Raw genomic sequence first — 72,089 nt, 5'->3', positions numbered from 1 at the left:
ACATTGATCTCATGATGATGTTCTACCGAGTGGGCCCAGAGACACCTCTCTGTCACACGGAGTGAAAAATCCCGATCTCGATTCGTACCAACCCAACAAACACTTTCAGAAGTACCCGTAGTGCACCTTTATAGTCACCCAGTTACGTTGTGACATTTGATACACCCAAAGCACTCCTACGGTATCCGGGAGATGCACAATCTCACGGTCGAAGGAAAAGACACTTGACATTAGAAAAGCTTTAGCATACGAACAATACGATCTAGTGCCATGCTTAGGATTGGGTCTTGTCCATCACATCATTCTCCCAATGATGTGATCCCGTTATCAATGACATCTAATGCCCATGATCAGGAAACCATGATCATCTATTGATCAATGAGCTAGCCAACTAGAGGCTTGCTAGGGACACATTGTGATCTATTTATTCACACATGTATTACTGTTTCCTGTTAATACAATTATAGCATGAACAATAGACGATTATCATGAAGAAGGAAATATGATAATAACCATTTTATTATTGCCTCTAGGGCATATTTCCAACACTTATTCCATAGTCCTTTAAATCTTTACCCAAAACTTGAAAACTTTACAACACAAAACTCGACAAAAAACTCATAAGATCCGTTAGCATAAGAAAATAAATCACCACTTTAGGTACTAGTGTGAACTCATTATTTATTTAAATTGATGTAATATTTACTGTATTCCAACTTCTCCATGGTTCATACCCCCAAGATAACCCATAGATTATCATGAACAAGGAAATATGATAATAACCATTTTATTATTGCCTCTAGGTATATTTCCAACAGTCTCCCACTTGCACTAGAGTCAATAATCTAGTTACATTGTGATGTATCGAACACCCATAGCATTATGGTGTTGATCATGTTTTGCTCGAGGAAGAGGTTTTGTCAATGGGTCTGCAATATTCAGATTCGTGTGTACTTTACAAATGTCTATCAGTCCACTCTGGACATGGTCCTGGATGGAGTTGTAGCAGCGTTTGATGTGCTTGGTCTTCCTGTGAAACCTGGGCTCCTTGACTATGGCAATGGCCCGAGTGTTATCACAGAACAGCGTCATTGGACCCGACGCGCTTGGAACCACTCCAAGGTCGGTGATGAGCTCCTACATCCAAATTCCTTCATGAGCCGCTTCTGAAGCAGTTATGTACTCCGCTTCACATGTAGATGCTGCCACGACTTCTTGCTTGCTGCTGCACCAGATCGCCGCCCCACCATTCAAAACATATACGTATCCGGTTTGTGACTTAGAGTCATCCGGATCTGTGTTGAAGCTAGCATCGACGTAACCCTTTACGACGAGCTCTTCGTCACCTCCATAAAAGAGAAACATCTCCTTAGTCCTCTTCAGGTACTTAAGGATATTCTTGACCGCTGTCCAGTGTTCCATACCGCAATCACTTTGGTACCTCCCTACCAAACTTATGGCAAGGTTTATATCAGGTCTGGTACACAACATGGCATACATTAGAGAGCCTACGGCTGAAGCGTAGGGGACAATACTCTTGTTAAGGTATGTACTTTGTGAAAGACCTATGAGGCGTCTCGATCTATCTCTATAGATCTTGATGCCTAATATGTATGCAGCTTCTCCAAGGTCCTTCAATGAAAAACTCTTGTTCAAATAGGCCTTTATGCTCTCCAACATCTCTATGTTATTCCCCATCAATAATATGTCATCCACATATAGTATGAGGAAAGCTACAGAGCTCCCACTCACTTTCTTCTACAGACAGGCTTCTCCGTAAACCTGTATGAACCCAAACACTTTAATCACCTCATTAAAGCGAATGTTCCAACTCCGAGATGCTTGCACCAGCCCATAGATGCATCGCTGGAGCTTGCACACTTTGTTAGCACCCTTAGGGTCGACAAAACCTTCTGGTTGCATCATATACAACTCTTCCTTAAGATCCCCATTAAGGAACGTTGTTTTGACATCCATTTGCCAAATTTCATAATCATAAAAGGCGGCAATTGCTAACATCATTCAGATTGATTTCAGCTTTGCTACGGGAGAGAAAGTCTCTTCGTAGTCAACTCCTTGAATTTGTCGAAAACCCTTTGCGACAAGTAGAGCTTTATAAACGGTCACATTACCGTTTGCATCAGTCTTCTTGTTGAAGATCCATTTATTTTCTATGGCTCGCCGGTCATCGGGCAAGTCCACCAAAGTCCATACTTTGTTCTCATACATGGATCCTATCTCGGATTTCATAGCCTCAAGCCATTTATTGGAATCCGGGCCCGCCATTGCTTCTTCATAGTTCGAAGGTTCACTATTGTCTAACAACATGATTTCCATCACAGGGTTGCCGTACCACTCTGGTGCGGAGCGTGCCCTTGTGTACCTTCGTGGTTCAGTAGTAACTTGATCCAAAGCTTCATGATCATTATCATTAACTTCCTCTTCAGTTGGTGTAGGTGCCACAGGAACAATTTCCTGCGCTGCGCTACTTTCCTGTTCGAGAGGGGGTGTAATTACCTCATCAAGTTCCACTTTCCTCCCACTTACTTCTTTCGAGAGAAACTCTTTCTCTAGAAAGGATCCGTTCTTGGCAACGAAGGTTTTACCTTCGGATCTAAGATAGAAGGTATACCCAATAGTTTCCTTAGGGTATCCTATGAATACACATTTCTCTGCTTTGGGTTCGAGCTTCTCTGGTTGAAGTTTCTTCACATAAGCATCGCAGCCCCAAACTTTAAGAAATGACAACTTAGGTTTCCTGCCAAACCATAGTTCATACGGTGTCATCTCAACAGATTTAGACGGCGCCCTATTTAAAGTGAATGCCACAGTTTCTAATGCGTATCCCCAAAATTATAGCGGTAAGTCGGTAAGAGACATCATAAATTGTACCATATCTAATAAAGTACGATTACGACGTTCAGACACTCCGTTGCGTTGCGGTGTGCGAGGCGGCGTCAGTTGTGAAACGATTCCACACATCCTTAGGTGTGTGCCAAACTCGTGACTCAAGTATTCTCCTTCACGATCAGATTGTAAACACTTAATTTTTCTGTCACGTTGATTCTCGACCTCACTCTGAAATTCCTTGAACTTTTCAAAAGTCTCAGATTTGTTCTTCATCAAGTAGATATACCCATACCTACTCAAATGATCGGTGAGAGTGAGAACATAACGGTAGCCACTGCGAGCTTCAACGTTCATTGGACCACACACATCAGTATGTATTATTTCCAATAAGTCGGTTGCTCTCTCCATTATTCCTGAGAATGGAGTCTTAGTCATCTTGCCCATGAGGCATGGTTCGCATGTGTCAAATGATTCAAAGTCAAGAGACTCTAATAGTCCATCAGTATGGAGCTTCTTCATGCGCTTAACACCGATATGACAAAGGCGGCAGTGCCACAAGTATGTGGGACTATCATTATCAACTTTACATCTTTTGGTACTCACACTATGAATATGTATAACATCACGATCAAGATTCATCAAGAATAAACCATTCACCAGCGGAGCATGACCATAAAACATATCACTCATATAAATAGAACAACCATTATTCACTGACTTAAATGAGTAGCCGTCTCGCATTAAGCAGGACCCTGATAGAATATTCATGCTCAAAGCTGGTACTAAATAACAATTATTAAGGTTTAAAACTAATCCCGACGGTAGATGTAGAGGTAGCGTGCCGACGGCGATCACATTGACCTTGGAGCCATTCCCGACGCGCATCGTCACCTCGTCCTTGGACAGTCTCCGCTTATTCCGCAGTTCCTGCTTTGAGTTGCAAATGTGAGCAACAACACGGGTATCAAATACCCAGGAGCTACTACGAGCGCTGATAAGGTACACATCAATAACATGTATATCACATATACCTTTAACGTTGCCGGCCTTCTTGTCCGCTAAGTACTTGGGGCAGTTCCGCTTCGAGTGACCTTTTCCCTTGCAATAGAAGCACTCAGTCTCAGGCTTGGGTCCATTCTTTTTCTTCTTCCCGGCATCTGGCTTACCGGGCGCGGCAACGACTTTGCCTTCTTTCTTGAAGTTCTTCTTACCCTTGCCCTTCTTGAAACTGGTGGTCTTGTTGACCATCAACACTTGATGCTCTTTCTTGATTTCTACTTCTGCAGACTTGAACATCGAGTACAACTCGGGAATGGTCTTCTCCATCCCTTGCATGTTGTAGTTCAACACAAAACGTTTGTAGCTTGGTGGGAGAGACTGGAGGATTCTGTCAATTATAGCATCATCCGGAAGTTCGACTCCAAGTGAAGTCAGACGACCGTGTAACCCAGACATTTTGAGTATGTGCTCACTGACAGAACTGTTCTCCTCCATCTTACAACTAAATAACTTGTCAGAGACTTCATATCTCTCGACACGGGCATGAGCTTGAAAAACTAGTTTCAGCTCTTGGAACATCTCATATGCACCGTGTTGCTCAAAACGCCTTTGGAGCCCTGTTTCAAAACTGTATAGCAAGCCACACCTAACCAGAGAGTAGTCATCACTCCGCGTTTGCCAGACGTTCAGAATGTCCTGGGCTGCTGTGGGAGTGGGAGGGTCACCTAGAGGCGCATCAAGGACATAAGCCTTTTTAGCTGCTTCAAGGATGAGCTTCAAGTTGCGGATCCAGTCCGCATAGTTGCTACCATCATCTTTCAGCTTGTCTTTCTCTAGGAATGCGTTGAAATTGAGGTTGACGTTGGCCATCTACAATATTTATAAAGACAACTTTTAGACTAAGTTCATGACAATTAAGTTCATTTAATCAAATTAAGTATGAACTCCCACTTAAATCGACATCCCTCTAGTCATCAAAGTGATACATGATCCATGTTGACTAACCCGTGTCCGATCATCACGTGAGACGGACTAGTCACCATGGTGAGGAACTTCATGCTGATCATATTCGACCATACGACTCATGTTCGACCTTTCGGTCTCTTGTATTCGAGGTCATGTCTATACATGCTAAGCTCGTCAAGTCAACCTAGGTGTTTCGCGTGTGTAAATTTGGCTTACACCCGTTGTATGCGAACGTTAGAATCTATCACAGCCGATCATCACATGGTGCTTCGAGACAATGATCCTTCGCAACGGTGCACACTTAGGGGAATACGTTCTCGCAATTTTAAGAGGGATCATCTTATTATGCTACTATCGTTCTAAGCAATAAGATGAAAAACATGATAAACATCACAATGCAATCATATAGTGACATGATATGGCCATTATCATCTTTGCTCTTTCGATCTCCATCTTCAGGCATCGCATGATCATAATTGTCACCGGCGTGACACCATGATCTCCATCATCATGATTTCCATCATTGTGTCTCCGTGAAGTCGTCACGCCAACTACTAGAGTAGGAGAGACAGACACCCGCTAGCCATCTTTATGCACGGTGTGCATGTCTGTCGGTGGAACCAGTCTCACGTAAGCGTACGTGTAAGGTCAGTCCGGGCCGCTTTATCCCACAATACCGCCGGAAAATAATAAGACTAGTAGCGGCAAGCAATTGACAAATCGTCACCCACAACCTTTTGTGTTCTACTCGTGCATAGAAACTACGCATAGAAAACCTGGCTCGGATGCCACTATTGGGTAACGTAGCATAAATTAAAAACAATTCCTACGCATATCTAGATCTTCCTATGGAGAGACCAGCAACGAGAACGGGGTGAGTGCATCTTCATACCTTTGAAGATCGCTAAGCGGAAGCGTTCCTAGCACGCGGTTGATGGAGTCGTACTCGCGGCGATTCAGATCGCGGTGAGATTCCGATCTAGTGCCGAACCACGACACCTCCGCGTTCAACACACGTGCAGCCCGGTGACGTCTCCCGCACCTTGATCCAACAAGGAGGAGGGAGAGGTTGGGGAAGATCTCCGGCAGCACGACGGCATGGTGTCGATGGAGAGACGAGTTCTCCCGGCAGGGCTTCGCCAAGCACCGTGGGAGAGGAGGAAGGAGGGGAGCAGGGCTGCTCTGAGGGAGAGGGAAAACCGTGTGCAAAACAGCCCCAAAAGCCCCACTATATATAGGAGGAGGGGAGGGGGGTGCCACCCCTAGGGTTCCCACCCTAGGTGGTGCGGCAGCCCCCCCAGATGGGAGGTGCGGCGGCCAGGGCAGGGGGAGGGGGTGGCGCACCCCTAGGTGGGCCATAGGCCCACCAGCGCCTAGGGTTTCCCCCTCTCTCCACCTCCTACGCCTTGGGCCCCTTTGTGGGAGGCGACCAGCCCACTTTGGGCTGGTTGCCCTCCACCTTTTGGCCCATGCTACCTATTGGGGCTGGTGGCCCCTCCCGGTGGACCCCGGGGACCATTTCCGGTGGTCCCGGTACGCTACCGGTGACGCGCGAAACATTTCCGGTGTCCAAAACCATCCATACTATATATCAATCTTTATGTCCAGACCATTCCGGAGCTCCTCGTGATGTCCGAGATCTCATCCGGGACTCCGAACAACTTTCGGTAACCTCATATAACATTTCCCTATAACCCTAGCATCATCGAACCTTAAGTGTGTAGACCCTACGGGTTCGGGAAGCATGCAGACATGACCGAGACGTTCTCCGGACAATAACCATCAGCGGGATCTGGATACCCATGGTGGCTCCCACACGTTCCATGATGATCTCATCGGATGAACCACGATGTCAAGGATTCAATCAATCCCGTATACAAATCCCTTTGTCTATTGGTATAGAACATGCCCGAGGTTCGATCGTCGGTATACCTATACCTTGTTCAATCTCGTTACCGGTAAGTCTCTTTACTCGTTCCGTAGCACGTCATCGTGTGATTAACTCCTTAGTCACATTGAGCTCATGATGATGTTCTACCGAGTGGGCCCAGAGATACCTCTCCGTCACACGGAGTGACAAATCCCGATCTCGATTCGTACCAACCCAGCAGACACTTTCAGAGGTACCCGTAGTGCACCTTTATAGTCACCCAGTTACGTTGTGACGTTTGATACACCCAAAGCACTCCTACGGTATCCGGGAGATGCACAATCTCACGGTCGAAGGAAAAGACACTTGACATTAGAAAAGCTTTAGCATACGAACAATACGATCTAGTGCCATGCTTAGGATTGGGTCTTGTCCATCACATCATTCTCCCAATGATGTGATCCCGTTATCAATGACATCTAATGCCCATGATCAGGAAACCATGATCATCTATTGATCAATGAGCTAGCCAACTAGAGGCTTGCTAGGGACACATTGTGATCTATTTATTCACACATGTATTACTGTTTCCTGTTAATACAATTATAGCATGAACAATAGACGATTATCATGAAGAAGGAAATATGATAATAACCATTTTATTATTGCCTCTAGGGCATATTTCCAACACTTATTCCATAGTCCTTTAAATCTTTACCCAAAACTTGAAAACTTTACAACACAAAACTCGACAAAAAACTCATAAGATCCGTTAGTATAAGAAAATAAATTAGCACTTTAGGTACTAGTGTGAACTCATTATTTATTTAAACTGATGTAATATTTACTGTATTCCAACTTCTCCATGGTTCATACCCCCCGAGATAACCCATAGATTCATCAAAATAAGCAAACACCACAAAGAAAACAGAATCTGTCAAAAACTGAACAGTCTGTAGCAATCTGTTTACTTAGAATACTTCTGTACTTTCAAAAATTCTGAAAAATTAGGACAATCTGGAAAAACTGTAAATAAATATTTTGTAAAAAAATCATATCAAAAGCACGTTCCAGTAAATTTATAAAATTCCTGGACTGAGAGAGAAAGTTTCTATGTTCTAGCAAAATCAACTTGCAAACACCATAGACCATCCCAAAGGTCTTACTTGGCTCAAACACTAATTAACACAAGAAAACACAACTATTACATAGGTAATAATATGTGCATTACTTAAAAAACAGAAACAAAACAAAAGCAAAACAAATAAAATTGGGTTGCCTCCCATCAAACGCTATTATTTAACGCCCCTAGCTAGGCATAATTCAATAGATCTAGGTATTATCATCTTTGGTATGCAACTCCTCAATTGCACACTTGTGAACATTAGAAAATCCTATGGTTTTATCAATAATCAGACTCCTAGGTGAGAATCGAGAATTTCACTTGTAGTAATGAGTTCTTTAATAAAGCTAGGGTGAACGCTTATCATCTTAAGATCTTCATCACCTTTTTTAGAGGATTCACCCTTATTTTTAGGAACATAAATAAACTTGGCAGTTTTAGGAGGAGGAGTGGTTTGAATAGAGGCAAAGGCAGAACCCAAGTTGGTAATAATGTCCTCAAGCTTTCCAATTCTAGAAGAATCTTGATCAATTTTTTTGTTAACTATGGGTTCCTTTTCCGTTAAGTTTTTTAAAGTAACTCCTACCTTAGATACAAATTGAGTAATATGATTATGAATATTTTTGTCCAAGTTTTTAATGAGTTCTACGGTACTTTATTTTCAATAACATCAAGCCTTGGTATCACATGTTCTAAGGTTAAGATTGTTTAATTAATCATGAGTGGGAGTGAACCTACCAGATTTGTCATAGCATTATAAGAATCAAAGGTATAGCTTCCCAAGAAGTTTCCTCCCATAATGGTATCCAAAACATATCTATTCCAAGGAGAGACACCCACATAAAAATTGCGAAGGAGAACGGTAGTAGATTGCCTGCGAATAGATTTATTTTGAGCATTGCAAATTCTATACCAAGCATCTTTTAAGTTTTCTCCTTCCCTTTGCTTAAAATTAAGAACTTCATTCTCATGAATACTAGCGATAGTGGCAAGGCCAGCCATGAGTTTAAGCGATCTAACACCTAAGCAAACGAGAAGCAAACGAAAAGACGAACGAAAAAAAGGCGAATAAAATAGGCAAATCGTTTTGGTATTTTCTGAAAATTGTTTTAGAAGTGGGGGAGAGGAAAATGAGAGGCAAATGGCAAATAAAGTAAATGCAAGAGATGAGTTTGTGATGGGTACGTGGTAAGCATGATCTTGCTATGTATCCTCCCCGGCAACGGCGCTAGAAATCCTTCTTGCTAATTCTTGAGCTTGCATTGGTTTTCCCTTGGGTAGGAAAGGGTGATGCAGCAAAGTAGATAAGTATTTTCCTCAGTTTGTTGAGAACCAAGGTATCAATCTAGTAGGAGGAACAAGCAAGGCTCCAATAGTAGTACCTACACAAATAATAAAACACTTGCACCCAACGCTATAAAGGGGTTGTCAATCCCTTCACAGTTATTTGCAAGGACGTGATCTGATAGAGATAGGTATAAAATTGTTGGGGAACGTCGCATGGGAAACAAAAAATTTCCTACGCGCACGAAGACCTATCATGGTGATGTCCATCTACGAGAGGGGATGAGTGATCTACGTACCCTCGTAGACCGTACAGCAGAAGCGTTAGAGAACGCGGTTGATGTAGTGGAACGTCCTCACGTCCCTCGATCCGCCCCGCGAACAATCCCGCGATCAGTCCCACTATCTAGTACCGAACGGACGGCACCTCCGCGTTCAGCACACGTACAGCTCGACGTTGATCTCGGTCTTCTTGATCCATCAAGAGAGACGGAGAGGTAGAAGAGTTCTCCGGCAGCGTGACGGCGCTCCGGAGGTTGGTGATGACCTTGTCTCAGCAGGGCTCCACCCGAGCTCTGCAGAAACGCGATCTAGAGGAAAAACCGTGGAGGTATGTGGTCGGGCTGCCGTGGAAAAATCGTCTCAAATCAGCCTTAAAACCTCCGTATATATAGGTGGGAGGGAGGGGACCTTGCCTTGGGGCTCAAGGAGCCCCAAGGGGGTCGGCCGAGTCCAAGGGGGAGGACTCTCCCCCCCAAACCGAGTTGGACTTGGTTTGGTGGGAGGGAGTCCCCCTTCCTTCCCACCTCCTCCTTTTTTTTCTTTCTCTCTTGATTTTCTTCTCCTTGGTGCATAGAGCCTTTTGGGCTGTCCCACCAGCCCACTAAGGGCTTGTGTACCACCCCCAAGGCCTATGGGCTTCCCCGGGGTGGGTTGCCCCCCCCGGTGAACTCCCGGAACCCATTCGTCATTCCCGGTACATTCCCGGTAACTCCGAAAACCTTCCGGTAATCAAATGAGGTCATCCTATATAACAATCTTCGTTTCCGGACCATTCCGGAAACCCTCGTGATGTCCGTGATCTCATCCGGGACTCCGAACAACATTCGGTAACCAACCACATAACTCAAATACGCATAAAACAACGTCGAACCTTAAGTGTGCAGACCCTGCGGGTTCGAGAACTATGCAGACATGACCCGAGAGACTCCTCGGTCAATATCCAATAGCGGGACCTGGATGCCCATATTGGATCCTACATATTCTACGAAGATCTTATCGTTTGAACCTCAGTGCCAAGGATTCATATAAACCCGTATGTCATTCCCTTTGTCCTTCGGTATGTTACTTGCCCGAGATTCGATCGTCAGTATCCGCATACCTATTTCAATCTCGTTTACCGGCAAGTCTCTTTACTCGTTCCGTAATACAAGATCCCGCAACTTACACTAAGTTAAATTGCTTGCAAGGCTTGTGTGTGATGTTGTATTACCGAGTGGGCCCCGAGATACCTCTCCGTCACACGGAGTGACAAATCCCAGTCTTGATCCATACTAACTCAACTAAAACCTTCGGAGATACCTGTAGAGCATCTCTATAGTCACCCAGTTACGTTGCGACGTTTGATACACACAAAGCATTCCTCCGGTGTCAGTGAGTTATATGATCTCATGGTCATAGGAATAAATACTTGACATGCAGAAAACAGTAGCAACAAAATGACACGATCAACATGCTACGTCTATTAGTTTGGGTCTAGTACATCACGTGATTCTCCTAATGACGTGATCCAGTTATCAAGCAACAACACTTTGTTCATAATCAGAAGACACTGACTATCTTTGATCAACTGGCTAGCCAACTAGAGGCTTGCTAGGGATGGTGTTTTGTCTATGTATGCACACATGTAAATGAGTCTTCATTCAATACAATTATAGCATGGATAATAAACGATTATCTTGATACAGGAATTATAATAATAACTATATTTATTATTGCCTCTAGGGTATAATTCCAACAGTCTCCCACTTGCACTAGAGTCAATAATCCAGCCCTCACATCGCCCTGTGAATTACATTGTAATAAATCTAACACCCATACAGTTCTGGTGTTGATCATGTTTTGGCCGTGGAAGAGGTTTAGTCAGCGGGTCTGCTACATTCAGATCCGTGTGCACTTTGCATATATTTACGTCCTCTTCCTCGACGTAGTCGCGGATGAGGTTGAAGCGTCGTTTGATGTGTCTGGTCTTCTTGTGAAACCGTGGTTCCTTTGCTAAGGCAATGGCACCAATGTTGTCACAGAACAAGGTTATTGGATTCAGTGCGCTTGGCACCACTCCAAGATCCGTCATGAACTGCTTCATCCAGACACCTTCCTTAGCCGCCTCCGAGGCAGCCATGTACTCCGCTTCACATGTAGAATCTGCTACGACGCTTTGCTTGGAACTGCACCAGCTTACTGCACCCCCATTAAGAATAAATACGTATCCGGTTTGCGACTTAGAGTCGTCCAGATCTGTGTCAAAGCTTGCATCGACGTAACCTTTTACGGCGAGCTCTTCGTCACCTCCATATACGAGAAACATCTCCTTAGTCCTTTTCAGGTACTTCAGGATATTCTTGACCGCTGTCCAGTGATCCACTCCTGGATTACTCTGGAACCTACCTGCCATACTTATGGCCAGGCTAACATCCGGTCTAGTGCACAGCATTGCATACATGATAGAACCTATGGCTGAAGCATAGGGGACGGAGCGCATATGCTCTCTATCTTCATCAGTTGCTGGGCACTGAGTCTTACTCAATTTCGTACCTTGTAGAACTGGCAAGAACCCTTTCTTGGACTGTTCCATTTTGAACCTCTTCAGAACTTTATCAAGGTATGTGCTTTGTGAAAGTCCTATCAGGCGTTTTGATCTATCCCTATAAATCTTAATGCCTAGAATGTAAGCAGCTTCTCCTAGGTCCTTCATAGAGAAACTTTTATTCAAGTAACCTTTTATGCTCTCCAAAAACTCTACGTTGTTTCCAATCAGTAATATGTCATCCACATATAATATTAGAAACGCCACAGAGCTCCCACTCACTTTCTTGTAAATACAAGATTCTCCAACCACTTGTATAAACCCAAATGCTTTGATTACCTCATGAAAGCGTTTGTTCCAACTCCGAGATGCTTGCACCAGTCCATAAATGGATCGCTGGAGCTTGCACACCTTGTTAGCATTCTTAGGATCGACAAAACCTTCGGGTTGTATCATATACAACTCTTCTTTAAGGAAACCGTTAAGGAACGCCGTTTTGACATCCATCTGCCAGATTTCATAATCAAAAAATGCAGCTATTGCTAACATGATTCTGACGGACTTAAGCATCGCTACACGTGAGAAAGTCTCATCGTAGTCAACTCCTGGAACTTGTGAAAAACCCTTTGCCACAAGTCGAGCTTTATAAACGGTCACACTGCCGTCAGCGTCCGTCTTCTTCTTAAAGATCCATTTGTTCTGAATAGCCTTGCGGCCCTCAGGTAGTATCTCCAAAGTCCACACTTTGTTCTCATACATGGATCCTATCTCGGATTTCATGGCTTCTAGCCATTTGTTGGAATCTGGCCCCACCATTGCTTCTTCATAATTTGCAGGTTCATTGTTGTCTAACAACATGATTGACAAGACGGGATTACCGTACCACTCTGGAGCAGCACGTGATCTCGTCGACCTGCGTGGTTCAACAGAAACTTGAACTGGAGTTTCATGATCATCATCATTAACTTCCTCCTCAACTGGCGTCGCAACGACAGAGGTTTCCCCCTGCCCTGCGCCACCATCCAGAGGGATGAGAGGTTCGACAACCTCGTCAAGTTCTATCTTCCTCCCACTCAATTCTCTCGAGAGAAACTCCTTCTCGAGAAAAGCTCCATTTTTAGCAACAAACACATTGCCCTCGGATTTGAGATAGAAGGTGTACCCAACTGTCTCTTTTGGGTAACCTATGAAGACGCACTTTTCCGCTTTGGGTTCCAGCTTTTCAGGCTGAAGCTTTTTGACATAAGCATCACATCCCCAAACTTTAAGAAACGACAACTTTGGTCTTTTGCCATACCACAGTTCGTATGGTGTCGTCTCAACGGATTTTGATGGTGCCCTATTTAAAGTGAATGCAGCTGTTTCTAATGCATAACCCCAAAACGATAACGGCAAATCAGTAAGAGACATCATAGATCGCACCATCTCTAATAAAGTACGATTACGACGTTCGGACACACCATTACGCTGTGGTGTTCGAGGCGGTGTCAACTGCGAAACAATTCCACATTGTCTTAAGTGATCACCAAACTCGAAACTCAGATATTCACCCCCACGATCAGACCGTAGGAACTTGATCTTCTTGTTACGATGATTTTCCACTTCACTCTGAAATTTCTTGAACTTTTCAAATGTTTCAGACTTGTGCTTCATCAAGTAGACATAACCATATCTACTCAAATCGTCAGTGAAGGTGAGAAAATAATGATATCCGCCGCGTGCCTCCACGCTCATCGGACCACACACATCGGTATGTATGATTTCCAATAAGTCACTTGCACGCTCCATTGTTCCGGAGAACGGAGTCTTAGTCATCTTGCCCATGAGACATGGTTCGCACGTGTCAAGTGAATCAAAGTCAAGTGACTCCAAAAGTCCATCAGCATGGAGTTTCTTCATGCGCTTTACACCAATATGACCTAAGCGGCAGTGCCACAAAAATATGGTGCTATCATTGTTTACTCTAACTCTTTTGGTCTCAATGTTATGTATATGCGTATCGCTATCAAGATTCAATATGAACAATCCTCTCACATTCGGTGCATGACCATAAAAGATGTTACTCATAGAAATAGAACAACCATTATTCTCTGACTTAAAAGAGTAACCGTCTCGCAATAAACAAGATCCAGATATAATGTTCATGCTCAACGCAGGCACTAAATAACAATGATTTAAGTTCATCACTAATCCCGACGGTAGCTGAAGTGATACTGTGCCGACGGCGATTGCATCAACCTTGGAACCATTTCCTACGCGCATCATCACTTCATCTTTCGCCAGCCTTCGTCTATTCCGCAGTTCCTGTTTCGAGTTGCAAATATGAGCAACAGAACCGGTATCAAATACCCAGGCACTACTACGAGAGCCGGTTAAGTACACATCAATAACATGTATATCAAATATACCTGTTTTTTCCTTGCCCGCCTTCTTATCTGCCAGATACTTGGGGCAATTGCGCTTCCATTGACCCGTACCCTTGCAATAGTAACACTCCGTTTCAGGCTTAGGTCCAGCTTTGGGTTTCTTCGGCAGATTGGCAACAGGCTTGCCGCTCTTCTTCGAATTGCCCTTCTTGCCTTTCCCGTTTCTCTTGAAACTAGTGGTCTTATTCACCATCAACACTTGATTCTCTTTACGAAGTTCAGACTCTGCGACTTTCAGCATCGCAAACAACTCGCCGGGAGACTTGTTCATCCCTTGCATGTTGTAGTTCAACACAAAGCCTTTATAGCTTGGCGGCAGTGATTGAAGGATTCTGTCAGTGATAGCCTCTTGCGGGAGTTCAATCCCCAGCTCAGCTAGACGGTTTGAGTACCCAGACATTTTGAGCACATATTCACTGACAGACGAGTTTTCCTCCATCTTGCAAGCATAGAATTTATCGGAGGTCTCATACCTCTCGATCCGGGCGTTCTTCTGAAAGATAAACTTCAACTCCTGGAACATCTCAAATGCTCCATGACGCTCAAAGCGACGTTGAAGTCCCGATTCTAAGCCATACAAGACTGCACATTGAACTATTGAGTAGTCCTCCTTACGTGCTAACCAAGCGTTCTTAACATCCTGATCAGCCGTAGCGGGTGGTTCATCTCGTAGCGCAGCATTAAGGACATAATCCTTCTTTCCAGCTTGTAAGATTAGCTTAAGATTACGAGCCTAGTCTACAAAGTTGCTTCCATCATCTTTCAACTTAGCTTTCTCTAGGAACGTATTAAAATTCAGGATGACTGTCGCGTGAGCCATGATCTACAACACAAATATATTCAAAGTGGACTTAGACTATGTTCAAGATAATTAGAGTTTAACTTAATCAAATTATATGCTAAACTCCCACTCAAAAAGTACATCTCTCTAGTCATTTGAGTGGTTCATGATCCACTTACACTATCCCAAGTCTAATCATCACGTGAGTTGAGTATAGTTTCAGTGGTAAGCATCACTATGCTAATCATATCATCTATATGATTCATGATCGACCTTTCAGTCTCATGTGTTCCGAGGCCATGTCTGCACATGCTAGGCTCGTCAAGCTTAACCCGAGTGTTCCGCGTGCGCAACTGTTTTGCACCCGTTGTATGTGAACGTTGAGTCTATCACACCCGATCATCACGTGGTGTCTCGAAACGACGAACTGTAGCAACGGTGCACAGTCGGGGAGAACACAATTTCGTCTTGAAATTTTAGTGAGAGATCACCTCATAATGCTACCGTCGTTCTAAGAAAAATAAGGTGCATAAAAGGATTAACATCACATGCAATTCATAAGTGACATGATATGGCCATCATCACGTGCTTCTTGATCTCCATCACCAAAGCACCTGGCACGATCTTCTTGTCACCAGCGCCACACCATGATCATCCATCAACGTGTTGCCATCGGGGTTGTCGTGCTACTCATGCTATTACTACTAAAGCTACATCCTAGCAAAATAGTAAACGCATCTGCAAGCACAAACGTTAGTATAAAGACAACCCTATGGCTCCTGCCGGTTGCCGTACCATCGACGTGCAAGTCGATATTTCTATTACAACATGATCATCTCATACATCCAATATATCACATCACATCGTTGGCCATATCGCATCACAAGCATACCCTGCAAAAACAAGTTAGACGTCCTCTAATTTTGTTGTTGCATGTTTTACGTGGTGACCAAGGGTATCTAGTAGGATCGCATCTTACTTACGCAAACACCACAACGGAGATATATGAGTTGCTATTTAACCTCATCGAAGGACCTCCTCGGTCAAATCCGATTCAACTAAAGTTGGAGAAACCGACACTTGCCAGTCATCTTTGAGCAAAGGGGGATACTCGTAACGATGAAACCAGTCTCTCGTAAGCGTACGAGTAATGTCGGTCCAAGCCGCTTCAATCCAACAATACCGCGGAATCAAGAAAAGACTAAGGAGGGCAGCAAAACGCACATCACCGCCCACAAAAACTTTTGTGTTCTACTCGAGAAGACATCTACGCATGAACCTAGCTCATGATGCCACTGTTGGGGAACGTCGCATGGGAAACAAAAATTTTCCTACGCGCATGAAGACCTATCATGGTGATGTCCATCTACGAGAGGGGATGAGTGATCTACGTACCCTCGTAGACCGTACAACAGAAGCGTTAGAGAACGCGGTTGATGTAGTGCAACGTCCTCACGTCCCTCGATCCGCCCCGCGAACAATCCCGCGATCAGTCCCACGATCTAGTACCGAACGGACGGCACCTCCGCGTTCAGCACACGTACAGCTCGACGTTGATCTCGGCCTTCTTGATCCAGCAAGAGAGACGGAGAGGTAGAAGAGTTCTTCGGCAGCGTGACGGCGCTCCGGAGGTTGGTGATGACCTTGTCTCAGCAGGGCTCCGCCCGAGCTCCGCAGAACGCGATCTAGAGGAAAAACCGTGGAGGTATGTGGTCGGGCTGCCGTGGAAAAATCGTCTCAAATCAGCCCTAAAACCTCCGTATATGTAGGTGGGAGGGAGGGGACCTTGCCTTGGGGCTCAAGGAGCCCCAAGGGGGTCGGCCGAGTCCAAGGGGGAGGACTCTCCCACCCAAACCGAGTTGGACTTGGTTTGGTGGGAGGGAGTCCCCCTTCCTTCCCACCTCCTCCTTTTTCTTTTCTTTCTCTCTTGATTTTCTTCTCCTTGGCGCATAGAGCCTTTTGGGCTGTCCCACCAGCCCACTAAGGGCTGGTGTGCCACCCTCAAGGCCTATGGGCTTCCCCGGGGTGGGTTGCCCCCCTGGTGAACTCCCGGAACCCATTCGTCATTCCCGGTACATTCCCGGTAACTCCGAAAACCTTCCAGTAATCAAATGAGGTCATCCTATATATCAATCTTCGTTTCCGGACCATTCCGGAAACCCTCGTGACGTCCGTGATCTCATCCGGGACTCCGAACAACATTCGGTAACCAACCACATAACTCAAATACGCATAAAACAACGTTGAACCTTAAGTGTGCAAACCCTGCGGGTTCGAGAACTATGCAGACATGACCCGAGAGACTCCTCGGTAAATATCCAATAGCGGGACCTGGATGCCCATATTGGATCCTACATATTCTACGAAGATCTTATCGTTTGAACCTCAGTGCCAAGGATTCATATAATCCCGTATGTCATTCCCTTTGTTCTTCGGTATGTTACTTGCCCGAGATTCGATCGTCATTATCCGCATACCTATTTCAATCTCGTTTACCGGCAAGTCTCTTTACTCATTCCGTAATACAAGATCCCGCAACTTACACTAAGTTACATTGCTTGCAAGGCTTGTGTGTGATGTTGTATTACCGAGTGGGCCCCGAGATACCTCTCCGTCACATGGAGTGACAAATCCCAGTCTTGATCCATACTAACTCAACTAACACCTTCGGAGATACCTGTAGAGCATCTTTATAGTCACCCAGTTACGTTGCGATGTTTGATACACACAAAGCATTCCTCCGGTGTCAGTGAGTTATATGATCTCATGGTCATAGGAATAAATACTTGACACGCAGAAAACAGTAGCAACAAAATGACACGATCAACATGCTACGTCTATTAGTTTGGGTCTAGTCCATCACGTGATTCTCCTAATGACGTGATCCAGTTATCAAGCAACAACACTTTGCTCATAATCAGAAGACACTGACTATCTTTGATCAACTGGCTAGCCAACTAGAGGCTTGCTAGGGATGGTGTTTTGTCTATGTATCCACACATGTAAATGAGTCTTCATTCAATACAATTATAGCATGGATAATAAACGATTATCTTGATACAGGAATTATAATAATAACTATATTTATTATTGCCTCTAGGGCATAATTCCAACAAAAATAGTGATAGATCTGAAAGTAAAACAACAGTAAATAAATTGCAGCAAAGTATTTTTAGTATTTTTGGTTTACTGAAAATATAATATGGAAAATAGACCCGGGTGCCATAGGTTTCACTAGAGGCTTCTCTCATAAAGGAAAATAATATGGTGTATGAACAAATTACCGTCGAACAATTGATAGAAAAACAAATAATTATGAAGATATCCAAAGCAATGATTATGCATGTAAGCATCACGTCCGTGTCAAGTAGACCGAAACGATTCTGGATCTACTACTATTACTCCACACATCGACCAACACATGCCTGCATCTAGAGTATTAAGTTCATGAAAAACAGAGTAACGCTTTAAGTAAGATGACATGATGTAGAGGGATAAACTCAAACAATATGATGAAAACCCCATATTTTCTCCTTGATGGCAACAATACAATACGTGCCTCGCTACCCCTACTGTCACTGGTGAGGACACTGCAAGATTGAACCCAAAACTAAGCACTTCTCCCATTGCAAAATTACCAATCTAGTTGGCAAATCCAAACAAATAATTTAAACAGACTTGCAAAGATATGAAATCATGCATATAAGAATTAAGAAGAGACTCAAATAATATTCATGAATAATCTTAACATAAACTCACAATTCATCGGATCTCGACAAACACACCGCAAAAGAGTATTACATCGGATAGGTCTCCGTGAAGATCATGAAGAACATGGTATTGAAGATCAAAGAGAGAGAAGAAATCATCTAGCTAGCTATGGACCCGTAGGTCTGTGGGAAACTACTCACACATCATCGTAGGGGCAATGGAGTTGATGTAGATGTCCTCCGTAATATATTGCCTCTCCAGCAGATTACCGAAAAAGGCTCCCAGATTGGATATTGCCTCTGGTCCAAGAAAAATCTTTCCGAAGATTTTTTTCCCTTTGGACTCCGTTTAATATTCCTTATCTGCAATATTTAAAAACCTGGAAAAACAAAAACTTGCACTAGGCTCTAGATTAATAGGTTAGTCCCAAAAATAATATAAAACATCATATAAATGCATATAAAACTTCCAAAACGGATAATACAATAGCATGGGATACGTTGGAGACATATCACGCATCCCTAGGCACATGGGTGTGGGCGGTTGCACGCGTGGGTGCGGTCCCGAGACGTCGTGTTGTTTGCAGACGCGTCGGTCAATGATTACCCTCACCTCCCTTCCTCACCACTCTCTCCCCTCTTCCCACTCACACCAGCGGCGGCTACGGCGACGACAATGTGTGCTCTATTGCAAAGCGATCCAAGACGACGGCGGAAACCACGGGAGCGAGTACAGACCTCCACCAGAGCACAATGGCCATGGTGGTAATACCTCGTCCTCTCTGTACATTCAGTCCTTACGACTCGGGCTAGATTAGATTATAGAAATCGACTGAAGAGTTAGGGAGGGGATTGAACACTCGGGGTGGAGGATTTCCATCAATCAATTCTGCATCGACGACTACTAGGGTTCATAGGTTATTTTTCTACTACACCGGGGTGGGGATTGGGGATTTCTTGTCTAGACGCGGTGACCTTGGAGTCGCGCCGAGCAGCGAGGGGGGGGGGGGTGTAGTCATTTCCTCTTCTTCCTCGTCTTCTTCGTCCTCGTCATATTCGTCAAAAACGATGGGTCTTGCATGATCGCCTACCGTCGGTGCCCTAACCACCATGTGCACCTCGTTGTCGTCGGCCTCCGGCGACACAAACGTCGTACGCCAATACGCCACCGCACGCTGGTCTTGAGGCGCCTTGTACTGCGTGTACTTGGCCTATCTTGCCCGTTGTCTAGGGAGTTGGAGTTGGAGTTGGAGTTCATGCCGACGGGGAGGTGGTGAAATAGAGAGGTGGAAGAGGAGAGGTGGTCAAACAAAGGGGGTTTGAGTGCGGTGCTGGGTTAGTGAGGTGGGTTAATATAGGCCGATATGAATGAATGCTAACATTGAACTACGTGTTGTTCATAATGCAGATGTACAAGGGCAAAGAGGTTGTTCCACCATTGGAGAAGGGCAACGAGGTTGTGCCTCCATTGGTCGAAGAGCCAGTGCAAGATCACCCAAGCCCTAAGCGGAGAAACTATGGTCACTACCATCAGGAGTCAGGACCAAGCAACTTATGCAAGGTTATCCTTGCTCCAAAGATGGAGAGTCTGACATTGCCTCGCGACTTCATGAAGCACTTCCCCGCCATCCCTGCAGAGTTCAAGCTGAAGACGAACACCGGCTGCGGATGGAGGGTGACAGTGAGGTTGATGAACGGCACGGTCACCCTTGATCGGGGTTGGTCCACCTTCGCTGCCGTTCACCATATCATGATCGAGTACATGCTGAGGTTCAAGCTGTTAACTCCCGACACCATGAAGGTGACCGTCTTCGACGATGAGGGCGTGGAGGTGGTCACCAAGTGCAAGGAGCACGACAATGCCTTCGCCATGACCGCCTGAGCTGCTGTTAAGACCTGGGTTTTATTTATAACTTATCTTACTATGTTGGTCTAAAGCTTGTTCTGCATGGTTAAGACATATATTTGCTCTTAAGATTGTTGTGTTGCTACTAGTTTACCTGTTAGTAGTTCATGTGTGCCTTTGGTAACCTCACCACATCGAAGAAGAGGTTACGACAGTACTGTCCTGGATGTAACCAAACAATGTGCACTTGTGTGAGCACATACAATGCGATCAACCAAACGCGGTGCGTAGAGGCGTCACTATGATGGAGGGAGAGTTTATGCATGCAACCAATCAACATGCAGATGTTGGTATTTTGCGTGTATATGCTCAACCAGGCCCAACTGAGACAATTATGCAAATAGACAAAAAACGATGCAGGCAACTAAACATGCCCCTAATGGATGAGAGCACCGAATATTTTCCCTCGTTGGCAAAGGGGAGACAACATGTCTCCTCCAGTAGAAGACATACTCCCTCTGTCCCAAAATAAATGACTCAACTTTGTACTAACTTTAATACAAAGTTAATATGAAATTGAGTCACTTATTTTGGGACGGAGGGAGTACAAAATATTAACCCAAAATACTCATGTTCTGTTTCCAAACTCCAAGCCTCCCCCTCCCCCTTCTATGAGCTTTGCTGCTGATACACGAATATTTTACACAGAAGTAGATCATTGATGACGAGCGTTGTTGTGTCCGTCAATTTTGGCAATAGAATGATGCGAATTTTTAGATATCTATGGCCTTTAGCCATAACTTTACCATTTAGCTCACAAGTTAAACCTCAAGTGTTTTAGAAACCACTTTACCAATCCATAGATCTACACCAAGCTACAACATATGCCTTGCTAGAATATTTAAACAGTTGCTTGCAACAAATTTCAAACTTGTATAGCAGTCTAGCCTTCGTTTTTGCACCTAAAGTGCAAAATCAATTCTATGGGACAACATGCAAAAACACACAACTCCGCTAAAAGACCCGAGGGTGTAGCGCTATGGTGTCAACACCAACAACTTGCTTGAAAGCTAGTGGATCTTCAACCGCCATTGTCGCATCATGAGCAATGTTCACAATACCGATAACCGGGTACCATATCATTTGGGTGCCGAGTAGGGATAAATAGGCGAATTTTCCAATTAAAAATTAGTTAATCGGTTAGCCGGTCACCCTGCACAACAGCTTCCGGTATAGGAGTCACAATAATTGATGGGCATGAGCTAGTATGACGCCGCTATCCGATGGCATACATTTAAAAATTATTAGAAAATATTCATGAAATATAGTGTACATCCAGTCCTCATCTATGTAACCTAACACAATGACAACCCCAAGAGTGAGCATGTATATGTTGAACTTGGAGAATCACTAATGCTGGTCAAAAGTCTTGTTATGTCCTTGTCAAAGCATGTTTTTTAGGGGACCTTGTCAAAGCAAGTTTAGCCACCTCTCGGTCAAATTGGGCACTTCGCAACTGGATTATAACAAATTTATAATTAACTATGGAGCTATCCTAACAAAAGGAAACAACACAAAAGAGAGAAAAGCACTAGCAGAAGCAATTCCCTAAATAGTGTTTTTGTGTGTTTTTTGGACAACTGCCAACATATGATCACTCTATTCTACTCATCCAAGGAGTGCACAATATTGCATCAACTCAAATAAATTCCCCTTTAGTAGTTTAATGTTTGGAGCCTTCAAGTATGTTATTGCCCTAGCTCATTTGAGTACGGTAAACTCGAAATATGTCACATGCATTAGTTAGAACATATACGACTCCTCTTAAGAAGAAGAAAATAAATATGTTTTTTATACTGTGCATTTACAGTATAATTAGATCGGAGGAACATCATATGGCTCCTCTTAAGTTTTATGTGAATGCTGAATGTTAGGATTTTACTTTGGACTTTTCCCTTCTTTATAGTATAATTAGTTCGAAGGAACGCCATATTAGGTCTCAAACAAAGTTGTGCTAGTTTTTCATGAAAGTATCATGTTAATAAAAAATATGAACAAACTTATTTCGACTATATTATCTCCTAGTTTTGTAGAAAAATATAAGCATGATTTGATTGAAGTGGGATGATGGTTGCAACTACTAAACTAGAAGTTAGCATTAAAGTTACATCATGACTTACAAGTACTAAATTATATTACTCCCTCCGTTCCTTTATATAAGGCGTATTTGTTTTTTTCAAACACACGAGTGCATGTTTAACCGGGTTTTTAGAAAAATATATCAATATCCACAATACAAAATTTATATCATTTGACACATCATGAAAAGTAGTTTCACATTTTATCTATTAGGTATTGAAGATGTTGTTATTTTATTCTATAATCTTGGCCAAACATTCAAATGGTTAATTTGCATGAAACAAATACAACTTATATTCTAGAACGGAGGGAGTATATTTCGAGTAATAAACATTATTTGGAACTAAGAAACAGAACAATTGGAAATAAATGACTTTTCAAAGGCAAAGGCTTAAGCCTATCCGCTAGTAGAAGTGATGAAGTGCATTTTTTTACCATACAAACGACCTCTTGCTTGATCATTGTGATGCCATGCAACAATCCCAGGCAGCAGGACAATTATAACCCAAGTTTCATCATCACAAACATTCTATTTGCAGCTGAACATTCTATTTTTCATTGAAGATTGAACATGGCACGGACCACTTACATCGATGTTTTGAAATTTACTTGGAGTGCCAAAAAGCATTAGGCCACCACAAACATCATTAGGCTAAACATGTGGCAAGCATATGAGAGAATCACAATGTATGCATATGTTCATTTATTTATTTTGCAAACTCATCTAAAATGAACCCTTTGTCTTGAACAATCAACAAAAGGTGAACCAAGGAATGATAACTTATCCACAAAGTGGACTGCTGATAACATGCTAGCAAATATAGCCCCTATAAAAGAATCCATAGTAAATAATATCACTGACTACAAAATTATGAGGACATTGTACTAAACCCTAAATACCAGATGGCTCGGATGACAGTTTCTTGAATTGTAGTATAATAGATCCTAGTCACATATATTTTTGTTTTAACTTTGGTTTGGACTATTGGCCACAGGCTGCAAAGCATATGCTAGTATCATGGAACAATGTCATTAATGTAAATTAAAACTGCAGATCAATGCACTTGATTTCCAGAGCATAGAGAAATAATGGCATGATGGCATAAATGTAAATCGAAAGGATACCAAGTAGTGCTGCTAGAGGCTCAAAAATTTAGACCCATATGTTGTAATGCATTAGAAAGTTTTTTAGAGAACATACCCGATACTTCCATTCAGCTTCAAATGCTGCCATACACAATCTAAATCATAAACATCCATATGATATGAAAATAGGAGATCAAAATGTTCTACTTCCGCTCCAATTCCACATCATCCATTAGAAGAAAATACGAAGTCCTTGCGTGGAGATTCATTTGACTACCAATACTAACCTGAAAGTTAGTCATGGAGATCAACAACTCGAGGATTCCTTGAGCCAATCGAGTAGAACCGGTCGCCAATCCCTACACTCACATCCCTGCACTAAATTTGGAAGGAAAAAAATTGTAGCAAGAACTTAGAGTTAGTTAGTTCAACGAAGAAAGGTAGGAAGGTGAATCAGTAGCAAGTGAAAAGTCAATCAAGCAGAATGGGATTTGGACATTAGAATGTAGTTAAAAACTAAGAAATTTGATGGGCAAATGGAGGATAAAGGCCTCCTTCTACATGGGTGATACTCTATAGACGGCGGGAAGCAACAAATCCTCCTCAATGTCACACGTTTCGTGTTGATTCTCGTTGCACCTTACAGTCTTGTTCCTGCATATGCAACCTGGGCTCAAGCTCCACGACACCAAGATGCCAACTGACTCAACTCTAGCACAAACTCAAAGATATCATGCACCTCCAACATGGATGAGTTGCGAGCTCTGCCAATCAATCCTACCACTACCATGGATTTCAGTGAGCACAAGATGCAGAAAAAGTATTCTTCAAGAGCTCGTTCTTCCCGAATGACTCTGCAAGGAACCAGTTAAGTAATCAGTCCAGGATGTCCATATAGGGAATCTTTGGGTAATAAATCAGAAGAAATCGATACAACGTACTATACAAGATTTTCAGGTGGATCAATATTCAGGTACTCGCGTTTGACAACTTCAATTATGATTATATTCTGCTACAAAACATATCTAGAGTAAACAGGTGAGCTCAGATGAACAACATGTCCAGCAGCCATTCGAACACCTCGAAAGATATACACGAGTCCATCCAAAACAGAGGAATGCTTAGCCGAATCGGCACAAAGCCAGATATCATCACTTACCTTCCACCCCGGTGGTAGAGCGAGGTTTGATCCTGCGATGGCGCATGCGAGGACTCGAGACCGAAGATAGGAGAAGGAGGATGGCAGCTGCTAGGTGAAAAATGGACACCTTCCGCACGGGGCATGGTCGGGCCTGAGAATTTGCCGAGGATCACGGGGAGTACCTTGGCAGCGTACCGAGATGATGCCAGCGGAGGAGGAGGTAGATCTTGATGGTGGGGAACTGAGATGATTCCTATTAGGGGAAGGGGGACCTTGGTGGCGGCGGACCTCGGCACGATCTGCTGTCTCGGGTCGGTGGCGGACCTCCACACGATCTGCTCTGTAGCATGCTACCCATGGAAACGTAGCCACGATGTGGAGAGGAGCGATTGGAGGAGACCTCGGGGAGGGGATCTGATCCCCATGTTGAATAGGAATAGGGATGGCAGGGAGGGGGTGGCGGCATGTCCAGGTTCGCCATTGGCGAGCGAGAGAATGAAAGGTCGCTCAGGGCAACCATCCGCGTCCACTCTCAGCATGGTTAATAGTATAGCCAACTTCTGGCTCTAAGCCATCTTATAGCCCATCTTATAGCTAGCTTGTATAATAGTTAGCTATAAAAGAGTACTACTTTTATCATATATGGCTCACCTTTCATTCTCACAAAGCACCTAGGAGCATGTGTTAGAGCTAGCTCTTCACGAAGAGCCCGCTTCCCTTCTCTCTCCTCTTCTCTCTCATCCAACTCAGCAAAAATATAGTATTTTAATCCTTACAGCCTGCTGACTGTACCTTATTGTACTTGCTCTCACCTCTCCTCTCTTGCGGGATCGGTCGACCTCTTTCCCTAGACCGCGATTGAGTTAACTAATTGGGCCGAAAATAGGCCTGAATGACCACATGGCTTCGATTTTTCCTCTAGAGTAGCAACCTTTAAGAAAGTCGGGCCATGAACCGATCTGATGGCTGAAATCATTTAAATCACGTGAATGGACGGTCAACAATGCCCTAGTCGTGAGAGGGCTGGGATTTGACTCTGTTTTATTGTCCTAAAATTACAAACCTGTTGGTGTGTGCAGATTTAATTGGTTGTTAGATGAGAGTTGGCTCCATCCTGAAAATCACGGGGAAGAGATTAGCTATGGGGGAGAGAGGGTTTCCTAGAGCTTCCATATTTATCCATACGTCTAGCATTTTTGTATGGCGCTCCCCCTTTTATTTGTTGGGAAACTTAGGCCTTCTCTGGAACAAGTTATTGGTTCATCATGGACAAAGTCCCTCCATTTAATGTTAAAGTAGACACTTATCCCCTATAACTAGGTTATATAAAGAGGAAAGCACCTTATTGTACAAGGGTTTGCTATAAACATTGCTTGAGGGAAGCGAATCAAGTTGGTGATAGTCTATCTAGATATGCTTTTGATAGCCGATCGTCTAGTTTATGGGAGAATTCTATCCGAGATTTTATTTCTCGTCTTCTTGTAAAGGATATGACCATCCTATGAGAAATAAAGTGTTTTACCATTCAAAAAATAGGAGAGCACCTTATTATACAGATACTTGATCAATTATTAATAAAGAAAGATTCCTCTCTACTTCTTTGTGCCAATTTATTTTCTATACCTGTGTGTGATTGACTACGACGCTTGCTCCGTGCCCCAACATTGGACTGGACTCGACGACAGGAGTTGCGGAACATGTTATCAACACGCTTCTCTCCACCAAGCCTGCGTCAAGCGTGCATCGATCAGGCTTTCGTCGTTCTCGCGGAGGTATGGATCCGAAATCTCTTTGCAAAAATGCATTCCCCTTGTCATTGTGATTCCGTTTTTGCAATTAGTTTATTTGTCAGATCAAGTTTACGTACGGTGTGAATTTCTCTCCCAAGAACTGGCACACGAATACGTCGCCGACCAATGTCGATGTTCTTTGGTCAAGAGAGACTTGTTGACTACACCCTAGGGAGATAGTGATTCCACGTACTTAAGATGAGCACGATACCGCCGTGATGTACTAGATGTAGACGCGTCGTGAGATCCCGCTGACGCACGATCCATTTTTCCCGAGTAGCTACAGTAATCGCCGTCGGCATGCCTTTGCTGGCCCCGCCCTGTTGGCCGGCCAGCCGCGTTCGAGCCTGCTGCTCCGTCCGCCGCGTCGGTCGTGCCTGCCGCTGCGAGCCTGCTGCTCCGCCGCACCGGTGTGTCCGCCGCACCGGCCGTGTCCGCCGCTGCGAGCCTGCTGCTTCATCCACCATGTTGGTCACGCCTGCCGCTATGAGCGTGCTGCTCCGTCCGCTGCACCGGCCGCGCCTACCGCTGCGAGCCTCCTGCTCTGCCGCGTCGGCCTGTGCCCGCATGCATCGTGCCTCGCCGCACCCGCAGTATTGGCCGCTCCCGCTGCGTCGCGCCTGACCGCAACCCGTAGCACCGCCTGCGCCCGCTGCATTGCGCCTCGCCGCAACCCGCGGCACAGGTCGCGCTCGCTGCGCCATGTCGGTCGTGCGCCGCCCACCGCCCTCGTGCCCTGCCGGCCGTTGCGCTCGCCGTGCCCTGCTGGGCGGCCCGACCACCGTCCTTTGCTACGCGAGCACAAGGCACACCGGACGCCATGCCCGTCGCTCGCCTCGGGTCGCTCCAGTAGCCGCCACCTCCACTTGCCGCCCCGCCGCCATCGTGACTTGTAGGCGCTGTGGGACGGCCGCGTTGGAAAGAGCAGTTGGCGGGGCTCAAGTCGCCCCACGATGCAGCTGCCGCCACGCCACTCGTTCGCTAGGGAAACCTAGCGCCGTGAGGGTTGGCCGGGCTGACCTGCTGGGCCTTGTTTGCTGGGACCTGGCTATTGGGCCGTGTGCTCCTTCCTCTACAAAGGGGGGATTTAGGCTAGGTGGCGCTAGGTGTATCGGGCCAAGATGCCTTTTTGGCACGAATCGGTTTGTTTTCGCTAAAAACACATATTTAGACGTAAAAAGGGCTCCAAAATTCAATTTTAGGGCTAATTTTTCACGTCTAGGAGGCGCTTAACATGCTATCTTAGTGTAGATGCTTCTATTATATGCTTTTACTGATGTAGATTAATTGTTGCTTACTTTTAGTCGCTATGTAATGCATATTTGAGCATGTTATGAATATTGGAACGTCATTTTGATGAATAAAATGTATCATCATCGCTGTTACGTCGTGGATTACCCGATGTAACCCTTGATAAATGTTGATGGCCGGAATTACTAAATCGGGAATCCATCAAGTTGTCCCATAAGGAGCTCTACTAGCCCACTGAGCATTTGTCATGGAGATCTTCCTCGGGTCCGAGTGACCCTAGAGGGCGATATGCTTGGATACCCACATGGCCCCAACCACTCCTATGGTGAATGCCCGGTTGCTGCACTTCCTTCACCTCCACCTCCATGCTACCATGCATAATATGTACACGACAGAATGAAGTGCCCTAGCCATATAGACCACTCTCACAAAGTGGTTTGAGAGGATGGAGCACATTGTTTGTCCACATGGAGAGGAGTAGAACCATTGTTGCGCAACCACTTGAGTATGTCTACATTGTCCAGAAGGATCACCATCAAATCCCATGGTGGCACCTTATAGGTACCCATGGTGGAGCCATTGGCGTCCCCATCGACTCGGTGTTGATGTTATCCTCTCAAAGGTTCTCCTATGAGGAGATACTTAGCTGACTTGACATCTAGGATAGAGTGAATGCCCTCTCATTTAATCGATTGGTTTCCTGTTTGTTTATAATTCCTTTGTTATATTGATACATTCATGTCCGATGGGTTGTACTCTATTGGAGGAAAAAACCTTGTTCATCATTTGGCGTTTGGATGGTGTTTGAATTCATCAATTTACTCATTTATTTATTGATAGCTTGTTATGATCTAAAATTTGTGCATTTATTATTGATGTAGTTTCTTCCTCAATACATTATATTGTTGGAAATATGCCTTAGAGGCAATAATAAATTGGTTATTATTATATTTCCTTGTTCATGATAATTTTCTATTGTTCATGCTATAATGGTATTAACCGGAAACAGTAATACATGTGTAAATATATAGATCACAATATGTCCCTAGTAAGCCTCTAGTTGGCTACCTCATTGATCAACAGATGATCATGGTTTCCTGATCATGGACACTGGATGTAGTTGATAATGGGATCACATCATTAGGAGAATGATGTGATGGACAAGACCCAATCCTAAGCATAGCACTAGATCGTGTTGTTCGTGTGCTGAAGCTTTTCTAATGTCAACTATAATTTCCTTACACCGTGAGATTGTGCAACTCCCGGATACCGTAGAAGTACTTTGGGTGTATCAAACGTCACAACGTAACTGGGTGACTATAAAGATGCACTACGGGTATCTGTGAAAGTGTCTGTTGAGTTGGTACGAATCGAGACCGGGATTTGTCACTCCGTGTGACGGAGAGATATCTCTGGGCCCACTCGGTAGAACATCATCATAATGAGCTCAATGTGACTAAGGAGTTAGTCGCGGGATGATGTGCTACGGAACGAGTAAAAAGACTTGCCGGTAACGAGATTGAACAAGGTATGGGGATACCGACGATCGTATCTCGGGCAAGTATCATACCGATAGACAAAGGGAATTGCATACGGGATTGATTGATTGCTTGACATCGTGGTTCATTCGATGAGATCATCGTGGAACATGTGGGAGAAAACATGGATATCCAGATCCGGATGTTGGTCATTGGCCGGAGAGGTGTCTCGGTCATGTCTGCATGCTTCCCGAACCGGAAGGGTCTACACACTTAAGGTTCGATGACGCTAGGGTTATAGGGAAATAGTGTACATGGTTACTGAAGGTTGTTCGAAGTCCCGGATGAGATCCCGGACATCACGAGGAGCTCCGGAATGATCTGGAGGTAAAGAATGGTATATAGGATGAAGGGTTTTGGACATCGAAAGCGTTTCGGGCATCACCGACAATGAGCCCGGACCGCCGGAAGGGTTCCGGGGACCACCGGGACGAGCCACATGCCTCGGGAGGCTACATGGGCCAAGTGTGAGAGAGAACCAACCCCTTGGTGGGTTGGTGCGCCTCCCACCCAGCCCAAGGCGCAGCAAGGAGGTGGAGGGGGCAAACCCTAGGCGTGGGAGGGGGGCCAAGGCCCACCTAGGGCGCCGCCCTCCCCTCTCCACCCTGATCGCCGCCCTCCCCTCTCCACCCTGGCCGCCGCCCCCCTTGGCTCTAGATGGGCTGCCTCCACCCCTAGGGTGGAAACCCTAAAGGTGGCGCACCTTCCTCCCTCCCTCCTATAAATACCCGGGGTATTGGGGCTGATTTAGACAATAACTCTCTCTCTCGTCGCAACCCTACCTCTCCCCTTCCTCGTCCTCCGCGGTGTTTGGCGAAGCCCTGTCGGAGTTCCACGTAGCTCCACCGCCACCACGCCGTCGTGCTGTCGGAGCTCTCTTCCTCAACTTCTCCTTCCTCCTTGCTGGTTCAAGGTGTTGGTGACGTCATGGGACTGCACGTGTGTTGAACACAGAGGTGCCGTGGTTCGGCACATAGATCGGAGTCCACCGCGATCTGAATCACTACGAGTACGACTCCATCAACCGCGTTCATAGTAACGCTTCCGCTTAGCAATCTTCAAAGTTATGAAGATGATTTTCTCTCTTGCTCGTTGCTGGTCTCTCCATAGATAGAACCTTGTAGGGCATAGGAAAATTTTGAATTTACTATGTTTCCCAACGGTGGCATCCGAGCCAAGGTTTTCTATGCATAGATTCTATGCATGAGTAGAACACAAAAGTTGTGGGTGCTGATTTTGTCAATTGCTTGCCGTTACTAGTCTTATCCTTTTCCGGCGGTATTGTGGGATGAAGCAGCCCGGACCGACTTTACACGTACACTTACGTGAGACTGGTTCCACCGCCTGACATGCACATGGTGCATAAGGTGGCTAGCAGGTGTATGTCTCTCCCACTCTAGTCGGATTGGATTCGATGAAAAGGGTCCTTATGAAGGGTAAATAGCTTTGGCATATCAACGTTGTGGCTGTCACGTAGGTAAGAAGGCGTTCTTGCTAGAAACCCAAATCAGCCACGTAAAACTTGCAACAACAATTAGAGGACGTCTAACTTGTTTTTGGAGGGTTTGCTATGTGATGTGATATGGCCAAAGGATGTGATGTTACATGTGGGATGTATGAGATTGATCATGTTCTTGTAATAAGATTCACGACTTGCATGTCGATGAGTATGACAACCGGCAGGAGCCATAGGAGTTGTCTTAATTTATTGTATGAGATGCAATGCCATGTGTTTATTACTTTACTTCATTGCTAAAGGTTAGCTATAGTAATAGAAGTAACACTTGGCATGACACCTTCACGGAGACACAATGATGGAGATCATGATGATGGATATCATGGTGTCACGCCGGTGACGATGATGATCATGCGATGCCCCGAAGATGGAGATCAAAGGAGCAAATATGATAATGGCCATATCATGTCACTATATGATTGCATGTGATGTTTATCATGTTTTTCATCTTATTGCTTAGGACGACGGTAGCTTAATAATATGATCCCTCATAAAATTTCGAGAAAGGTATTCCCCTAAGTGTGCACCGTTGCGAAGGATAGTTGTCTCGAAGCACCACGTGATGATCGGGTGTTGTAGGTTCTAACGTTCGCATACAACGGGTGTAAGCCAGATTTACACACGCAGAACACTTAGGTTGACTTGACGAGCCTAGCATGTACAGACATGGCCTCGAATACAGGAGACCGAAAGGTCGAGCATGAGTCGTATAGTTGATACGATCAGCATGGAGATGCTCACCATTGGGGACTAGCCCGTCTCACGTGATGACCGGACACGAGCTAGTCGAGATGGATCATGTAACACTTAGATGACTAGAGGGATGTCAATGTAAGTGGGAGTTCATTACATAATTTGATTAGATGAACTTGATTATTATGAACTTAGTCTAAAAGTTATCTTTACAAATATTGTAGATCCAATGGCCAACGCACGTGTCAACCTCAATTTCAACGCGTTCCTAGAGAAAACTAAACTCAAAGATGATGGCAGCAACTATGCAGACTGGGTCCACAACCTGAAGCTCATCCTAATTGCATCCAAGAAGGCTTATGTCCTTGATGAACCGCTAGGTGACCTCCCGTTCCTGTAGCAGCCCAGGACGTTCTGAACATGTGGCAAACGCGGAGTGATGACTACTCTCTGGTTAAGTGTGGCATGCTATACAATTTATAACCGGGGCTCCAAAGGAGTTTTGAGCAACACGGAGCATGTGAGATGTTCCCAGAGATGAAACTGGTTTTTCAGCGCCATGCCCGGGTCAAGAGATATGAAGTCTCCGACAAGTTCTCTAGCTGTAAGATGGAGGAGAACAGTTCTGTCAGTGAGCATATATTCTGAATGTCTAGGTTGCACGGTCGTGTGACTCAGCTTGGAGTCGAACTTCCGGATGATGCTGACATTGACATAATCCTCCAGTCTATTCCACCAATCTACAAGGGTTTTGTACTGAACTACATCATGCAAGGGATGGAAAAGACCATTCCCGAGTTGTACTAGATGCTGAAATCTGCAGAGGTGGAAATCAAGAAAGAGCATCAAGTGTTGATGGTCAATAAGACCACCATTTTCAAGAAAGGCAACGGTAAGAAGAACTTCAAGAAAGACGACAAAGATGTTGCCACGCCCGGTAAGCCAGTTGCCGGGAAGAAGAAAAAGAATGGAACCAAGCCTGAGACTGGGTGCTACTATTGCAAGGGAACCCGTCACTGGAAGCGGAAATTCCCCAAATACTTAGCGGACAAGAAGGCCGGCAAAGTCAAAGGTATATATGATATACATGTTATTGATGTGTACCTTATCAGCGCTCGTAGTAGCTCCTGGGTATTTGATACCGGTGTTGTTGCTCACATTTGCAACTCGAAGCGGGAACTGCGGAATAAACAAAGGCTGGCTAAGGACGAGGTGACGATGTGCGTCGGGAATGGTTCCAAGGTCGATGTGATCACCGTGGGCACGCTACCTCTACATCTACCTTCGGGATTAGTTTTAAACCTTAATACTTGTTATTTAGTACCAGCTTTGAGCATGAACATTGTATCGGGATCTTTCTTAATGCGAGATGGCTACTCATTTAAATCAGAGAATAATGGTTGTTCTATTTATATGAGTGATATGTTCTATGGTCATGCCCCGCTGGTCAATGGTTTATTCTTGATGAATCTCGATCGTGATGTTACACATATTTATAGTGTGAGTACCAAAAGATGTAAGGTTGATAACGATAGTCCCACATACTTGTGGCACTGTCGCCTTGGTCATATCGGTGTCAAGCGCGTGAAGAAACTCCATACTGATGCACTTTTGGAGTCTCTTGATTTTGAATCATTTGACACATGCGAACCATGCCTCATGGGCAAGATGACCAAGACTCCGTTCTCTGGAATAATAGAGCGAGCAACCAACTTATTGGGAATAATACATACCGATGTATGCGGTCCAATGAACGTTGAAGCTTGAAGTGGCTATCGTTATGTTCTCACTCTCACCGACGAATTAAGTAGATATGGATATGTCTACTTGATGAAGGACAAGTCTAAAACATTTGAAAAGTTCAAAGAATTTTAGAGTGAGGTTGAGAATCAACGTGACAAGAAAATAAAGTGTCTACGATCTCATCGTGGAGGAGACTATTTGAGTCACGATTTTGGCACACACCTAAGGAAATGTGGATTTGTTTCACAACATACGCCCCCTGGTACACCACTGCGTAACGGAGTGTCTGAACATCGTAATCGCACTGCATTAGATATGGGGCGATCTATGATGTCTCTTACCGACTTACCGCTGTCATTTTGGGGATATGCATTGGAAACCGCAACATTCACTTTAAATAGGGCACTCTCAAAATCCGTTGAGACGACACCGTATGTATTATGGTTTGGCAAGAAACCTAAGCTGTCGTTTCTGAAAGTTTGGGGCTGCGATGCTTATGTGAAGAAACTTCAACCAGAAAAGCTCGAACCCAAAGCGGAGAAATGAGTCTTCATAGGATACCCTAAGGAAACTATTGGGTATACCTTCTACCTTAGATCCTAAGTAAAAGTATTTTTTGCAAAGAACGAATCCTTTCTAGAGAAAGAGTTTCTGTCGAAAGAAGTAAGTGGGAGGAAAGTAGAACTTGATGAGGTAATTGTACCTCCTCTCGAAACGGAGAGTAGAACAGTGCAGGGAAATGTTCGTGTGGCGTCTACACCAACAGGAGAGGAAGTTGATGATGGTGATCATGAAACTTTGAATCAAGTTTCTATTGAACCTCGAAGGTCCACGAGGGTACGTTTCGCACCAAAGTGGTACGACAACCCTGTTATGGAGATCATGTTGTTAGACAACGGCGAACCTTCGAACTATGAAGAAGCGATGGCAGGCACGGATTCCAACAAATGGATTGAGGCCATGAAATCTGAGATAGGATCCATGTATGAGCACAAAGTATGGACTTTGGTGGACTTGCCCGATGATCGGCGAGCCATAGAAAATAAATGGATCTTTAAGAAGAAGACTGACGCGGACGGAAATGTGACTGCCTGTAAAGCTCGACTTGTCACAAAGGGTTTCAGACAAATTCAAGGAATTGGCTACAATGAGACTTTCTCTCCCGTAGCGAAACTGAAGTCAGTCCGAATCATGTTAGCAATTGCCGCATTTCACGATTATGAAATTCGGCAAATGGACGTCAAAACAACATTCCTTAATGGCTATCTTAAGGAAGAGTTGTATATGATGCAGCGAGAAGGTTTTGTCGATCCTAAAAATGCTGACAAAGTATGCAAGCTCTAGCGCTCAATCTATGGGCTGGTGCAAGCATCTCGGAGTTAGAACATTCGCCTTAATGAGGTGATTAAATTGTTTGGGTTTATACAGATTTATGGAGAAGCCTGTATTTTCAAGAAAGTGAGTGGGATCTGTGTAGTGTTTCTTGTACTATATGTGGATGACATATTGTTGATGGGAAATGATATAGAGTTATTGGAGAGCATAAAGGCCTACTTGAACAAAAGTTTTTCAATGAAGGACCTTGGAGAAGCTGCATACATATTAGGCATCAAGATCTATAGAGATAGATCGAGCCGCCTCATAGGTCTTTCACAAAGTACATACCTTGACAAGATATTGAAGAAGTTCAATATGGATAAGTCAAAGAAGGGGTTCTTCCCTGTATTGCAAGGTATGAGATTGAGTAAGACTCAATTCCCGACCACGGCAAAAGATAGAGAGAAGATGAGTACCATCCCCTACGCTTCAGCCATAGGTTCTCTTATGTAGCACTACTGGAATCACAGAATTTGCCATCTGCTGCTTCTTTGCCGTCTGCTGCCTGATGGCAAAGACACTCTTTGCCATCAGCTACCCAAAACCTGATGGCAAAGAGCAGGCTGATGGCAAAGAGTGTCTTTGCCATCTGCTGCCTCTTTGCCGTCTGCCAGCTGACGGCAAAGCACATGCAGGCAGACGGCAAAGAACCCACCCCACACCGCCCTCTAACCCATAACTGTCCACCTCTTTGCCGTCAGCCTGTTACCCCTTTGCCATTGGGGGCAGACGGCAAAGCGCCCACTAGACCTAACGTCGTCAACCCCCACCCCACCCCCTCTCTCCCCCCATAACAGCTCACCGCAGCCCGTGACTCTGTCCCCGCACCGCCGCCGGAGCTCGCCCCTCCTCCTCCCTGCGACCCCCTCCTCCACCATCATGCCCCTGCTCCACCACCGTCCCCTCCTATCCGTTCCCCTGCTCCACCACCGCCCCCGACTCTCTCCCTGCACCGCCATCGAAGCTTGTCCTCCCTCCTCCCTCCTCCCCGCGACCCGTCGCCGGAGCTCCTTGTAAGTCCTCCGACCCTCCTTTCCTCTCTTTGCCACTATGAAAAAAAGTGTAGTTGTCAATAGACAATTTTTCCACTGATGGATTAAGCCCAAGGAACTTTTAGTAAAATTATAGTTTAACCATACTCAATCACCCTTAGGGAACATATACCAATATACCCTGGGTTTTAATACCGTGGTTTTTATATCAAAGTATTATGAATTATGAGTAATACACAAGTGAGCTATAATAAGGAGGTCAGTCCCTTTTGATCAAGCTGCTGCCTAGCCCTGCCTTTAGAAAAGAGAAAACAAAGGGGTCCCTGCATTTGACGAATTTACTCACTCACTTTCCCTAGCCTTTTTTTATGTGCTGTCATTTGATTTGTGGGATTAGTCTATGCAGACATGAATCCAACATTTCCAGGTTCTATTCCATTTTCCTTTTGAGAAGAAAAGAAGTTCTTGCCTAGTAAGATCCATCTCCGTTGCTAGTTTTAGTTGTTTCTAGTTGATGGTTTGTGTTTCTCTATGTTCACCAGAGCAACCAGAGCACAACGTCATGCCGTGCCTCCCCTCGTTTCTCCCCTTCCTCCCAGTTCTCTCTCTCTCTCTCTCTCGCTCGTTTTCTTTTAGGAGCACACCCGAGTAACCATGGCGCTGCCTCGAGAACCCCGACGCCTTGAAAGTCGCCACCGTTGCTCACCTGGATCCGTCCCCACCGTCATTCCGTGCGTACAACCCGTCCGCCGCCACGCTGCGCACACCACACTCAATCGGATCGAGCGGGAGAGCCGCCTGTCGCCTGCATGTTCGCTGAGTTGCCTCGATCAAGATCGATTGGGAGGAGACCCTGATGCGTTGACCCATCCTGTCGACTCTTCATTTTTCTCCTCCTTCAACTCCATGCGGTCCTCCTGCAGTGCCTGAGGGCAGCGCCGGCTCCCCGCCTAGCTGTCGCCGCGACCATGGGCAGCGCCGGCTCCCCGCGCCGAATCCCCGCCTATTTGTCGCCGCGCCCATGGGCAGCCCCGGCTCCCCTCCTTGTCTAGATGGGATCGGGAATTTTTTTATCTCCTACATAACGGTTCGATTGACTTATTATTATATGGACCGCGGGTTAAATACACAAAACGTCAGGGGCTTTTTTTGAAAAATAGCCACGACAGTTTTCCAACACAAGCGCTAGCCTCTTTATTATTAGGTAAAGATTTAGTTAAGTTACGTAGGTTAATTTACTGAGGTCAATTTTTATTAGGTTCTTAGATTAAGTTACTTAGGTTAATTTTTATAAGGTTGCAAATTTTTCTTCAAGTTTCATATAGGCTATTTAAAGAAAAAAAACAGAATTGATTACACTAGTTCCAAATATTTGAAGTGGGCATGTCATATGTGGACATGTGACACTACAAGGAATATGCTAATACACGACGCTATTTTTTCGTCGCTACATCATCACTGTTTTTAATTTACGACAATCTCACGACGAAAAACCAAGCGTCGAAAACGGAGCATCACAAATGAACAGCAGCGATGTTTTGATCGAAATCGTCGTAACTTTTATGACGATTCCTCGATCGTTGTAACCTTTACGACGATCCTAAATCGTCGTTGGCAATCAAATCCAGTCCTATGTGGCAGCCCTACGTGGCAAAATTACGACGAAATCAAAACATTATGGTTGAAATCAGCCCAACCCATTTCAATTGATCACATGGGCTGATTTTATTTTTTTGGGCTTTTTTTATTGGGCTTCTTTTTGGGCCTTAGCCTATTTACACCCACTTTAGTATTTTTTTGAATTTGTTTGTATCATTATAATTTGGGCCCTGGCCTTTTAGTGGCCAAATACAGTTGGTCCAGTTTCAGTTTTGGCCTTTTTTTATTTTTGAATTCAGTAACTTTTTGTTCCAAAACTTGGTTTTATTTCTATTTGTTGGGCCTTTTCAACCCAATTATTTGTCCAATATAAAATCCAACACTATTTGATATTCAAATCAAGAAAACTCCAAGTCGAATTAAAATCATCCATCATATAACATCACATAATACATCTCCCAAGTTTAGATAACACAATACATCTCTCAGGTTCACATAATACATCTCCCAGGTTCACATAATACATCTTCCAGGTTTACATAATACATCGAAACTCCAGTCGTTCTCCTCCTTGGGCTGCATGGCACCCGCAACAACCACCCGCTTCTGCATCTCCTCGACGATCCTCTTCAGGTGCTCCATGTTCTCAGGGCCTGCAACAAATAAACAGATTTTAGAACCATGCTGGTGTTTCTTTAATGCTTCCTACAGTATCTAAACTGAACCAACAAACAGCTAGGCTGGTTGTGCGTGTTTGTGTGTGCCTGCTTGTGCATGCATATGACCTGCTAGCTGCCTGTGTGTGTACTCATCTTCTCAACAAGCTCTCTAACTATGTACTCTAAGTACAAGATTATTACATGGAGATGCCGAAGAAGAGATAACAGTATTTTGCCCGCAGTGATAACCATGTACTCCCATTAATTTCACGCATTTTCAATATTTGATTTTTCACAAACACCCAAGGACCAGTTGAGTTTGATGAACAAGAATGACTGCACCTGGTTAAGCTCAGATGCATCCAGCAAAAGGGGAAATTTAGTGTACCAAATCAAATAGGCATAAAACACAGGTCAAAGTGCAGAGTATAAGCATGGAATACTTGTATTGAACGATATTGCCGACACTTAATTATAAAGCAACTCCAACTTGTACTCAACCATATATGCATAGCTCTGTTCAGTATTTTCACCTGGAATGATTCATGGGTGGGGGCATCTAAATTATCAACAAACTGAGAAACACTTATTTGGAGTTGGATATGAAGAAGTACTGCTTTCACATATTCATTTCTTAACTGATAGTGATAAAACGCCAATAGAAGGGACTACTACAATTGAGAACTACAACAACGATTTGCTAGAGCACACAACTCATACCAGCAAACAAAATTCACCTTTGGGGTTGAGGAACTGGATGACGTGGTCGTCCTTGAAGATGTTGACCTCCTCGATGGCCGGGATGGTGTTGACGCCCACCCTCTTGAGCATGCTCTGCAGCCGCTTGTCGTCCGTGGTCGCCGTCTTGTGCACCGCCTTCTTCTTCCTGCACCGAGAACCACAAACCACATGTAATCCTTTCAGCTTGTGGCAGCAAAAGACATGTGCGCACCATCCTGATCCTGTATCTGTATATATGAGGAAATGTTAGCATTGCACAATAAATAAGAAAAGGAAAATGAAATATTGGCGATGTGGTACAATATGTTCTCTCCTGCATGAAAGGATTAACTAAAAGTTGCAGTAAAATATCTGCTCAGATGAAATTTCTTGGTCTGATCAAGTGAACCTATATATAAGATTAACTTTGCGAACACCCCATGTCTATAAGTAAATAGACTTCAAGAATTTATAATGTTATCTTTAAGAAATATGGTGTTGGAGGGGTACGAAATTGTTGTTAATATTGGAAATAAGTGATGACACAGATAACTGCAGTCCTGAAACCACATACCAGAAGAATCAAATTGAGAACCCTATATATTAATTTGCAACAGAGTTGTAAGCCAAAGCGCTGAAATAAAAAGGACCAGCTCCAAACCAGAAAATGATAGATGGCCATTAGAATGGCTACACATATTAATAAATCGTGTGATGAACTGTAGCTCCGAATTATAACAGCTACTTCTACCATCAAGGGAATGTACACCAATAAGGATAAGGAATTCAACTTAGTTAATATAATAAAATTGGTTAAGTATAAAAAAAAGTATACATCCGAACACGACTTCCATGCTATTTCCAGCATCCTGATTTCTGCAATATTTGTTATGTTTTACTGGAATGCATTAGCTGGATATTATTTTATTCTGGGACATTATTTTAACTTGTTATCTTGTGAATAGTAAAGGTATTCTGTAAACTTGTGTGATGAACTAATGATCCCGTGAGCTGGGAGAATGATTTAATGGCTCGAGGTCATTTTAACGACTGTGGTCATGTGCAGTTCTATTTATAATATCATTATTTTCCATGTATCGAATTAAATCAGTACAAAAAAGTGCCAGTTCCATGGCAGAAGTGTAATGCTGAAAGCTGACTTCAGTATGTTAGTCAAATATGTGTCACTCAGTGCAATGACAAGTATGCAGAATATATTACATTTCCAAACAGTACTTTCCATACGATGATGTGAATGAATGGTAAAATCCCTAGCAGTCATCGTTAAGTTGTGTTCTTTTCAATGTATGTTAAATATGCAAGAGGTAAAAATGACAGTTATGTACATCCATTGCAAAATGACTTATAAAGAAGAATACTTGGTCTATTTACTGATTTTACCAACAGGTTAAGTTGTGTTCTCTTCAATTTACTGATTTAATCAGTGCAAACTCCGTGGAATGGCAACAATCCAACTAAGCTACACCAGTATCCCAGTGTCCTTGCAAGACTGTACCTCGCGCAGGTTCCCTGCATTGCCCAAACCGGGGCTCCTAGTGGTTGACACGGCCGCACGGGACTTCCTCGATGGCAGCATGCCTAACCTGCCTCGGCAAGAACATGTGCAAGATATTACTACCATGGCTCATTTCATTCTAAAAAAACCCAACTCAATTCAAGAAAAGGCGGAACATGGAAGAGGAAGGGGAAAGATACAGCCATCCAAGCCGTGGTATTACCTGAACTTGACGACGGAGCAAGGGTAGGGGACGCTGGCATGGCGCGACAGGGGGACGCGGCCTACGTGGACGCCCGGGTGCCGGAGCGCGGCAGCGATCGGCGGCGACGCCATGGTGGCGCTGGTCGGCAGGTGGAGGAGGAAAAGAGAGGCGGGTGTAGACCATGCCACGGGCTGAGCTTTGTACCAAACTCCATCAGATCAGATCAGCCGTATGACCCACCCATGGATGGAGGCCACGAGATGAAATCGAGAGAGGGGGAGGCGAACCTTGCTGCTGCTGCTTGTACTTGTCCTTGCCATTTCTCGCCTGTCAACCAAGAAACAGTGTTGCTACCTCGAACCGGTGCTTGGGCTGCTCGGGGAGGCTGGCGATGCGGCCGGAGCGCCGGGTCGGGGCGTCTGCCGGCGGCGGCCCTCGAGGCATCCGCTTTGCAGATTTGACCTGCGACACGGACTGGAAAAGCCCGGAGATTCAAACAAAAAAATGAAGGAAGGAACAACCTAGAGACGAATCGAGTGTGGAGGAGGCCAGAGGGGGAGGGCGAGCGATCTGACCAGCGAGGGCTTGGGGCGGTGGCAGCGGCCCTGAGGGCGGCGGAGAGGTGGTGCATTGTTCACCTCCACCTGAATACCGAAATAACGTGAATCAACTGCAGATGGTCAGGTTAAAAAAATTTAAAGGTGGCACTACATGATCTGCATATCTGTGGAAGACAAATACACACTGATTGGTTCACACAGGAACTGAAACGATGATGCCGGTTACAGCACAAAGTCATTCTCCTGTCCATAGCAGTGCTAATATCCAGTATAACCGACACGCTCATAGGCCCATAGCCATACACGATGGAAAAGATAGCTGCATTAATCTCTGACACTTAATCCCACCGAAGAGCACATGGATTCAGTCCTCACAGAGGTACAGTTAGCACACACTGAATTTTGTTTGAACTAAAATCACCTAGTACATTTTTGAAGGATTTTATACAGTTCACACAGCCTGCAATGCAGTTAACAAGATTACTCATCGACTCCTAAATCTCCTGCAGCTTCTGAAGTACCAGGTGAGGTCCAAAAAATACACCGCAATTATTTCCAACTGCACTGTTTCCATAGAGCAAAGCACCATGAGTTATGTAATTAGATGCTCGACTCCTGTATATGTAAATTTCATATTTCTTTTTATTGGTCCGTTGTTCTAACAAGTGGCGGTAAGGAAGGCGGCAGAACCATTTAGTCAATACTTCACTTAAAACTCCCAATAACAAATAACTACAGTTTAACTAATTATCATCTCTCCCTCTGTCAGAAGTCTAAAGTAGAAATAACCCAAGTTGTTTATGTTGATTACGAATCTTGCATGAACAGGAAGAGGAAAGTACCAAAATCAAAAGTTGCTGCCGGTGTGCACCTACAGGCCAAACCATATTGCCAGATCTTCTTTATTTGTAAAGAGACTCTTGGTTGCTCTAGGTATGAGTGTCATGCATCCCTAACTCAGCATAAAGCAAATACTACATAGACTTTGCAAATTTCAGCTCAAGCAACTACTCAAAATTATATCTAGCCTGGCAAGTAAACCGGTGTCATTTTTCTTATCATTTTTCAGGGAGGCCACTCAGCTTTGTACAAAAGTAGAGTCACCCCAAAGTAGCTGTGCAAGCACTATCTCAGACCAACCTGATTTAACTCCAAGATCCGTATCACTGCCACCAGGGCCTCCAGGTCTCTTAGGCCCCATAGGCCAACAACCCCTTCCACGACGGTCCAACTCAGTCAGTTATCCCTTGTATGGATTGATAACAGAAAATGTAGAAAATAAAATCAGTGGAATGTTTGACAATATAATGTATTTGGCTGTAGTAACTCTTAACCAGTAGTGTCTCTAATGTTTACCAATGGCACTATGGAAAAATTCTCAACCAGTAGTGTATTTCAGGGAAATGGTTGACAATAGAATGTATTTGGCTGTAAGAACTCTCAACAAGTAGTGTCTCTAATGTTTGCCAATGGCACTATGGAAAAATTCCACTTTGTGAAACAAAATCTTACTGGTATTAGTCTATCATCTAAATTTTAGTTGACCAACCAAGGTCTTCTGTTTTGGTCTCAGTTATCATACTTACTAGATAATGTTGTCATACTTACTGAATTCAAAGCAAACAAAATGTTTTACACGTGGAAATACATGAAATGTTTGAGCAACTGCACCTAGTCCTCAATCAGCTAGAGCGCTCCTTCCACGGCCAAACATAATGCATGTGAGGAACCACCGCCAGGGCCCCTTCCACAGCCGCCCGGGGTCGATGGCGAGCACGTTGAGCACGACGGAGAGGGAGGCGAGGCTGCAGAAGGCCGGCTCCGACTGCGTCTAGAAGTAGGAGATGAGGTTGAAGAAGCCCTCCATGGTCCCGCCCTGCAGTGCCTCCATGGTACACTACATCACAAGACTAGTCCAAGTACAGTACATCACAGCATAGTAGAAGAAATCAATCTAATTTCTGAATGCAATCAAACGGCAAATAGCTACTAGCAATATGCGTTAGGTACTTTGAGCTCTCATCATCAGGCATTGCAGCAGCAAACAAGCTAGCAGAGGAGAAAATGTTTAAATAGGGGAGAAGAAAAGTGGGCTGAACCGAACCCGAACATAAGCTTCTCCGTCATGCACACGAACATCAGCTTAGCTTCTCCATGGACCATCCCCAATCGCACAAGAAGGGACCCAATGAACGACACTGACATCGCCGAGGGGCACTGAGCGGATCCTGACGGAGTCGACCACGCCGAAGGTGGTGAACTCCTTGGTGAGCGCCTTCTTCTTGGTCTGCAAGGGCAGGTTCTCGACGAAGACGGTCCTGAGCAGCTTGCCCTCATCGTCGAACACCTCGTCCTCCTCGCCCCCGGAGGCCACCGCCTCGACGTCGTGGGGCGCCTTCCTCTTGTCCCCAACCACCAGCCGCGGCCGTACCTCCTCCTCCGCGGGCGCTGCCACCAGCGTCCGCCGCTCGTACCCGGACTCCACCTCGTCCCGCTTCCTCAAGGGCCGCGCTGGCGGCCCCTCCCCTGCCCCTTGCCCCGCTTCCTCCGAGACGGCTCCGCGGCCTCCGCCTCCGCCTCAGCAACGGGCCGCTTCGAGGGCTTGCGCGCCTGCGTTGGGACGACGGATGCAGGGGTTGGCGGGGGAGAGCAGGGGGCTCCTCCGGGGCGGACTCCTTGCGGCGGCTCCGGATCGGAGGTGGGGGGAGCCGATGGCTCTGGAGGAAGGGAGAGACTGGATCGGGAGGAAGGGTGCGATGGGGGTGGTGGTGTGAGCTAGGGTTTGGCTGCAGGTGGGGTATCTTTTTTTCTAGATAGATGGATGGATGGATGTGGGTTGGAGATATGGATGGATGGATGGATAGACGCCATGTCATCGATTTATGGCAAGATTTTTCATTGGTTTGGAAAATCAATGATTTAAAATAGTTTCTGAAACATCTATCAAAAATATTTTGCAAAAGGGTACCACACAAATTTTTACTAGAGTTAGACCACATTTTATGGATGAGGACCAATTTGTATGCATTTTCGATCTTTCTAGCTTTTTAAATCATTTTCCGATTGGCAAAATGATTTTTTTTGTGAAGAACCTACCAAATATTTGTTGCAAAATTGGACTCCATCAATTTTCTAAAATACTAGTCCATATTTATGATCCAAAGTATTTATGAAAAAAAATTGAGAATTTTTGGAATGACAGAATAGTAGGTTGCTTCACAAACTAGGATAAGATGGGATAGAATGGACCCATGAGTGACACGTCAACATAGTTAGAACATGTTACGACATCTTTACAATCGTCGTAAAAGTTATGATGATCTCATATTATGCGGTTACGATGTTTTTGATTCACATCGTCGTAATTTATATGTAGATTTGATCCACTCAAACGGTTTACGACGATCTCGGATGAAATCGTCATAGATTTATGACGAATTCATCAACGACATCTTAAAAAACGTCATGTATGAGCATATTTCTTGTAGTGTGATTTGGAAATGTGATATTTCGAATTGGGACATGTCATGCCAAAATTTCCCGTGAAAGAAGAAGAAGAGGAGAGGAGGAGGAGAAAAGGAGAGGAGGAGGAGGAGAAGAGGAGAGGAGGAGGAGGAGGATGAGAAGAAGAAGAGGAGAGGAGGAGAAAAGGAGAGGAGGAGGAGAAGAGGAGAGGAGGAGGAGAAGGAGAAGGAGGAGGAGGAGGAGGAGAAGGCCAAGGACCTTCTAGTCCTTCTCCTCCTCCTTCTCCTCCTTCTCCTCCTTCTTCTTGATTTCTTCTTCTTCTCCTCCTCCTCCTCTTTCTTATCCTCTTTCATATTATCCTTACTTTAATTTCCCCAACAATGACATAATTAGCCCATTTAGCTCCAAAATACCATAATAAGCTCAAAATGGCATAAGAACCTTGGTTAGCTCATGAATATTATATACTTAGCTTGTTTTCCTCTAAAATGGGATAATTAGCCCATTTAGCACCAAAAAGACATAATTAGGTAATTTAGCTCCAACAAGAGGAGAAGAAATAGGCAAAATGAAAATAAAGAAGAAGAAGAAGAAGAAGAGAAGAAGGAGAAGGAGGAGGAGGAGGAGAAGGCCAAGGACCTTCTAGTCCTTCTCCTCCTCCTCCTTCTCCTCCTTCTTCTTGATTTCTTCTTCTTCTCCTCCTCCTCCTCTTTCTTCTCCTCTTTCATATTATCCTTGCTTTAATTAACCCAACAATGACATAATTAGCCCATTTAGCTCCAAAATACCATAATAAGCTCAAAATGGCATAAGAACCTTGGTTAGCTCATGAATATTATATACTTAGCTTGTTTTCCTCTAAAATGGGATAATTAGCCCATTTAGCTCCAAAAAGACATAATTAGGTAATTTAGCTCCAACAAGAGGAGAAGAGGAGAAGAAATAGGCAAAATGAAAAGAAAGAAGAAGAAGAAGAAGAAGAAGAGAAGAAGGAAAAGGAGGAGGAGGAGGAGGAGGAGGAGAAGGCCAAGGACCTTCTAGTCCTTCTCCTCCTCCTCCTTCTCCTCCTTCTTCTTGATTTCTTCTTCTTATCCTCCTCCTCCTCTTTCTTCTCCTCTTTAATATTATCCTTGCTTTAATTTCCCCAACAATGACATAATTAGCCCATTTAGCTCCAAAATACCATAATAAGCTCAAAATGGCATAAGAACCTTGGTTAGCTCATGAATATTATATACTTAGCTTGTTTTCCTCTAAAATGGGATAATTAGCCCATTTAGCTCCAAAAAGACATAATTAGGTAATTGAGCTCCAACAAGAGGAGAAGAGGAGAAGAAATAGGCAAAATGAAAAGAAAGAAGAAGAAGAAGAAGAAGAAGAAGAGAAGAAGGAGAAGGAGGAGGAGGAGGAGCAGGAGGAGAAGAAGGCCAAGGACCTTCTAGTCCTTCTCCTCCTTCTCCTTCTTGATTTATTCTTCTTCTCCTCCTCCTCCTCTTTCTTCTCCTCTTTCATATTATCCTTTCTTTAATTAACCCATTTAGCTCCAAAATGCCATAATAAGCTAAAAATGGCATAAGAACCTTGGTTAGCTCATGAATATTATATTCTTAGCTTGTTTTCCGCTAAAAATGACATAATTAGCTGAAAAACATCATATTTTGTTCTTCTTCTGACTTTCTTATTCACATTTTTGCAGATTGGATATACTACATGCATGGAAGCTGGCATTCATGGAGTTGAACAATGTCGATGGATGAACTTTATATGTATATCATCTAGTTTTCATTTGAGTTGATGAACAATGTCGAACTATATGTATATGTATATATGGATAAACAGTGCAATACTTGTATGTTGGTTCTTTGGATATATGGGGATGTACATTGATTTATATGTATATCATATATGTGTGGTGAATTATATATATATATGTGTTGGCAAGTATATGTGTGGTGAACTATATATCATATATGTGTGGTGAATTATATAAATGTGCTGTCAATATATATATATATATATATATATATATATATATATATGCTGTGAAATAATATAAAACAAAAAACAAGTACTATATGGGCTCTTTGCGGTCTGCCAGCTGATGGCAAAGACCTGTGCCATCAGCTGGCGGATGGCAAATGTGCCACATGGCACCCAGCGGTGCATCCTGGGGTGTCTATATTGTCTCTTTGTCGTCAGCCTCTAGGGTGGGCAGACGGCAAAGAAGAGGGCACAGAGGAGGGGGGGGAGGAGGAGGCAGACGACAAAGAGTGGAGGGGGGAGAGGCAGACGGCAAAGAGTGGAGGGGGGAGTAGGCAGACGACAAAGATGGAGGGGGAGGCAGACGACAAAGATGGAGGGTGGGGAGGGGAGGAGTAGGTAGACGACAAAGATGGAGGGGGAGGCAGACGGCAAAGATGGAGGGGGGAGGCAGACGACCAAGCCTCCGTTAACCCCTAACGGAGGCAACGCCTGTCGGCTGCCGTCTCGAGAACTTTGCCGACTGCTCCTAAGGAAAGCTGACGGCAAAGAGCTTTGCCGTCCGCTTTGGGGGGGCAGACGGCAAAGAAGGTCCTATGTCGTCGTAGGCTGACGCAGAAATTTTGCCGGCCGTGAGAGTCTTTGCCGTCTGCTATTTTGTCTTTGCCGTCCGGGATTTTGTCTTTGCCGTCTGTGATGGCAGACGGCAAAGAAGCTGATTCCTGTAGTGTAGGCTGATACGTCTCCGACGTATCTATAATTTTTGATCGTTCCATGCTATTATATTATCAACTTTGGATGTTTTATATGCATGAATATGCTATTTTATATTATTTTTTGGACTAACCTATTGACCTAGAGCCCAGTGCCAGTTCCTGTTTTTCCTTGTTTTTGACCTTTTTCAGATAGGAATATCAAACGGAGTCCAAACGGAATAAAACTTTCGCCGTGATTTTTTATGGAAAATATCAAAAATACGAGAAGAAAAAGATACCGGAGAGGAGTCCCGAGGAAGCCATGAGCCAGGGAGGCGCGCCTGGGGGGCTCGTGACTCCCTCGTGGGTTCCCCTGACTTTTTCTCGATGGCATCTGGGCTTATGAATATAGAAACCTCCAGAAATAAACCTAGATCGGGAGTTCCACCGCCGCAAGCCTCTATAGCCACCAAAAACCAATCGGGAGCCCGTTCTGGCACCCTGCCGAAGGGGGAACACATCCCCGGTGGCCATCTTCATCATCCCGGCAATCTCCATGACGAGGAGGGAGTAGTTCTCCCTCAGGGCTGAGGGTATGTACCAGTAGCTATGTGTTTGATCTCTCTCTCTCGTGTTCTTGTGATGTCATGATCTCAATGTACCGCGGGCTTTGCTACTATAGTTGGATCCTGTGATGTTCTTCCCCCCTCTCCCTTCTTGTAATGAATTCAGTTTCCCCTTTGAAGTTATCTTATCGGATTGAGTCTTTAAGAACACTTGATGTATGTCTTGCACGTGTCTATCTGTGGTGAAAATGGGATATTGATGTGAGTACTTGATGTATGTTTTGGTGATCAACTTGCGGGTTTCATGACATCAGGAACCTATGCATATGGGTTGGCACACGTTTTGACTCTCCGGTAGAAACTTTGGGGCACTCTTTGAAGTTCTACGTGTTGGTTGAATAGATGATTCTGAGATTGTGAGATGCATATCGTATAATCATGCCCAAGGATACTTGAGGTGACAATGGAGTATCTAGGTGACATTAGGGTCCTGGTTGATGTGTGTCTTAAGGTGTTATTCTAGTACGAACTCTAGGATAGATTGAACGGAAAGAATATCTTCGTGTTATTTTACTACGGTGTGACAGCCCGATGCCGACGTTCCAGAAGATTCCCCTTTCTTTCCGTTTTCGTCGTGTGTCTATTTTCTTTTGTCGCATCAACATCACATCATGCGCATCATCAGCATTGCATCGGCACCCCGTTGCTGCCAGTTTTCAAAAGTTGCATCCGTTGTTAGTTGCCGGTTCACGTCGTTGTTCGTTCTGAGCCCGACCACTCATGCACGCGCCCGCGGCATCGTCAAAACCCTGTTTTAAAAGTGTGCGTAAACTTTCTCTGATCGGGGTGAAACTTGGCATGCGGTCATAATTAGATATACTCGACCGCCTATCAAATTTCATCGCGATCGAAGTCCGTTTGGTACCCGAACGGTCGATCGTAGCGGCACCGTATTCGGTCTACCGTCGGACGTTTGTCGGTGTTTTAAAATGCGTTGCCGCGACGCCCGTTCTCCCTCTCGTCTCCGGATAGCCCCTCTACACGGCCTCATACCCGTTCCCGCGGGCGGAATCGTCCGAATCCGACCACGCGGTTAGATCCGGAACGCAATTCCGGTTAACCTAGCCCCCCATTTGTCTATATATACCCCTCCTATTTTTAAGGCAGCCAAACCCCCCTCTCTCCTCGTTTCCCGTGCCTTCCCAAACTCTAGCCGCCAGCCTACCCTCCTCTCTCCTCGAGCGGGCCCGCCAGGCCCAGATCTGGCCCGCCCGGGCCCGGATCGCCCCACAGCCGCCGCCAGGACCCAAGGTCCCTCCCCATGAAGCCCCTGCCCGAGGAGCAGCCTCATCCCTCGCCGGAGGCCCTCGCCGATCGCCGCCTCCCCTGTTGGGCTCGTCGCGCCATCCCCGACTGCCGCCCACCGCCGGCCGTGCCCCGGTCACCTGAACGAGCGCTGCAACTTCTTCCCCCGCCCAGTTCCTGCTGCAGCTCGAAGTCCCGTCACCAGAGTCTCGCCCTCGCCGGATCCCGTCGCCACAACGGTTCCCCGGCCACCGCAGCGCAGCACACAGATCTGGCCGCCCCCTCGCCGGTTCCCCTTTTCCTTCGCCACGGGAGCCAACGCCGCCCCTGCTCTGGTTCGTGGGAGGACGAGGGAGGTGGCGACGAGCCCTCCCGCTCGCCAGATCCCCGTCGCCGTTGTGGGCCGGCTCAGCTGGCCCCCGAGCCAGGCCAGCTCGGTCTCCCCAGATGCCTCCCCTAGCCGAGCCGAGGCCCACTCCAGCACTCTCCAGGCCGGCCCAAGGTGGTAAGCCGGCCCAAGGTGGTAAGCCGAGGCCCACTCCAGCACTCCAGCACTCTCCAGGCCCGCGTGCAGTTTTAGTTATGTAGCACCCATGCCACTTTAGGCCCAATTAGGTAGATTCGGCCCGTTAGATAATATAGATGATTTTTGGAATTATTATAAATTCCACAAAATAAACGTATATTCTTTTGTCCGTAACTTTTTAACCGTTAGTCGGATCGAGACGTGTAGCATATGTTTTTGGTGTACTTTTGCGCGTAGAATCCGATTATAAAACTTGCATATTTGTTTGACGTCGTTTAGCGTGCCGCATGCATATATTAACGTGTTGTTCCAATAGGATAGACGCCCGTATTTCGCGCAAGACCAGATAGCCCGAATGCCGTAGTAGAAATGCCCATGTTTTAGGAACCACTTTTCCATGTATTTTAGAGTAGATGTTGGTATTTTTGCGTGTAGGGATTTGCCCCTAGTTTATTTTCCGTGTATAGGTTATTATCTCGCATTTTCATGTGGTAATATTTTTGAGTTGCAACCCCACATATTTTATATGTTTTCGGGGTAGCAAAATCCATAGAATTTTTCTGTGCAGTTAGTTTTAGCTTTTGAGCAATTTAGTTTGCGCGATATTTTGCCATGTTGCCCTCTTGTCTATTTCGTAGAATTTATTCCGTGCTTCGTTTGAAGGAGTTGTCAACTAGGGAGTTGTTCTTTGATGTTTACTCTAGCCCCTGGAATTTTTGGTTGCAATAGAAATGCATGTTTAGGTATGGTTTGCTTGCTCTCAAATTGCTAGAAATAGTGATGTATTGGAGATGCTGAAATATTTCTAAGTCTGAATCTGTTATATTTTGTTGCTGTTTTGTTTTGCTTCTATCTTGTGATCTGTAGCTCTTTTGAGGTTGTTACAATGGAGTAAGTTGTAGCCTTTGTGTTTCTCTAGCATGCTATGAATTTTCATGCCATTTGGAGTCCTGTAGCTTATGGTTTTGCTGCTGTCAATATGCCTTCAGATCGAAAACTGCAGCTTCATAAACTGCTATTTTCACTAAGTCTGAAACTGTGTGTGAGAAGCCATTTTGTGACTTCTTTTCCTAGTGATCCATGATGCCATGCTAGGTGTTGTTGGTTGGATGTTGTAGTGCTTCTTGCCTTCTATCGTCTTATGCCTTGGTTGAGCATATCGGAGTTGTGTAGCTCGTAGTTGTGGGGTGTAGAAAATGCTATGTGCCTGATTTTGGCAGATTGTAGTGATTTCTTGTTTTGCTCGTAGTTGTAGAACCGTAGCTCCGATTTGATCGTGTCCTACATGAAACTTGCTTAGAATCTTGTGTAGTTTCATTTTCTCTTGCTGGTTGTATGTTTTGAAGTGCTCGTGACCGTCGTTGCACACATATTGCATTCATGCCATCATATCTTGCGGTGCTTGTATCTTTTGAACCGTAGCTCCATTGGAGATGTTCTCTATGTGTAAATTGCTTGTAGCGACGCGTAGAATCACGTGAAGCTATTTTTTTCTGTTTAACAACTAATTAAAGGTGTTAGTTCAGATCTGGACAAAATTGTAAATTAACATGTGAGGTCGTTTCGGAGATGTTGTATGTCATTTCCCACCTCATTTAAAATGCCTAGATAGGTAGATTAATTGCGCTTCACCTCTTGACATGTTTAACCACATTTAATATTGCCGTGTATCTAATCAGGATAGAACTAAATAATTAAATGTGGAGTTTCGTCAATATGCAACTCGTTGCATATTGAACTTCACTTAATGTGTAGTGTTGAGTGTTGTGAATTCCCATGCCGTGTCTTGCATGTGTTCAGCTGTCCATGCATCATATGTGTTATGCATCGTGTGGTGAATATCGTGTGTTGATTTCTGTTTCCGGTTTGCCTCGTCTCGATTGAGTTCCGCAAGCGTGTCGGATGTGAGGACCCGTTCGACTACATCAGTTCGTCTGCTTCACGGAGTCATTCTTCTTCTAAGCGGGATCTTAGGCAAGATGACCATTTCCCCAGATACCATTACTATCATTGCCATGCTAGTATTACCGTTTCTATCGATTATGTCTCGTTGCCTACCACATGTTAAATATCAGCCTTCTAACAATGCCATGAAAACCTTCAACCTGTTCAACCTAGCAAACCACTGACTGGCTATGTTACTTCTTGCTTAACCATGTTGTTAGCGTTGCTAGTTGCAGGTGCAGTTGCTTCCATGTGAAAACATGGGTTCCTTGTCATATCAGCATATTAATGCTATTTAATTTAATGCACCTATATACTTGGTAAAGGTGGAAGGCTTGGCCTTTCTAGCCTGGTGTTTTGTTCCACCTTTGCCCCCTTAGTTTTGGCTACCGGTGTTATGTTCCATAATTGAGCGCTCCTAACACGATCGGGGTTGTTATGGGGACCCCCTTGATAATTCGTTTTAGATTAAAGCTGGTATGGCAAGGCCCAACATTGGTACTACATTTGCCCAACATAATAATTCTGTTAAATTGAAATGCATAGGGAGTTAGCGCTACCCGAGGAGTAATTCTACATAATACAAATGCATACCAGCATGTTAAATTGAAATGCATAGGGGGGCCAGTGCTGATGGTGTTCGTCCAAAACAGAGCACTGTGCGGGGCCAACCCAGGGAAACTTGGGTGATTTCTATCAGGCCTCCGTACGCGTAGCTTATCCGTCGTGTCCTGAGACCGAGATACGCGGCTCCTATCGGGATCGTCGACACGTCGGCTGGCCTTGCTGGATTAGTTTTAAGTTTGACGAGATATCTTGTGCATCGGGATTCCAGTGATGCTTTGGGTAATATCAGAGTTGAGGTTTTCCACTAAGGAAATTGACGAGATCGCGAGTGTCGTGATCGAGGATTTCTATGCGGCTTGTGGTAATTTGTGATGGACTAGTTGTTGCACCCCTGCAGGGTTAAATCTATTGGAAAGCCGTGCTCGCGGTTATGTGGAAACGTGGAAACTTTGTTTAATACTGGTTCTAGGTAACTTGAAGATAACTTAATTAAAATATGCCAACTGTGTGCGTAACCGTGACTGTCTCTTTCATGAGTTCCTTCTCCGATCGAGGACACGGTGGGGTTATGTCTAACGTAGGTACGTGTTCAGGATCATTCATTTGATCATCAGTAGTCACGTCCGCTACACGTAGATCTTCCCCCTCCTATTTCTTGTACTCGCAAGTTTAGCCACCAAATATATACTTAGCCATTGTTGCAACCTCACCACTTAACCATGCCTCACCAATTAAGCTTTGCTAATCTTGATACCTTTGGAAATGAGATTGCTGAGTCCCGTGTGGCTCACAGATTACTACAACACCAGTTGCAGGTAGATGTAAAGGTTACTTGACGCGAGCGCGTTTATTGTTCATTTGGAGTTGCTTCTTCTTCTTCTTCTTCATCGATCTAGGATGGGTTCTAGGCCGGCAGCCTGGGATAGCAAGGATGGACGTCGTTCTTCTTTTCTCGTTTGTTTTCGTCCGTAGTCGGACCCTGCTCTTATTCATGATGATTATGTATTGTACTGCGGTGACTCTGATGTAGCTTGTGGCGAGTGTAAGCCAAGTCTATATATATATATCTCTTCTTTTCAGTACATGTACTTGTAACGATATCCATTCTTGCGACATGACGAGATGCGCTTCTATCCGTGACGCGGCCTTCATGCCAAATTGAGGATAGGGTCACATCTTGGGCGAGACAAGTTGGTATCAGAGTAGTACCGACCTAGGAGCCCCCTTGATTGATCGAACTTGGCTAAGTCGAGTCTAGTGAAAAATTGCTTTGAGTCTAGTTATATATTGGAGAGTAGGATTCTTTTTTCTCCTCTTCTATGCTCTGGTGAGGAATCTTGACATAATATTTTAATTCTACTCCTCTTCTCACTCAATTTTTTTTAGGATCACGCGGATATTTTTGGAATCTATATGATGCCGATGTGACGGAGTTCTGTCTTGCTGCCTCTTGTCTGACTTGATTTCTTCCGGGGAGTTGAGCTCCAGGGGATTCTCCAGCACATCGTTATCATTCAGATTTCTCAGTATCTCAGGACGAAGGATGTTCTTAATTGCTTCAATACTAGTAGTGGCGAGATAACCCCGATGTCCCCAGTACTGGTGCAGATTGTTCCGGAGTACTGCCATACTTTGTATCGTTGTGATCACGAAGGTCTGTTGTAGATGAAGGTCCGAGATTCTGGTTGTGTGTTGACGGATGTGATACAGGTGACGGGTTAGTATAGGAGTTGTTTGATATTACTCCTTTTATCGGTGTACCAGATTGCATGACCAGATATTTCGGGAATTCTTAGGTGGGAATTCAAGTAGTTGCTTATAGGACAATCTTCCAACAAATGCATGATGTTAGGTTGGGGTTCGACATCTAGTGGATTCGTTTGTTGATGGTCGACTTACAGCAGTTCTCGTTGTGTCTTAAAGAGTCATTGTAGCTTGCTATGACTCGGGGATGCTTCGTATGTCGGGTGCACTGCCTTGCACTTGATGGCTACAGTAAGGATCGAGCCAGTGCGATCCTGTCCATGAAAATATCGGACGAAATCTTTCTCATGAGTTTTTTCTGGCTTGTTTCATAAGCCTCACCCTTTGTTTTGTTGGAATATGGTAATTCGAGTTGCTTCGATGTAAAATGGTGATTTCATATCTTTTCCAAGAGGTTTTCTCATATTTTTTATGGGAATGCTAATTCTTTTGCTCAAATCAATTCTCTTGTTATTTCTTGTCATCCGGAGTCGTCATATCAATTCTTTTCCAACCGGTGTGTTTTTCTTCAAGTGAATTCAATCCTCTCCAATTTTGCAAGATCAATCTCTCGTTTCTTTCCGGAGTCATCTCATCTCTCCCATGTTGTCTTTGTTTCCCCGCCCTCCCGCCCTTTTCTTCGGTGATTGGATTTCATCCAAGTGCCTTTATTTTTAGTGAGGCTTCTGCTATCTCTTCTTCCTTTCGTAACCGGTGATTCATTGTGAAGATTCTCACGAGCTTCGTGTTCATCTTTATTCAATCTTGTCATCTTTCCTGGTGAATTCAATTTAATTATCCATGTTCATTATATCCTATTCATCCTTGTAATTCTTTCCTATGTTGGAGATTCTTATGAGTCTATCTTCTTTATTTATCTCTATTCTTTCCGGAGCATTGAAGTTATCTCAGTAGTTCTTGTTTTTTTCAATCCTTTCAATTATTTCGGGGTGCTAACCTCATCTAGTTTTCATTTGTACCGATGCAATATCTCTCTTCTAAGAAATCCTTTCAACGGTGGTTTCTTTGAGTGGGCCCATAACCCACAGGTTTTTCCCAGGATCTTTTAGCTCTTCTAATATTTTCCGGAGATCTCTAATTCTTTTCAACTATGACGTAAGTATGAATTTCATCAGTCATATCCCTTCTCCAAGATCTATTCAAATTAATTCTCGTATTTGGCTCAACCTTCCATTTTTCTTTAGTCCGGAGTGTCTCAGTTATTCTTGGTGAGGTTCTTCTTGTCATTCTCTCCATTGAAGATTCGAAGGAGTGTTTCCCTCAATCTTGGTTCATTCTCTTACAGATTGTCATCTCAGCTTCGTGTTATTCTCTCATTTGTTCCAATCATGAGAATCCATTTCTCGCTATCCGGTGCATTTCTAAGTTGTTTTTATTTCTCGTTCCTCTGAAGGCCATCATTTCAGTAGACTTCTTCGTTCTCAGCTTGCAGCTTTCGTTCTCTAATTCTTCTCGATTGTTGTCTCTTCGTTCGTCTCTCAATTATTCCGGTGCTTTGTTCAAAGTTTTCTCTCAGCTGGCTCATGATCTCTTCATTCTCATGTATCTCCATTAATTCATGGTGTTCCCATTTAATTGTGAATTCTTACCAGTGCTTCCTTCGTTTGTGCTTCATGTGGTGCATATCTATCTCTCTCTTCAAGTTTCCTTCGAGAAGAATAAGTTGTATCTAAATCCGTTGCTTGTCATCAATTTAATTTGATGAAGGATGAGCTTAACATAATTCTTATTCTTGTTCGTAGTATTTTGAATTCTTCATACGGAGTGGCTCACGATATCAATTCCTTTTTCTCAAGTGTTCTAATCTTTTCTTTTCCGGAGTTCCAAGTTTTCTCAAGTATCTCTTCGTGAAGCTTCACCTAAGTCATTGCAAGGCTTCAATCTTATTCTTTTCTACCTTTTTATCTTTGCATCATCCTTTTGATACGGAGGCTCTTCATGGTGGTTCTTCAAGGATGTGATTCATTCTCAAGTGTTCTTCAAGATTCTGTTGGAGTACCTCAAGTATTCTTTCTCTTGCATCTCTAGTGCATTGTTCTTCCTTTATCCTTTGAGGTGGTGTTATAGCATTCTTGTTAGTGTAGGAGCGTCGAAGAGTTTTCCTTTCAAGAATGAGATAATTAAACCCACCAATTCTATGATCATGAGATATTTTCAACCCATGATTTCTTCTTTGAGCTATCTTGGTTTGGATTTCACTTAAAGCTTTTCCTATGGATTGTTGCTATCATGGTGCTTGTCAGTAATCCAAGTTCTCAATGTATCCTCTTGGTCTAAGAATTGTTCATATCTTGTTTCTCCCAAACAATCCTGGTTCTGTTAGTGGCTGGTTGTCACTTCATTAGTTTGAAAAGGTTTCCATAAGCCCACTACTATCTTGTTATTTTCGTTGTTGTTTTTCCAACAACTACGTCAATTCTCTTGTCCGGAGGCTCTTCAATTCTATTGGGATAGTAGTTGTCATTCTCTTATTCATTCTTTGATCCCAATGATCTAGTTTTATTCCCTTGTTCCGGAGGCATTGTGATATTGCTCTTTTGGGTCAATCATGTTGTTCTATCAAGATCATGGTGTTCGCTTGTTCTATTTAGTTGTTTGTTATGAATCTTGTCTAATTTTCCCATCTTATCAAATTTTTTGTCCCATTTTCCTACCGAAGTGCTGCCGAAATTTTCCGTGAATTCTTGCTTCTTTCCATATCATTCCTCATCTCTTTGCAACTTTCAAGGATCGTTGGTTTCACTCGTTTGTCAATGTAGCAATTAAGTTTTACCTTTTGCTTTTCTCATCCTCTTCCCCTTTCATTCTTGGATCTCGGGGCCAGATCCTCTTGTAGTGTAGGAGAGTTGTGACAGCCCGATGCCGACGTTCCAGAAGATTCCCCTTTCTTTCCGTTTTCGTCGTGTGTCTGTTTTCTTTTGTCGCATCATCATCGCATCATGCGCATCATTAGCATTGCATCGGCACCCCGTTGCCGCCCGTTTTCAAAAGTTGCATTCGTTGTTAGTTGCCGGTTCTCGTCGTTGTTCGTTCTGAGCCCGACCACTCACGCATGCGCCCGCGACATCGTCAAAACCCTGTTATAAAAGTGTGCGTAAACTTTCTCTGATCGGGGTGAAACTTGGCATGCGGTCGTAATTAGATATAGCTCGGCCGCCTGTCGAATTTCGTCGCGATTGGAGTCCGTCTGGTACCCGAACGGTCGACCGTAGCGGCACCGTATTCAGTCTACCGTCGGATGTTTGCTGGTGTTTTAAAATGCGTTGCCGCGACGCCCGTTCTCCCTCTCGTATCCGGATATCCCCTATACACGGCCTCATACCCGTTCCCGCGGGCGGAATCGTCCGAATCCGACCGCGTGGTTGGATCCGGAACGCAATTCCGGTTAACCTAGCCCCCCATTTGTCTATATATACCCCTCCTATTTTTAAGGCAGCCAAACCCCCCTCTCTCCTCGTTTCCCGTGCCTTCCCAAACACTAGCCGCCAGCCTACCCTCCTCTCTCCTCGAGCGGGCCCGCCAGGCCTAGATCTGGCCCGCCCGGGCCCGGATCGCCCCACAGCCGTCGCCAGGACCCGAGGTCCCTCCCCATGGAGCCCCTGCCCGAGGAGCAGCCTCATCCCTCGCCGGAGGCCCTCGCCGATCGCCGCCTCCCCTATTGGGCTCGCCGCGCCGTCCCCGACCGCCGCCCACCGCCGGCCGTGCCCCGGTCACCGGAACGAGCGCTGCAGCTTCTTCCCCCGCCCAGTTCCTGCTGCAGCTCGAAGTCCCGTCACCAGAGTCTCGCCCTCGCCGGATCCCGTCGCCACAACGGTTCCCCGGCCACCGCAGCACAGCACACAGATCCGGCCGCCCCCTCGCCGGTTCCCCATTTCCTTCGCCACGGGAGCCAGCGCCGCCCCTGCTCTGGTTCGTGGGAGGACGAGGGAGGAGGCGATGAGCCCTCCCGCTCGCCAGATCCCCGTCGCCGCTGTGGGCCGGCCCAGCTAGCCCCCGAGCCAGGCCAGCTCGGCCTCCCGAGATTCCTCCCCTAGCCGAGCCGAGGCCCACTCCAGCACTCTCCAGGCCGGCCCAAGGTGGTAAGCCCCGCCCTTATCCCTACTTCTCGCCCGCGTGCAGTTTTAGTTATGTAGTGCCCATGCCACTTTAGGCCCAATTGGGTAGATTCGGCCCGTTAGATAATATAGATGATTTTTGGAATTATTATAAATTCCACAAAATAAACGTATATTCTTTTGTCCGTAACTTTTTAACCGTTAGTCGGATCGAGACGTGTGGCATATGTTTTTGGTGTAGTTTTGCACGTAGAATCCGATTATAAAACTTGCATATTTGTTTAACGTCGTTTAGCGTGCCGCATGCATATATTAACGTGATGTTCCAATAGGATAGACGCCCGTATTTATTTTTCGCGCAAGACCGGATAGCCCGAATGCCGTAGTAGAAATGCCCATGTTTTAGGAACCACTTTTCCATGTATTTTAGAGTAGACGTAGGTATTTTTGCGTGTAGGGATTTGCCGCTAGTTTATTTTCCATGTATAGGTTATTATCTCGCATTTTCATGTGGTAATATTTTTGAGTTGCAACCCCATATATTTTATATGTTTTTGGGATAGAAAAATCCATAGGATTTTTCTATGCAATTAGTTTGAGCTTTTGAGCAAGTTAGTTCGCGCGATATTTTGCCATGTTGCCCTCTTGTCTATTTCGTAGAATTTATTTCGTGCTTCATTTGAAGGAGTTGTCAACTAGGGAGTTGTTCTTTGATGTTTACTCTAGCCCCTGGTATTTTTGGTTGCAATAGAAATGCATGTTTAGGTGTGGTTTGCTTGCTCTCATGTTGCTAGAAATAGTGATGTATTGGAGATGCTGAAATATTTCTAAGTCCGAATCTGTTATATATTGTTGTTGTTTTGTTTTGCTTCTATCTTGTGATTTGTAGCTCTTTTGAGGTTGGTCCAATGGAGTTAGTTGTAGCCTTTGTGTTTCTCTAGCATGTTGTGAATTGTCATGCCATTTGGAGTCCTGTAGCTTATGGTTTTGCTGTTGTCAATATGCCTTTAGATCGGAAACTGCAGCTTCATAAACTGTTATTTTCACTAAGTCTGAAACTGTGTGTGAGAAGCCATTTTGTGACTTCTTTTCCTAGTGATCCTTGATGCCATGCTAGGTGTGGTTGGTTGTATGTTTTAGTGCATCTTGCCCTCTATCGTCTCATGCCTTGGTTGAGCATATCGGAGTTGTGTAGCTCGTAGTTGTGGGGTGTAGAAAATGTTATGTGGCTGATTTTGGCAGACTGAAGTGATTTCTTGTTTTGCTCGTAGTTGTAGAACCGTAGCTCCGATTTGATCGTGTCCTACATGAAACTTGCTTAGAATCTTGTGTAGTTTCATTTTATCTTGCTGTTTGTATGTTTTGAAGTGCTCGTGACCGTCGTTGCACACATATTGCATTCATGCCATCATATCTTGTGGTGCTTCTATCTTTTGAACCGTAGCTCCGTTGGAGATGTTCTCTATGTGTAAATTGCTTGTAACAACGCGTAGAATCACGTGAAGCTATTTGTTTTTCTGTTTAACAACTTATTAAAGGTGTTAGTTTAGATCTGGACAGAATTGTAAATTAACATGTGAGGTCGTTTCGGAGATGTTGTATGTCATTTCCGACCTCATTTAAAATGCCTAGATAGGTAGATTAATTGCGCTTCACCTCTTGCCATGTTTAACCACATTTAATATTGCCGTGTATCTAATGGGGATAGAACTAAATAATTAAATGTGGAGTTTCGTCAATATGCAACTCGTTGCATATTGAACTTCACTTAATGTGTAGTGTTGAGTGTTGTGAATTGCCATGCCGTGTCTTGCATGTGTTCAGCTGTCCATGCATCATATGTGTTATGCATCATGTGGTGAATATCGTGTGTTGATTTATGTTTCCGGCTTTCCTAATCTCGATAGGGTTCCGCAAGCGTGTCGGATGTGAGGACCCGTTCAACTACATCGGTTCGTCTGCTTCACGGAGTCATTCTTCTTCTAAGCGGGATCTCAGGCAAGATGACCATTTCCCCAGATACCATTACTATCATTGCCATGCTAGTATTACCGTTTGTATCGATTATGTCTCGTTGCCTACCACATGTTAAATATCAGCCTCTCAACAATGCCATGAAAACCTTCAACCTGTTCAGTCTAGCAAACCACTAATTGGCTATGTTACTACTTGCTTAACCATGTTGTTAGCGTTGTTAGTTGCAGGTGCAGTTGCTTCCATGTGAAAACATGGGTTCCTTGTCATATCACCATATTAGTGCTATTTAATTTAATGCACCTATATACTTGGTAAAGGTGGAAGGCTTGGCCTTTCTAGCCCGGTGTTTTGTTCCACCTTTGCCCCCTTAGTTTCGGCTACCGGTGTTATGTTCCATAATTGAGCGCTCCTAACACGATCAGGGTTGTTATGGGGACCCCCTTGATAATTCGTTTTAGATTAAAGCTGGTCTGGCAAGGCCCAACATTGGTACTAAATTTGCCCAACATAATAATTATGTTAAATTGAAATGCATAGGGAGTTAGCGCTACCCGAGGAGTAATTCTACATAATACACGGGGGCCAGTGCTGATGGTGCTGGTCCAAAACAAAGCACTGTGCGGGGCCAACCCAGGGAAACTTGGGTGATTTCTATCAGGCCTCCGTATGCGTAGCTTATCCGTCGTGTCCTAAGAACGAGATACGCGGCTCCTATCGGGATCATCGACACGTCTGGTGGCCTTGCTGGATTAGTTTTACCTTTGACGAGATATCTTGTGCATCGGGATTCCGGTGATGCTTTGGGTAATCTCAGAGTTGAGGTTTTCCACTAAGGAATCCGACGAGATCGCGAGTGTTGTGATCGAGTATTTCTATGCGGCTTGTGGTAATTTGTGATGGACTAGTTGGAGCACCCTTGCAGGGTTAAATCTTTTGGAAAGACGTGCCCGCGGTTATGTGGCAACGTGGAAACTTTGTTTAACACTGGTTCTAGATAACTTGAAGATAACTTAATTAAAATATGCCAACTGTGTGCGTAACTGTGACTGTCTCTTTCCTTACTTCCTTCTCCGACCGAGGACACGGTGGGGTTACGTCTGACGTAGGTACGTGTTTAGGATCATTCATTTGATCATCAGTAGTAACATCCGTTACACGTAGATCTTCCCCCTCTTATTTCTTGTACTCGTAAGTTTAGCCAGCAAATATATGCTTAGCCGCTGCTGCAACCTCACCACTTAACCATGCCTCACCAATTAAGCTTTGCTAGTCTTGATATCTTTGGAAATGAGATTGCTCAGTCCCGTGTGGCTCACAGATTACTACAACACCAGTTGCAGGTACAAGTAAGGGTTACTTGACGCGAGCGCGCTGATTGTTCATTTGGACTTGCTTCTTCTTCTTCTTCTTCTTCATCGATCTAGGATGGGTTCCAGGCCAGCAGCCTGGGATAGCAAGGATGGACATCGTTCTTCTTTTCTCGTTTGTTTTCGTCCGTAGTCGGACCCTGCTCTTATTCATGATGATTATGTATTGTACTGTTGTGACTCTGATGTAGCTTGTGGCGAGTGTAAGCCAAGTCTATATATATATCTCTTCTTTTCAGTACATATACTTGTAACGATATCCATTCTTGCGACACGATGAGATGTGCTTCTATCCCTGACGAGGCCTTCGTGCCAAATTGAGGATAGGGTCGCATCTTGGGCGTGACATACGGACTCTTGAATAGATTGATCAGAAAGAATAACTTTGTGGTGGTTTCGTACCCGATAATAATCTCTTCGTTTGTTCTCCGCTATTAGTGACTTTTGAGTGACTCTTTGTTGCATGTTGAGGGCTAGTTATATGATCCAATTATGTTATCATTGTTGAGAGAACTTCCATTAGTGAAAGTATGAACCCTAGGCCTTGTTCCACGCATTGCAATACCGTTCATGCTCACTTTTACTATTATTTACCTTGCTGTTTTTATATTTTCAGATTACAAAAACCTATATCTACCATCCATATTGCACTTGTATCACCATCTCTTCACCGAACTAGTGCACCTATACAACTTACCATTGTATTGGGTGTGTTGGGGGCACAAGAGACTCTTTGTTATTTGGTTGCAGGGTTGCTTGAGAGAGACCATCTTCATCCTATGCCTCCCGCAGATTGATAAACCTTAGGTCACCCACTTGAGGGAAAATTGCTAGTGTCCTACAAACCTCTGCACTTGGAGGCCCAACAACGTCTACAAGGAGAAGCTTGCATAGTAGACATCAAGCTATTTTATGGCGCTGTTGCTGGGGAGGTTAGCACTTGAAGGTATATCTTTAGATCTTGCAATCGAATATTTTAATTTCTTGTTTTATCACTAGTTTATTTTATTAAAATAAAACTACAAAAAAATGGAATTAAGGTTGCCTCATATGCTTCATCTTTTTAATGTCTTTCGTGAAAATGATGGGAAAGAAAATTGTGCTCAAGTGCTAGAAGAAGAATTACATCGAATGCTTGGCATAAAACATGTGAATTATGAGCATGATTGCAATGTTGTTAGTATGAATACTCATGATGCTAATGATATGCAAAGCCACAAGCTTGGGGATGCTATGTTTGATGAAGATGACCTTTTTAGTTCCCCCACTTTGAATGATCAAATTTATTATGATGAAAGCATGCCCCCTATTTATGATGATTGTTGTGATGATACTTATGCTATAAAGAAGAAATATGAAAAAACTTGTCACAATTATGAGTACCCTTTTACTGAACGTTACTCTTTTAATGTGGAAACAATTCATAGTGTTCAAGTCTTTTACGATACTCCCACTACTATTGATGAGAATAAATTTCCTTATGTGGAGAGTAGTAAAATTTCTATGCTTGTAGATCATGAAAAGAATGCTTTAGGTGCTGGCTATATTGTTGAATTCATTCATGATGCTACTGAAAATTATTATGAGAGAGGATCATATGCTTCTACATATTGCAATAATATCAAGCTTCCTCTCCATGTGTTGAAAGTTTTGAAGTCATGCTTGTTTTATCTTCCTATGCTAGTTGATTCTTGCGCCAATAAATTGTTTGATCACAAAATCCCTATGCATAGGAAGTGGGTTAGACTTAAATGTGCTAGTCATATGCTCCATGATGCTTCCATTATGTTTCAATCCTTATCTTTTATGTGAGCATCATTGAAATCATCATGCCTAGCTTGAAAGGCATTAAAGAAGTGTGCTTGTTGGGAGACAACCCAATATGTATCCTTACTGTTTTTGTGTGTTCACATGATTAAGCTACTGTATTAATCATGTTTTATAGCTTTTATTTCAATAAAGTGCCAAGTAAATCCTTTATGATTAGTTTGGGTGATAGTTGTTTGATCATGCTGAAAAGACATAAACTTTGCGCTCACGATATCATTTCTAATTTCTATCCAGAGAGTGATTTTAGGTTGATTCTTTTTTCTGCTGATTGATATACAAATAGCCTTAGTTTTCATAAATGTTTCAGAATTTTGGGAAGTACAGAAGTATGGTTATCATTCAGATCATTACAGACTCTTCTAATTTTGACAGATTCTGTTTTCAATGCATAGTTTGCTTGTTTTCGTGTTTCCATGGATTATATTGAGTAATATAAATTGTGGAAATAGTAAGATACAGTAGGTATTGTGTGAAAATATTTATGAATCTTATTTTGACAGTACCCAAGTGATTGATTTGCTCGTTATCATACTAACCCATCTCACGAAGTTCCGTTAAGTTTTGTGTTGTGAAGTTTTCAAGTTTTGGGTAGAGTTTTGATGGACTATGGAACAAGGAGTGGCAAGAGCCTAAGCTTGGGGATGCCCAAGGCACCCCAAAGCCATATTCAAGGACACCAAAGAGCCTAAGATTGGGGATGCCCCGGGAAGGCATCCCCTCTTTTGTCTTCAATCCATCAGTAACTTTTTTTTGAAGGAAAACTGTAAGGGAAACACCCCACAATGAGTATTTTTTTGAAATAATAAGAACCCAAATTCGCGTCCGTGGGGACTTGAACCTAGTTGGCTGGGTTGTACATCCACTCCACTAGCCAAGTGAGCTAAGCTCACTTCCTTCCATCGGTAACTTTACTTGGGGCTATATTTTTATTCACCACATGATATTTGTTTTGCTTGGAGCGTCATTTTCTTTTATTAGCACTTGCTTGCTGTTATTTAGATTAATGTTTTGCATCATTTAGTTCAATAAAAATGTCAAGGATGGCCTTTACCATGCTTAATTTGCAAGTTTAGGAGTTGCTGTTCCAAAACAGAAAGTTTGCTTGTAGTGCAAAACTTCCCTAGAATTTTCTGTATGTCAGAATAACTTGAAATTTGGACACGGTATGCTATTATAAATTCTCTACAGCGTGGAATTGTTTCAGATTTTGAGAGTCTTAAACAGAGTGTTCTGTTTAGGCAGATTGTTGTTATGTTTGCATTCTTCGCATATGTTTGCTTGTTTAATGATTCCATTTGAGGATGGGAGTTTTAAATATGCAGAAGCATTTAGTATGCAATGTCAAATAATGATTTTAGTGACTTGCTACAGTAGAGGATGATAAAGTTTTGCATTGATTTATACTAACCTATCTCACGAGTTCTTGTTGAGTTTTGTGTGGATGAAGTTTTTAAGATTTCGGAAACCGTCATATGAGAGGAATTAAGGAGACACAAAAAGCTCAAGCTTGGGGATGCCCAAGTCATCCCCAATCCATATTTCAAGAAGTCTCAAGCGTCTAAGCTTGGGGATGCCCCGGTTGGCATCCCACCTTTCTTCTAGAACAATTATCGGTTAGTAACAGTTGAACCTAAGTTTTTTGCTTCTTCACATGTTTCGTGCTATCCTTGAAGTGTCATTTTATTTTGTTAGAATAAGGTACTTAGGATCTGAAATTCTTAGATGGGATAGTCTTCACATAGCCAAATAATTATTCAACTACTCATTGAGCTTCACTTATATCTTGTGGAGTAGTTTGTCTTTTACTCTAGTGCTTCACTTATATCTTTGTAGAGCATTGAAATGTTTTTATTTTATAGAAATAGTTGAACTCTCATGCTTCACTTATATTATTTTGAGAGTCTTAAACAGCATGGTAATTTTCTTAGGTTATGAATCTATTCCTAATATGATGGGCATCCAAGAGGGATATAATAAAAACTTTCATATAGAGTGCATCGAATACTATGAGAAGTTTGATTCTTTGCATATAGTTTTGAGATATAAAGATGGTGATATTAGAGTCATGCTAGTGAGTAATTATGGATTGGTAGAAATTCTTGTGTTAGAGTTTGTGATTCCCGTAGCATGCACGTATGGTGAACCGCTATGCTAGGAAGTCGGAGCATGATGTTTTTATTGAGTGTCATCCTTTGTGTGGAGGTCGGGATCGCGCGATCGTTAACTCCTACCAACCCTTCCCCTAGGAGCATGCGTCTAATACTTTGTTTCGATTACTAATAAAACTTTTGCAATAAGTATGTGAGTTCTTTATGACTAATGTTGAGTCCATGGATTATACGCACTCTCACCCTTTGTGACGCCCTCGATTTAATCGTACGCTAAACATACACGCAAATGCGTACGATCAAACCCAAGGACTCACGGGAAGATATCACAACACAACTCTAGACACAAATAAAATAACATCAGCTTCATATTACAAGCCAGGGGCCTCGAGGGCTATAATACGAAAGCTCGATAAACACACGAGTCAGCGGAAGTAACAAATATCTGAGTACAGACATAAAACATGGGGTGCCTTAGAGAAGGCTAGCACAAAAGATACAATGATCGAACGAGGCGAGGCCTCCTACCTAGGAACCTCCTAACTACTCCTGATCATCAGCAGCCTCCACGTAGTAGTAGGCACCGTCGGGGTAGCAGTCGTCGGTGGCGGGGACCTCCATCTCCTGGGCTCCATCATCTCGTCGCAACAAACGGATCAAGGGCACAAGGGGGGAGCAAAGCAGCGGTGAGTACTCATCCAAAGTACTCGCAAGTCTTACATAAGAACTATTCTAATTATGCATCAGTATCAAAGAAGGGGGGGTATATGTGGACTGACTGCAGCAATGCGAGAATAGAGAGAGAAGGCCTAGTCCTATCGAAGACTAGCATCTTCAGGGTCTTGCAGCAATAGACGAGAGTAGAATACGGGTAAAACATTAATAGTCATATTGTTGGAGCAATATTAAAGTGATGTCACGCCTAAAGATCCTCCCTCGACTCCCTGCGAGGAAGTAATCCCGAGGCAAACTAATTCCAGTTAAGTAACAATTGTAGTTGTAAAAGATCGGGGCACAACTCCAAGTCGTCCTGTAACCGTGGACACGGCTATCCGAATAGTTAAATTTCATCCCTGCAGGGGTGCACCACATGTCCCGTCACGCTCGATAACACTCTGGCCGGACATACTTTTCTTGGTCCTGCCCGGCCTCGGAATATCGACACGTCGCAGCCCCACCTAAGACTAATCAGAGAGGCCAGCCCGCCGGTCTAACTCCTAAGAACAAAGGGTTCGTGGGCCCAGTTCCCCTTCACGCTCCTGCACGTGGCATGGGCGGCCGACGTCAGTCCTAGCATCCCTTAATCACAAGCGCGATGCATCTCGGGACCACTCGGGCGCGCGCCGCTACATTGCTGGCATCTGAAAAGCTTCGGCTGATATCGCGACGCCGAGTACCCATAATTCTTCCCGCGTAGCCGGTTAGTGCGAAAAGGTCTCCGACCAACCCAGATCAAATACCCAAATCCATTAGCATTTTAATTAGGCCATCATCACAATCTCACGGGAATCCACCCGTCTTGCAACTAATCACCGAAGATCCCAGTAACATGGTCGAGTAACTGTGTGGTTGTAACATCGGGGGGAATCCGAGGTATCACCCTCGTTGGATTCCGAACGATGTACCCGTCAAGGTGGGCTTAGAGGAATCACCCTCGGGGGTCCCACACGTGCGGGGTTGCACGACAGAGGCGTCAGCGGGAATGGTGAAAGAGGAATCACCCTCGATAACCACGACCGACTAGCTATACTACAGAGATATCATCAGGGGTACTTTGCGAGGCGTCACCCTCGGTACCCGATAGTATCCCTATAGCGTCGTACAACGAAGGGGGTGTATGTGCTGTGTCGGGCCTGGCATCGTCGATCAGAGATCGAGATTGAAAAACAAGCGGGGCAACTAAACTACGGGGTCAGAGGGGATGACTGCTCCACCTATACTAAGCATATTTAAAGTACAGGATTGAAAGTAGCAGTTCATCAAAAATAGGCTATGCATCAGATATAGGAGCTAACAACAACAGTAGCAAAATACTAATGCAAGCAGTAGGAAGAAAGACATAGGCGATATAGGAATGATCAAGGGGAGTTTGCTTGCCTTGCTGCTCTGCAGCAAAGGACTGATCGGCAGGGTCGTAGATGTACCCGACAGTAGCGTCAGTCTCGGGGTCTACCGGTAAGAAGAGGGGGAAGAAACAATAAATAATAGCACCGATGCAACACAAAGCATGACATGGCAAGATGCCGGCTAGACATGAGCTAACGCAGCAACATCCATCATAGACAGGTCGGAAGAATATCTGACGATATTTTCCGGGTCTCGGGCTACTACCGGTTATACTGGGAACGATGGAAAAGTTCCATGTTTGCTATGCTAGGGACGCGTGACAGACGAATGGACCGTGTATCCGGGTTCGTCTCGTTTTGCTCATCAACTTTCATGTTGAAATTATTCTGATCTGACTTACGGATTATTTTATATTAATTTTCGAAGTTTTATTAATTATTTAGGAATTAAAAACAGATTTAGCTATTTTAATAAAATCCCATTATGACATCATCGCGATGTCATGCTGACATCAACATTTGACTAGTCAACTGACCAGCGGGTACCGAACGTCATAGGCACAAGTTTTTATTAAGATTAATTATTAAGTAATCAGATTAATTTAGTGGGGGACCCACGTGTCATATTCTAATTATTCTAATTAATTAATTTAACTAATATATCTATTTATTTATTTAATAAAAACATTATTTTTATTTTTATTTTAACTATCGCGTGGGGCCTCCCTGTGATAGACAGCGGGTGCATTGGCCCCACCGGTAAGTGGCCTAAGGCTATTTACTCATTTTATTATAGATACCTAACCGTGCAAATATCGTATTCCTCTAAATATCCATATACGCAAATACATACATCGCATCTCATACGTATACATACGCGTCTAATACATCATTTATTTTATTTTCTCTCAAAACTCTCATCTCCCTCTCTCTGTTAACAAATATAACAGAGAGTCTCTTTGCAAACTCCTTCAACATAGAAGAACATAAACTTCAATCCCTCCTACCGGTCACTACCGTCGACGGATCGGGGTCCCGTTTGCCGGAACGGAACCGGGACGGTGAGGGGAACGCGACGGTGGGAGGAGCCTGAGGAGGGGCTCACCAACGTTGACGGGACGGCCCGATGAAGCCGGAGTTCGCGGGAAGCGGAGGTGACGGCGAGGAGGAGGACGAGGCGGTGACGGTGACGGCGCTGTTCCGGTGGTGAAGGGGACGGTGACGGCGCGGTTCCGGCGAGGAAGAGGTGTAGGGGAGGCACGGTGGGGGAGGGTCTCGCCCATGAGGTGAAGGGGCCGAGGGGGCCAGTCTCCCTGCCCGGTCCCTCCTGGACCGAGCGGGAGGAAGGGGGGGCGCGACGGGGGGGAGGCCCCTGGCCTGGGTCGGCCGACCAGGGAGGAACCCGGGAGGGTCTCGGCCGCCGGGATTGCTGGAGGTCCGGCCAATGGGGGGGTGGTGCCGGCGGGTGGAGGGGCAGGGAAGGGGCTCGCCGGCCGGGGGTGAGGATGTGGAGAGGAGGGCCGGTGGGGGAGCTCGCCGGCCAGGGAGGGTGTTGGGAACGTCGCATGGGAAACAAAAATTTTCCTACGCGCACGAAGACCTATCATGGTGATGTCCATCTACGAGAGGGGATGAGAGATCTACGTACCCTCGTAGACCGTACAGCAGAAGTGTTAGAGAACGCGGTTGATGTAGTGGAACGTCCTCACGTCCCTCGATCCGCCCCGCGAACAATCCCGCGATCAGTCCCACGATCTAGTACCGAACAGACGGCACCTCCGCGTTCAGCACACGTACAGCTCGACGTTGATCTCGGCCTTCTTGATCCAGCAAGAGAGACGGAGAGGTAGAAGAGTTCTCCGGCAGCGTGAGGGCGCTCCGGAGTTTGGTGATGACCTTGTCTCAGCAGGGCTCCGCCCGAGCTCCGCAGAAACGCGATCTAGAGGAAAAACCGTGGAGGTATGTGGTCGGGCTGCCGTGGAAAAATCGTCTCAAATCAGCCCTAAAACCTCCGTATATATAGGTGGGAGGGAGGGGACCTTGCCTTGGGGCTCAAGGAGCCCCAAGGGGGTCGGCCGAGTCCAAGGGGGAGGACTCTCCCCCCAAACCGAGTTGGACTTGGTTTGCTGGGAGGGAGTCCCCCTTCCTTCCCACCTCCTCCTTTTTTTTTCTTTCTCTCTTGATTTTCTTCTCCTTGGCGCATAGAGCCTTTTGGGCTGTCCCACCAGCCCACTAAGGGCTGGTGTGCCACCCTCAAGGCCTATGGGCTTCCCCGGGGTGGGTTGCCCCCCCGGTGAACTCCCGGAAACCATTCGTCATTCCCGGTACATTCCCGGTAACTCCGAACAACATTCGGTAACCAACCACATAACTCAAATACGCATAAAACAACGTCGAACCTTAAGTGTGCAGACCCTGCGGGTTCGAGAACTATGCAGACATGACCCGAGAGACTCCTCGGTCAATATCCAATAGCGGGACCTGGATGCCCATATTGGATCCTACATATTCTACGAAGATCTTATCGTTTGAACCTCAGTGCCAAGGATTCATATAATCCCGTATGTCATTCCCTTTGTCCTTTGGTATGTTACTTGCCCGAGATTCGATTGTCAGTATCCGCATACCTATTTCAATCTCGTTTACCGGCAAGTCTCTTTACTCGTTCCGTAATACAAGATCCCGCAACTTACACTAAGTTACATTGCTTGCAAGGCTTGTGTGTGATTTTGTATTACCGAGTGGGCCCCGAGATACCTCTCCGTCACACGGAGTGACAAATCCCAGTCTTGATCCATACTAACTCAACTAACACCTTCGGAGATACCTGTAGAGCATCTTTATAGTCACCCAGTTACGTTGCGACGTTTGATACACACAAAACATTCCTCCGGTGTCAGTGAGTTATATGATCTCATGGTCATAGGAATAAATACTTGACACTCAGAAAACAGTAGCAACAAAATGACACGATCAACATGCTACGTCTATTAGTTTGGGTCTAGTCCATCACGTGATTCTCCTAATGACGTGATCCAGTTATCAAGCAACAACACTTTGTTCATAATCAGAAGACACTGACTATCTTAGATCAACTGGCTAGCCAACTAGAGGCTTGCTAGGGATGGTGTTTTGTCTATGTATCCACACATGTAAATGAGTCTTCATTCAATACAATTATAGCATGGATAATAAACGATTATCTTGATACAGGAATTATAATAATAACTATATTTATTATTGCCTCTAGGGCATAATTCCAATAGTCTCCCACTTGCACTAGAGTCAATAATCCATCCCTCACATCGCCATGTGAATTACATTGTAATAAATCTAACACCCATACAGTTCTGGTGTTGATCATGTTTTGGCCGTGGAAGAGGTTTAGTCAGCGGGTTTGCTACATTCAGATCCGTGTGCACTTTGCATATATTTACGTCCTCTTCCTCGACGTAGTCGCGGATGAGGTTGAACTGTCGTTTGATGTGTCTGGTCTTCTTGTGAAACCGTGGTTCCTTTGCTAAGGCAATGGCACCAGTGTTGTCACAGAACAAGGTTATTGGATTCAGTGCGCTTGGCACCACTCCAAGATCCGTCATGAACTGCTTCATCCAGACACCTTCCTTAGCCGCCTCCGAGGCAGCCATGTACTCCGCTTGACATGTAGAATCTTCTACGACGCTTTGCTTGGAACTGCACCAGCTTACTGCACCCCCATTAAGAATAAATACGTATCCGGTTTGCGACTTAGAGTCGTCCGGATCTGTGTCAAAGCTTGCATCGACGTAACCTTTTACGGCGAGCTCTTCGTCACCTCCATATACGAGAAACATCTCCTTAGTCCTTTTCAGGTACTTCAGGATATTCTTGACCGCTGTCCAGTGATCCACTCCTGGATTACTCTGGAACCTACCTGCCATACTTATGGCCAGGCTAACATCCGTTCTAGTGCACAACATTGCATACATGATAGAACCTATGGCTGAAGCATAGGGGACGGAGCGCATATGCTCTCTATCTTCATCAGTTGCTGGGCACTGAGTCTTACTCAATTTCGTACCTTGTAGAACTGGCAAGAACCCTTTCTTGGACTGTTCCATTTTGAACCTCTTCAAAACTTTATCAAGGTATGTGCTTTGTGAAAGTCCTATCAGGCGTTTTGATCTATCCCTATAGACCTTAATGCCTAGAATGTAAGCAGCTTCTCCTAGGTCCTTCATAGAGAAACTTTTATTCAAGTAACCTTTTATGCTCTCCAAAAACTCTACGTTGTTTCCAATCAGTAATATGTCATCCACATATAATATTAGAAACGCCACAGAGCTCCCACTCACTTTCTTGTAAATACAAGATTCTCCAACCACTTGTATAAACCCAAATGCTTTGATTACCTCATCAAAGCGTTTGTTCCAACTCCGAGATGCTTGCACCAGTCCATAAATGGATCGCTGGAGCTTGCACACCTTGTTAGCATTCTTAGGATCGACAAAACCTTCGGGTTGTATCATATACAACTCTTCTTTAAGGAAACCGTTAAGGAACGCCGTTTTGACATCCATCTGCCAGATTTCATAATCGAAAAATGCAGCTATTGCTAACATGATTCTGACGGACTTAAGCATCACTACAGGTGAGAAAGTCTCATCGTAGTCAACTCCTGGAACTTGTGAAAAACCCTTTGCCACAAG

The sequence above is a fragment of the Hordeum vulgare genome, chromosome 5H (genome assembly GCF_904849725.1).
Source record: "Hordeum vulgare subsp. vulgare chromosome 5H, MorexV3_pseudomolecules_assembly, whole genome shotgun sequence".
In the NCBI taxonomy this organism is placed as follows: Eukaryota; Viridiplantae; Streptophyta; class Magnoliopsida; order Poales; family Poaceae; genus Hordeum; species Hordeum vulgare.
This window is presented reverse-complemented; position numbering follows the sequence as displayed.